Genomic DNA, 72,089 nt, shown 5'->3' with positions numbered 1-72,089 from the left:
TGATGCATATACTGGTCAAAATAACAATTTTTGAGTATCTCGACGTGTACACATACCCACCTATCAAATGAAAAGTACACTCATGTAGTGGGCAAGAGGCCTGACCAAAATGAGGGCATTTCTCCTACAAACTACAAAAGATACCAATGGAATATGCTTAAGAGAAATGGTTGAGAAATTTTTGAAGTATGATGTAATGTGCTCAAAGTATTAAGAAATGCACAATAACCTTGAAATGTAAGTTCAACAAAAAATCACTTGGTTGATCTATAGTGCTATTAAAAATGAATGAAGTGTTAAACGATACCAAAAGGGGTTTTCTATATAAGTATGGACCTTGCTTCAAATAGACAAGGAGCCTTTGGCCAATACATTGCTAAATAGAAAACCAAACAACCCAAATTGCCATGAAGAAACCATGCAACCATTCCATACGAATGTTATTCAATAGTCACACATCCTATACGTTAGAGGGGAAGTGCCCACACACACACACTGTGTGTGTGTGTGTGTGTGTGTGTGTGTGTGTGTGTGTGTGTGTGTGTGTGTGTGTGTGTGTGTGTGTGTGTGTGTGTGTGTGTGTGTGTGTGTGTGTGTGTGTGTGTGTGTGTGTGTGTGTGTGTGTGTGTGTGTGTGTGTGTGTGTGTGTGTGTGTGTGTGTGTGTGTGTGTGTGTGTGTGTGTGTGTGTGTGTGTGTGTGTGCACGCATGCACATGGTGTGTGCATGAGTGCATGAACTTACTTATATGAGACAACAATGAGACAATAATTAAACTCTCTCTCTCTCTCTCTCTCTCTCTCTCTCTCTCTCTCTCTCTCTCTCTCTCTCTCTCTCTCTCTCTCTCTCTCTCTCTCTCTCTCTCTCTCTCTCTCTCTCTCTCTCTCTCTCTCTCTCTCTCTCTCTCTCTCATATGTGGGTGAGCCCTTGTTCTTGACAATCCTTATGATTTTATCTCAAGATGGTTACACAACAAATGAGGGATGCCCACTTTGTCAGTTTTAACTAATCAAAGTACTAATTTAGGGGTTGAACATCTGTAGTCCTTTACACACTCAAGAGGACATGACCTTTTGTTTACCTACTACTAAATAGGTGAACTCCTCAATCACTTTTGGATTGGGACACTCCCTTGCCCACTTTATAAATGACAAATCATATAAGGGTGCACTTTTTGCATTTGCAACCAGTTTTTAAAAAATAAATTTATTATATTTCACTTTTTTGCAAAATTTGTCCTTTTAGTGTGTAAAAATATCATGCCCATGTCCATTCCTAGATTGAAAAAGTATTATGCCCACTCCCTAGGTGGGGATTGGGCATCCACCATCACTTGGTGTGTAATTAGCATCATTAAAAACTTTTCATGCCCTCCCCCTCTTTTGTGCGTGCGTGCGTGCGTGCGTGCGTGCGTGCGTGCGTGCGTGTGTGTGTGTGTGTGTGTGTGTGTGTGTGTGTGTGTGTGTGTGTGTGCACGCGCGCACGCGTATGCGTATGCGTATGTGTATGCGTATGCGTATGCGTATGCGTGTGCGTGCAACATATGTTTATCTAAAATATTCATGCGTATGCATATGCGTGTGCGTGTGCGTGCAACATATGTTTATCTAAAATATTCATGACATGATATAACAAAGACTCAAATATGTACATTATTTGAAACGACAATAGTGTCTTCTATATGCATATACTTATAAGAATTTTCTATCTTTTATTGAGAATATGCTTGTGTGTATAAGCATTTGCTATCCTCTATTGAGAATATGTGATCCACCCTACTATCTTTCTCTTCAAAATTTGTTTCTGTGATGTTTGTGTGAGCTTATGTGTGCACCTATGCATGTGCATGCATCTCTTTGTATACATGCTGTTATACCTAGCTTCTTTACACCAATAAGTGTTTTACTTGCAACATATAAGGCATGGGCAGTATACATAAGTGGAGCTTATTTTGAATTATATAGACTATCTGCAATCGATTGTGGTCTATCAATAAGAACATTGTCAACATAGGTTGGTTGGGCATCACGGTTTCTTTGTAGGATATGGCATATTTTGTGGGCACTCAAGAGTATTCTAATTGTGATGCTAGTTAGATATGAGTTACAACCGTTTGTGGTACATAATCATCAGCAAGGAAAATTGATGGTTATCCAATGCATGTTGTAATTTAAAATATGAATTTATAATATAGAATTGTATGCTTCTTGAGGCAGCATGCACAAATCTGGGAGTCTATGAGATACTATCAATGTGCCACAATGCTCTCATGTGTGGGGATTTAGTGGATCTCTAGAGAAACTTGATGCTAAGTGTAAATGGGGTTCACTTATCATCACAATGCATTCAGTAACTTTTGACCCATATTGGATAGATGGTACATTGTGCATGCATAGCAATACAACTTCTTTAACTATAAAATTTGGATGAAATATTCTCTTCTATTATTAAATTCTTTCACCTTGGTGGTTGGGGTTTTTTTTATGTGCATATAACTAATTACATAGTATGGTATGTAGATAGTAGCTACCTTTTACATCAAAACTTTCAACATATTTTGAGAATGCCTATTCGTCCAATATTGATACATGCTCACTCATGATGACTTAGAATTTGCATGGCATGGATTTCTTCTACATGTTCTAACTATGGTAGAAGGTTATGGGAAAATGGTTTGTGGGAAATAAAAGGCAAAATTTATCATAGGTTAAATCTCACACTTAAAAGGCTTTAAGAGTTCAGTCATATTCAACCATTGTATCACTTAAAAAAGGTAATTTGTTTCCAAGTAAACAATGTTCTAGGAAAAACTAATCAACACATGCTTTAATAATTGTAGATCCAAGCATGACAAAGCTATTCCTTCATAAGTCTTGTTCCTCAAAGCAGGTTTTAAAAGCTTGCATGCTAATTGAAAAAGGCAATCTACCTTAAGAGTCAAATAGGCTATTAGCACTTCAACACAATATAAGTTATAGATGGCACATCAATGCACTTAGGATTTTGCTTACGTACCTTAGCTCTACTACCTTCACCAACATTTGGCATTCTTGATGCTTGTATACAATTTCTAAATACATTTTCCTTGATGTTGATTCTTGAAGCTAGCAAATTAGAGGAAACTTTTCACAAAGCTTGAATTGGATGATGCTTTCAAAACCTTTGGCGAATGCAAATCTCCATGTTGCTATGGTTTAACCATACATAAGCATGTCATGATTGTTTCAAGACACACACTGTTGATTATGATCAATTATCATTGCCAACAATAGCACATAGCATTATAACATAAACATTCCTCACTCAAATTGACCACAAAGAGGCAATCATGTACAAATTTTGATGAATAGATTCCAATTATGCTCATGCTTGTGATATGCAAACTAATTCCTCAAAATGTAATTCCATAGATCTAAAGATATATTGTATCAATAGTTGCATTCATGGCAATATGGTTTGTTGGCACATAAATGAAAATATAGTGAATACCCTCATTGAGATTGAGCATTCTAGCTATACTCATTAGGATCTATTGGTTGTGTATACAAATAGATGTGATACAACTACTTGACATAGTCCAATGGGATATTCCTTTGACCATGATGAAATTGGGTTTTGGCAAGGTATCGATTCATGTGATTTATAATTGTGTTTACATATACGCCCAACTTCATTTCTAAGGACTTGCCATTGCTCTAGACCTTGGGTAAATTTGTAAGATAAGTGTGATTGTGCCACCCTCTAGCAAGGCTTAGGGAGGCATTATTTAGTAGTCACTCAAGCACCTCTACACGAATATCACCATCCAAACCCAATTTGAACACATAGACTTTGCTAGTCATGTCTACCTTTTGCAGCAAAATATCAAGGTCTCAACCCAAGATCTTGACCTAAGGGTTCCTAATCCTATGAAGGTCTCCTAAACAATAGTCTAAACCCCACCTAAGAAGGGTTAGTTTGTAACCAATCAAAGATGAGAGTGGGATAACGCTACACTTGGTTCAAAGAGAATGAAGCTATTTTTTAGACTTCCATGGCCATTAGAACCTATTATATTCAATAGCACTCTGGTCCTCTAAAATGGCGCTAAGTCGATCAACTATACCGAATAAGGGGTCATGTTCTAGCAACTCTATCTAGTGTTTAGGAAAGTTACCGGATTGATCGGGTCCATTCAGCCATAGACTCTTAGTCCTCAGGACGACCAAGGCAACTTAAATTTGAAAGAATCAATGTACTCGTGTGCAACTCATGCATAAAAATTCTTGCACACTGTATAGAACTTAAAGCGGCCATAACTTATGATCCAGAACCCAAAATTTAAATCGTTGTGATCATGGCAATGACAACTATGATTACATTGCTTCGTTTTACCCTTTTTGACAAAGTTTAAAATATCAAAATTCACTCATCATGATTTTCCATGAGAAATCCCTACTAATATCTCAAAAAAATCAATAAAGGCAAGGCCTTTAATACTCCCAAATGTTACTAATGTTAAAGTTACTGATGTGCAACAAAATCCACAATATATTTGATTACTCTTATCAATGAATATTACATAATATCTAAGGTTTTGAGATGAATACATTACAATAAGGCTACCCTTGAGTCCTTTATTATGTAACTGCTATACAACCATTGTCATTATGCATGGACTCGTTCATAGATGCATGATCATTTGCTTAGACTAGAATTAAATGGTGTCAAATCTTTTTGGGTTCATGCTTATGTTAGTAAATCTCTTTTCATGTCCAGAAAAAGACTTGCAACTGTCAAATCTTTATGGGCACCTTACTTGCATTTGGATTGCTTGCTACAAGTCTATAATTCAGCTTTGTTAAATGCAAGATTTAATTTCTTTAAATCTTTTCATTTAGCAAGTTTATCTTTTGTTTAGATAGATTTTGAAGTCTCATGAGATTATTAGACAAGGCTCTTTTTTATGGATGTACCTAGAAACACTATTTTGGGCTTCAAGGTGGTTCTTCTCTTGGGGCAATAATCTAATTCATGAAGCACTTAAGGATGATTTTGTGCCCTATAAAAAGAACGCTAGCCTCTCTCATGCATACTAGTAAAAAGGTGTGTGTAGATGACACATTTGAGATACCCCTTCCCTTTCCTTTCTAGCTAGTGGTGCCATTACTTTGCACCTTTTCTCTCCCTAACATTGAAAAGTCCTTGATATAGTCTGCTCAAAGAAGAGTGGCCTACTTCATTCATCAACTATGATGAGAACCCCTTCCTTCACATGGTAAATCATAAAGAAAGCCTCTTGTCAAACATAAAGAAAGCATTGACTTTATGGAGGATCTCAAAGTATCTCTATATTGGAAAAGATACCTTCCCTTAGGTTCCTGTCACATTTGGAAGTGCAAAATTGCTAAATTAGGGTAGGATACTCCTTCTCCTAGGTTGAATACCTTTCTTTGGAGACTCTGATGGACAAGCTTCCCATTAAGAGCAAGATTCAATATAAGTAGGTTTTGCTTATGTAACTTTGTTGTAGGCACAAAGAAGAGGATATCATGCACCTATTTTGGGCTTGCCCTAAGGCTAGAGTTGTTTAGCTGAAGCTACAATTTTTTTTTTCTCAAATGTTCTTTTGCATGGATTCAATGTTCAGCATGTCCTTTTTGAAGATCAAGGTAGACTCAATGAGGAGGAGGTCAAAGTTTGGGACATTGTGGGTGCCTTTGTCCTTTGTGATATTTGGAGCATGAAGAATGAGGTGCTTTTTGGTCAAGCTAAATGTGGTTTTGGAATACTAACTGCTAAACTCTCAATTAGTTTGGAGCTAGCTATGGCTTTCATGAAGTGCCTTAAGGGCAATATCTACAAAGAAATTATGAAGATGATCAAGAATGCTATTTAATCATCTAGTTGTATGTTGTTGTTTTTCCATGAAGACTTATGCCTATATGGCTTTTCCTTGGAAATTGTAACTTACTTGTATATAGAATCTTGCAAGGTTGGTGATAGAATTTCCATGTTTAAGGTGCCTTTAGACTAGCTTTCTCAAAGGTGGCCTAAAGTAATTGATTTAGTGAGATTGTGATTTTTTTTGTGCAATATCATCTTATGTTGCCAAATTTGCATTTTGGGATCGTCGTAGGTGCCTAGCAGCCTATTGAGCCTAGTAACATTGACTTTTGAACCTTCTTTTTGGCTTATTATCCATCATCCAACTTGCTTGAATAGGTAAATTTTTAAAATCATTTCCTTTCTAGAGTTAAGCACCTAGCTTGGGCACCTATCTTTGTGTTGATTTGATTCTAATGTCTCATCTATGCTTAGGTTTGGACACTCCACCACTTTTGTGCTTTTTTGCATTTTTATTCAACTTGTTTTACTTTTTGTTTGCACATCAAGAGAGGGTTCTTCAATGTTGATTCAATGCTTCCTTAGATCAAAAAAGTTATTATAAACTTTGTGCATTGTTAAACATGCTCTTTTCATGACATTTATCGAGTCTTGCCTCACGAGACTTATTGTTTTCATGTCAACTATTGGACTTGAGTATTGGTTATTGGCTTGTTAAGTACCTCTCAATGGCTCTATGTATGTCCCATTTTCTCTACATTCCATTTCTTTTGTACTCAATATACTATATTTTCATCATGGCACTTTCATTGGATGGTTTCATGTATTGCATACCATAGCCTATGCTTCATATGAGACAATGTGATCTTCAATTGTTGCAATTGTCCTTTCCCATCCTTTGACCAAGGCCTCAACTTTGTGGATCCCTTCTATGTCTCTAGTGCTTTTAGAGGTTTTCTTGTAGGATGATGGTTTTTGGCACTAGTTGAGAATACTTGATGCTTCTTTAACAGTGCTAGGGGTGATCAACTTATCCTACATTGAGCATTGCTACTACACTTCCTTGGTGACAATCATGAAGCTAGACAGGTGGTAATGATCTCTTTAGATAGGTCACTAGGTTCTCTTTTGGCATGGCTACTTCCACTCACATTGTGGACAAGTTGTTACTAGATCAAGTTAGGTCTCCTTGATCTAACTAGGATGCTTCTTATTGCTTGGTAGAGATGGATGGATTTGTCTTCCCTAGCATGACTATGCATGTCTAGATCTTGGATAGCTTGGTGCTACTTTGGGAGGTGTTCTTCAATATCTCATCTATAATGATATTGATTCTCCTCCAAAGAGCATATTCCCTAGCTAGAGGTATTCTTGTAGCAACTAGGTGACACTCCTCATACGTGTTCTTGGGTTAAGAGGGATAATGAGAGAGTATTGATCATGCATGCTAATGCTTGATGATGTATATATTGTGACTATGACTATAGATTCATGCATGGCAATTTTTTAACCCTAAGAGGTAGTTTGACTCTAGATCCATGAGTGATATGGTGATATAGAGTGGACATGCTCATGTCTTGTATCTAGATGGCACAACACTTTGGTAGGATGGATGGAGGAGGGCAATCCATGGTTCAAATTAAGATTTTGCAAGACTATGTGTGGCAAACAAGGAGATTATGTTCTTACTTCTTTTTATGATTAGGGCTAGAGTATGATGTTCAAGGCACACCATAGTCGATGATGCTAGGGTGCCCACATTGCATTTGATTGCATGGTTGTAACTGGCTTTGAGCCTTTTCGAGTGCATATTGTGGCATGGGACATGGGTGTATGATTTTATGTAAATGGTGATGAGCATTTTCTATTTCCTAGTTTGGCATGAGACATGGGTGTCTAGAGGAGATTCCTCTTTGGTGGGGTTGATTCTTAGTGCTAGATCATTGTTTGTTCCATTATGTTGATCACCCATGATCTAAGAGAGGGTGCTAGCATTATGCATATCATGTGTGTACTAGGCCTTCTATTGGCTTATATATAGATATGTGTGTATCCACTTTATGGCCAAGCTAATGGCACTTCAACCAACTAACCTTCAATGATGTGGTGTAGATGCTAGCTAAGTGTTCTCTTTTCCATGTCCCTATCAAATGCATGGTTGTTTGCATGCATAATAGACCTATTTGGAAGAAAATTAGGCCTTTATTAGAGACATTCATTTATCTTAATTAAAATAACAAACTTACAAATTGGAAATTTAAATGTAAAACTTTGGGATGCTATATTCTTTCCCTAGAAGTAATGGCATCTATAAAGGTGCACTAACATGTATTTACTCGATAGGTAGTTGTGGTAATGTTCTTTGGCTTTGGATAGGTAGTTATGGTAATGTTATTTGGCACTCAGTTAAGTGGAATTTGGAAACAAAAGCTACCATTGAAACATCAATCCTCTTCTATGGAAGTGTATGGTTGGAGTATTACCTATCATGCATAAATTAACAAAACATTTCATTGTTGCCCCACCCCAAAGTTTAAGATGCTCACCTGCTACTATGATAATCCCACATCTGCTTTGAGATTTCATGACCACTAGAGTATTCTTATGATCGGACTTTCTAAATAGTTGTATGCTAGATATCCAATATAGAGAATTGGCATTATATATATATATATATATATGGCAAATTTTTATCTTGACTACTGGGATAAAGGTGCTAGTTAAAAAAGGGATACCAATGGGGTGCCATGTTTTGGGTACTAGCAAGGCCTTACAATCTAACAAAATAGAACTTGTAAAGTTTCGCAAGCATGTCATTGTGTTGGTGGTTTACGAGACATGGGTGAAAAAGAAGGTTGTTTGGTGCCAATTCAAATCCATAATTTTATTAGTCCTCCAAAACCAATTTTGGAGGCTTCCTTTCGTGACCCTTTTGAACTAAACATTTTACTAGCTCCTTTACCCAATAGGATACTCTAAATTGTTTGCTTAGGTCAAATTTTAGGTTTTGAGGACAATTTAAAACTAGGCACTTTTGGGAGTTCTATCTAATTGAAGTCCTTATAGCTCTTTCAACAATAGCTTTAAAAAATTTATAACTTTCATGTTGGTGATATAGACACTTCTCATATGGACATGTTTAATGATTGGTTTTATTCTCAATGGGTTCACAAAAAAATGTGTATAACCCATCTTACCAACAAGGGGTCTTCACATATACTAAATTGGAATGATGGCTTGCTCATCTATCAACCTCACTATAATGATGGATCCACCTTTATGAGTCATGACAAGTCTAAATGATGCCTTCCAAAAAACTATTTTCATAAAATATTTTTTGGCTAAAATGTTCAAGATAGTTTAGGAAACATTTTCTAAACTCACATTAGTAAATTATAGTGAAGTGAAAAGGCATGCCTTTTGACTTTAGCACGTGGCTTCTCTAGTGTTAGATGTTCTATGTTTTACACAATGCACAATCTTGCTTCCTCTTTTTAGTGTAGCTCCAATATGCCTTGATCGCTAGGTATAAGTAGCCTCAACTTGTGCCTTTATGACTCAAATTTTGTTTTTGTTCGGTATTATCTACTTCTTCATTTTGTTTTTGCTCCATTTTTATTGCCTCACCTCATGTGTCTTTGTTTTTTTACAATAAAGCACTCTTGATATAATAATATAAATATAAAAGAAATATTTATAAAGCCTACATGGAGGCCAAATGGCCTTATACCCTGGGTAGCACTTTGCCAAAAATCCTAAATACCTTATCTACTTATCTACATCTTTTTAGAGCAACCAAAATTTCACTCCCAAACCTAGGCCAAAGATCATTTGGTACCATTGGTAGTTTGGTTCTATTGAGCAATCTTTCATTCTTAGGCTTCTATATTTCTTGCATGGTGACAACCCTAATTACATCCCACACTTTCCTAGTCATGTTATCCTTATTACTTTGTCTCAAAGAGCACCAACTTGGGATTAATCTTTTCTGAGAAGCCAGTACACTAAACCCAACTCTATACATGTCGCCAAATATCATGTACACCTTTCCACTTCCAAAACAAGTGTTTGATAGACTCCACCTCTTGCTTGCAAAAAAAGGCACATAGGTAAGACAAACATCAACTTACTTTGTCTTTCTCTAGTAGGCAAATTATACATCACGAGTCTCCATAGTATTGAGTTTAGCTTCTTAGAGGAAATAGCTCTCCTCACCACTCAGCAAATTCTTCGCTAATCAAGGAACTCCACAAGCTCCTTCTTCTCTAGAAGTAATCAAAGACCATGGGATAGGCCGCTAGCCACACATACCTTCTTCTTTATTCCATAGCATATCTACAAATGAGTGTTCCCCTCTAGCCTAGGTAGACCTACTAACCATTGTCAAGAAAGTGATGGTAGATGCTAACAATATTTTGATTACTAGCAATTTGCCCAAAAAGTAGATTTGCCTTCATTTCCATGCTTTGATAGTCAACCATACACCCAGAGGGTACTTCATCGTGCTTGATCAGTTTGTATCTTGAGCCCAAAATCCAAGGAGGGTAATTAAGACAAAGGTACACAAGCTCAATTTTTGGTTGATTGACCCCGTGAGCCTAGAACACTCCATAGATTTGCAATAAACCCTAAACTAATTGTTAATCAACCTCTATAATGTTTTAATTGGCATCTGCGAGATGAAGAACTACACATGAATGGCTTGCCAACTAGGGATTGGGTGAGGGGCTTAATGTCCCCTTGCTATGCCTTTAGGTCTAGGCTCTTGAGCAAGGGATCGAAGATAACTGCAAAAAGTAAAGGGGCAATCGAACAACCCTATCTTATTGACCTTTTAATGTCAAAATAGGGCAACAAAATACTATTCACCTAAATCAAAGTTGTTACAGTGGTGAACAATGCTACAATCATTTATAGAAATCCATGTCCTAATCCCATTACATTTAGAACCTCCAAAATAAACCTCCAGGCTGATGCAATCATATGATTTGTCAAAGCCCATGTTTATAAGCACAAACTACGACCCTAATGTCAAAACGCATGTCTCCTTATGTTGCTTTACCAAGTCCATCTTTAACTTATATTTGTAGCTTTCACATATGTGTGGGTTTAATGGCATGAGAATTTACAAGGAAATAATTTTATCTCAATGTCATAATATCAAAATCAACAACTCCATGATCATACTCCTAATTGTATATACTATTGATGCTATGTTGCTTTATTAAATATAGTAGATTGGTTTGGAACAAAGCAACTTTCCTTTTTTAAATTTGGATTTTTTATAAAAGCAAGTCAATCTAATGCATGCATAGATCACAATTAGAGCCATGCCACACTTAGACCCATTTGGCTGCACACGTCAATGGAGTGAAGCTATAGCAGCAAGTGTGGCCGAGTTACTTGACTTGATTTCCTAGAAAAATGGGACTTTACCAAGTAAAGCAAGCATCATTAAAATTAGAGCTACTAGCTCTACTTGAAGAAGTAGACATACGTGGCACCTATGTAGTGCTCTCTCTCTCTCTCTCTCTCTCTCTCTCTCTCTCTCTCTCTCTCTCTCTCTCTCTCTCTCTCTCTCTCTCTCTCTCTCTCTCTCTCTCTCTCTCTCTCTCTCTCTAAATTTAGTTTCAAATTGTCATTCTTGGAGCATGTTGCATTGGTATTTATGACTTGGTTAATTTCCAACATTTATTCATTTATGCACTCCATTTATCATGTAGTTTCAAACAAGTCTTACTTAAGCATTAAACAAAGTAATCTCACATAAATGATACGTAATATTCGATTTCAAAAAGTGTTACTTAAATTTTATACAAACAATTTGAACATGCTCATCATGGCTGATTTCCAACCTTTAAACATTTATTCATTTATGCACTCCATTTACCAAGTAGTTTCAAACAAGTCTTCCTTAAGCATTAAACAAGGTAGTCTCGAATAAATGATACTTAATATCCGATTTCAAAACGTGTTACTTAAATTTTATACAAAGTATTAGATCATATGCTCACCATGGCTAATTTCCAACCTTTATGGGGTCCATTTTTCAAGTATTTTCAAGCGAGTCTTACTTAAGCATTAAACAAAGTAGTCGTGAATAAATGCTACTTAATATTTCTATTTCAAGACTTGTTACTTAAATTTTATACAAATAGTTTGACTGTATACTCATTACATCACATTCAATGTTGGGTTAGTGTGCCACATGACTCTTCTTAGAGTTGAGTCATGATAGGGTAAAATCAATGATCCAACCAACCACTAGTAGTTGTAAAGAAGTTGATGTGATTGTTCAAATGATACTAGTGAAGAGCAAGATTTTGAGATCTAAACACATGTCAGAAAATGGTGAGGCTGCTATCGCACTGAAAGGTGTAAGCCAACACATTCACCTCTCTCAACATTTGTCGGTCAACTATTCTCCCCTCACATAAGCACAACCACCATCAAAAAGTAGGTGGCTAGGCCACGACTCACATAAAACAAAGGACCTTACAACTTCGAGAATTGCAAGTTTTCCTTTCCTAGAAGACTTTGGAGGTGTTGTGATCATATTATAACGGAAGGGGCCCAAGATTTTGGGCTTGATAAAACCTTTTCTCTGAATATTTCAAGGGTTGTTGTTTAGCTCACTTGACACTAACCTTAGGTTTTCACTAAGTGTGTGACATGAAGTTTATGAAGGTATAGCTTCCAAAGAAGAAAAGGTGGATGGGGGAGGGAACTGGGTTACAAGACATCAATCATGGGAAAGGGATTGGAAATTGGAATAAAGGGGTCGGTTCCACCCATGCAGGTTCTCTCTCTCTCTCTCTCTCTCTCTCTCTCTACATTCTCCACAAAAGCTAGTTGTACTTCTGTCCTCTTTCTTCATGATGACATGGCACCTGCAACTTAATGTTGAGTGTCTTTCCACCTTCCTTGCTGTTTCAAGAGTCATCATTGTAAGTGTGTGTGTGTGTGTGTGTGAGAGAGAGAGAGAGAGTTATACTGCATATATATATATATATATATAGAGAGAGAGAGAGAGAGAGAGAGAGACTTATTATGGCTTAGTAGACTCTGAGCTTTGAAGGGTGAAAGCTCGTGCTTCCCGCGCTGGGTAGCTCCTGACTTGGACAGTCGAAGGTACCGTAACCAGTTTGAAGACTTTGAACAAGGAACGCGAAGAGACCCCCAAAGCGACTGGCGCCCAATCGCAGAACGCCACGTTGCACCGTCAAGCCTGCCGTCAGTAGATGCGGACAGGGTCAATTCGATGGAGACTGACTACCTAGCAGTGTTCCATCGTTTCCATGCACTCCTACAACCAACATTATTATGACATGTTGCCATGTCTACTCAAAGCATTCCCCACACTATCACATGCACACAAAGAAGACAAAAGTGTCCCCCATTCAATATGGAATCACGCCTCAAGGCTTGCCAGCTGACCTTTAGCCTTCCGCTTTCCAGTACTTCTTTCAACTTTTAAGAATAGCAATTTTTAACCAACCCTAACTCTCAAGTTTCAAGCCATCCAAATCGCGGCATAGTGGTTCTAACTTTGAGTCTAGGTTGAGTTACGAGCATGCGTGAGTTCGAACCTTGCATCCCGCATCCTCCGAGGCACATTCACAAATCTATTCCCTTTCAGGTTTCAAGTTTCAACCTAATTTTTGAGCTAGATCAAAGAAAATCCAATGATTAAAAATCACATTCGGTAAATTTGAGGTAGATTGGAGAAAAACAAGAGTGCATCAGTGCTCATGAGCATTGCCTATTTCTTGTTTCTTTTTCCTTATTGAGAATTTACGAATCGTGATATAGTGAATGATAAATTGTAGAACATTTTCAAGTAATAGATCCCTCAAGCCTCCTAGAAACCCTAGGCAACACTCGTACAGTAACCCTATACTTTTTTTTTCTAATATGGTAGTCATATCTCTCACAAAAAGTTAAGTTATTTACATCATCCCTTAGGAAGTTACACAAGCCACCACTTCACAAGCTTAATAGCCACTTTGAAAGTTTACTATTTTAAATCTTCTATGCATATAACTATAGCCTCAAACATTAACTAACTTAGTTGGTGAATCACTCAAAACCGCTTGATTGTTTAGTTCCTTTGATAAATAGTCTCGTTTCTCATATCCAAATGAGGTCTCATACTTTCCTTGATTCTTCTTTACAAACTCCTTTGGCTCCAAATTTGATTCAAGCTTAGTACAATGCAAACCAAGTCTCGTCATCGTTTGCGCGGGCTTAGTCCAAGGTAGCCACACCTCTTTGTAACCCCAAAAAAACATTTATGATATCCTGATGCTCTCTTGATAGAATACACTTAGAGGAGAGACAATTCTATATTTGATCAACAAATCCTTAGTAGTTGGACACTTTGTGACCACTCTTCAAACAAGACATTGAGCTTAAAAGAGTAGGTAATATTCCATGCATGTTTAAGTCTCTTCTTCTACATGCTCAAAGTGCCTCTAGGTTCCAACTTGCTCCAACTATCCAAGTCTTCGAAAACAACTTCACAGTCTCTTATTCAAAGTTTGATCTCGTTTCAAGTTGTCTTAAATAACCCTTGTCTTGGTTATTAAAGGCTAATGGCCAATATGACTTCTTAAAATATTAAGAACTCTACATAGCCAAAGCACCTAGTAAGCATTCAAACTATATTGAATTATGCCTTCACCCAAATGTTTTGTCAAAGGCATCAACCTAGTGCTAGAGCTCTTTTTGAATAATTGCATAGGCACATCTAACATTATTTAGTGATGGAGGAAACCCATACCCATGTTCAAAGGTGGCATCCTATAGCCACACCACTCATTGTAGGAAATTGTTGCCCCTTTGACTAAGGTCCCAATGCCACATAAAGTCTTGAATGGCTTGTTTCCATGAATTGACTAGTGTTTGAGTCACATCCACAGCCTTGATTTTCAACTTATGAAACATCCTTCCAATGAATTCCTTCCCACTCACTAGCTCGTAATAAGTAAGAAGGAATCCACCACCATACAATCACTAATTTTTTATTCTACTCAAGTCTCTTGAACAAACTAAAACTCATCCTTCTTGCATTATTTTGAAGACTAAGAGGAAGCCTCCACCCTTTTAAATTTAAAAGTAGCTTTTTGGATCAAAGTGTGTATCAAGGCAAATTAAGGAGGCTTTGGGTGATAAGTGCATAGTTTGAGGTTGACCCATGAAATTGTGAGAGATCCACATGCAAATTGTGAGAGGTTGACCCATAAAATTGGGTGCTATAGAGCTAGGTGAGGAAAGGGCAAAGTGATATAGTTTTGCATTCATATGCTTTGGATAAGTTTCACTATATAGCTCTATGTGCCAAGTAGGAGAAATAACACTTAATTATGATTGAAGATATTGATATTAGAATGGTAATTGGTGATGAAGATATTACAAGGGTATTTCATGAACACTTGTATTCCATTGTTGGGAAGGATGAAGAGATCAATGTGTAGGGTGAATTGTCAGAAAGAAATGGTGAATATGTCCAAGTGTTTTACTCAAGTTCAAGAAGGGGACATGGTAGATCCTCTTCAAGAGGCCGTGAGATGGATCGTGTTGGTGATAACCAACAAAACAAGTTGAATCAACAGTTTGGTGACATGCTGATTTTGGAAGGCTATGGTAATTCTAGAGGTAAGGGGAGCTCTAAAGGAAAAGGTGGATGGCAGAATAGAGGTTCTAGCGAATTTTGGTATTGTTTACCATTATTGTGGAAGAACATATAAGAATGACCGTACAAGATGTGCGGAATTCCTCAAAGGGTCTTGCAAATGCATGGATAACGATATTGTTTTGCTATTGAAATGACTATTCAACTTATTAGAAGTTGAGTTGGTTCAATAGATTGAAAAAGGGTAAGTTTTTGAGGCTTGATGACTCCCTTTTAGTTTTATGTCCAATTTTGGGGATGCATGTGGAAAAAATTTGTGCAAAATCCTAAACTCTTTTAGGGAGTTTAGTCCCTTGTCTAAATTTTCCAAGAAAGGAGCCATAAAATGGATTTTGAGGGGAGGACCAAACCTAACATTGGTGGCCTCTCACCTTCTTGTTTTTCCTTAAAAAGTCATGAGCAAGGTCCTTCCATTGAGGATAAAGTTTGGTTCACATCTATTTGGAACCCAAGCAATGAACCACCTTCATCCATATATGATGAGTATTGTACCACCATGTTAATCATAAAATCTTTAATGCTCTATTCATGTAGGTTAACTTTTCAAGTGTTGAGTAACAAGATCATGAAGTAAAGTATATAGGTTGGTAAAACTCTGTTTATATTTAGCCAACTTCTCAAATCAAACCTTAGGTTGATTTTTTTTCCTTCCCTTTGTCTTTCACATTCTATTGCTTAAAACTACTAGGATTACTATTTTCTCTATCCATCTCAAATTTAGCTTTATATATATTCACATCCACACTAGTGAGTGTCTGTTTGCTTTACTTCCCTTCCCAATAACTCAAGAAGTTGGATCCTTTTCTTTTGTTTGATGTTTTTTTGTTTAGTTGACTTAAAAGTCTGTGATTCTCACTTGAGTTTCAACCTTTTGCTCCAATAAAAGCTTAACTTACTCCCAAGTTCTCAAGACACTACCTAGCCAAATGCCTAGATTGTTGAGCTTCCTAGCATTTCTTTTGGAAAAAACAAAAGAAGATTGTAATATTGGTAACATTTTGATTTTTTCATAGAACACACACACACACACACACAAACACACACACACACACACACACACACACATGCATGCATAAAAGCTAGGATACCTTTTGCTATTTGTATTTGGCCATGGTATTATTAGTGAACCTCTATTTCTTAAACATTATTTGAGGATGTGTCATACCCAATATGATCAACTTTATACCATAAGCTAATTAATTCTCTTGTTAGTGGCTGTTATTGTAATATGACAGCCACCACTAGTTTTTTATTTCAGTATGCATCATATCCTATATGATCAACTTTATACCGTAAGCTTATTGATTATCTTGTTAGTGGTTGTTATTGTTAGGTGATCCCAATTTCCCTCTATAAACCATTTTTATTACGAAGAACGATGCAATGCTACTAGTCGCCTCTCTATTGATTCATTTTACAATTTAGTAGGTTATGTTATATCCCATTGGCACATGAGGGTGGCATAATCACTTATTGGCAACCCACCCATTGGGATAAAGGGTAGTGCCCAATGCAATGCATGTGCCCGCCCTTAAGGGGCTGACTTGTACATGACTTATATACCTATCTAAAACATTATTGAAGTACTCTTTAGTACCACCAAAAGACTGTGTCTGTCTCTCATCTCTCTCAACCCACATCAACAACTTCACTCCATTGATCCATGCATAAAACAAAGTGGTATCAGAGTGCAAGACTCGGGAGCTGGAGCTGGGCATTGTGAAGAATGAGCTTGGGAACAAGTAGAACAAGTATGTGAGAAGATTCATAGGTTGTGGGCAGCCATAGCTCAACAACACAGTGGAGCTTCTCTTCCCTATTTTGTATGTAGCCTATCTAGGCTTGTTTGGACATTGTTTGGGCCTTCCTTGGGTACCATCGGTGCCCCCCTTGAGCCTCCTCACCTTCAACACCTCACGCAAGTCTTTAGGACAACTTACGCTGATTTGTGCCTATTGTAGGTTGACATTGACAGGTAGCTCCTCAGGGGCTTTGCACTCAAGTGGACATATTTTGGGCAGCTCTAACATTTTTGGATGCTTGACATAGACCTTGAGCATTGACATTGGGCTAATACATTCAATCCAAAGTAGGGAATATGCAGTTTTACAAGCGGTATACACAGGGTAGCACTCATCTTTATGGGTTTGATGCTCACATGTCATGCTCATATAATAGCTATTGGATGCCAGTGGATGTTGGATGCCTTGGAGATCATGTGCCATTAGCTTGAAGTCTTTTTTGGGCTGATCTTGGCACATATTTGAATACGTTTGCATGCTTACTTGTGATTAGAATACACAGTCCACAGCCTGAAATTTACAGGTAGCACATTGGCTTGAGATGACATTGGTCTTTGGACATGTCTGTTGATGCATATACATGCTCATATGATGTCAAGACACTAAGGAACGATATGCCTATGACTTGAAGTGCATTTGGGCTGATTTTGATTGAGATTTTACTCAGTTTTGATAGGGATTTGTTGGTTGTAATGAATAGGGCTGAATGCCACTTTGAGGATTTATGGATTATATCCTGCTTCCAGACTTGATTTTGGGCATCCAGAATGAAGTATTGATGCTTGACTTTGATGTCATGTATATGGAAATAGCTTTGGGAAGATCTTATGCTTGTTTTGGAGAATTGAAATCTTGCTCATGACTGTCATAAAACTGCACTTCACAAAGACAAATTTGAGAGGGTTTTTCTTAAACTCTATCCTTTCTAATTGAGTTGGTTGACAATGTTTTGGTACTAGATTGCCTGCATACACTTTGGGCTATGATTGGACATGCTTTATGTGTCATCTTTGGGCTGAAATGCATCAGTTTTTGCAAACATTCTGAAGCTATAAACAATGGACAGTAGGTCTTGTCTGTAGATAGGTCATACATGCAACTGTCAAAATGCTTGTTGGACATACACTGATGTATGTAATCGAGTCTATATGCCATTGATATGTTGGGTTATGATTAGTAAATTGATCTAAATCAAAGGCTTTAGAATATTTTGCTCGTTGAAATTTATAGTCCTTCTTGGTCACTTGTCTTGACATTTTTAGCTTGCATCTATGTACGTTTGGGCTACAACTATGGCTGGCAGTAGTGACAGTAAAAGCATGCAAAGCTAATCAAAGAGAAGGGGATAAAACCAGCTAATGTAGATCAAGATGACTGGGATGAGCTTGCTCGCTTGACCATTGAGCTTTCAGTTTCTGATACTTTGTTGTTCAACATAGAAGGGCTTGATACTTCCTATGCCATTTGGACATGATTGGAGGAATTGTATGCCCTGAAAAGTGCTACAAGCAAAGTCTATTGTTGGCTGAAGAAACTCATGGATTTGCGCATGAAAGAAGGCACTGCCATGTCTACTCACCTTAGTGAGTTTGATTCAATTTTTAGCTAGCTTGTTGCCTTGAAGTTCAACATTGATGAGGAGTTCAAAGCTATGTTCTTACTATGCACTCTGCTAGAGAGCTGGGATACTTTTAGGACTACTATGAGCAATTCTAATGCCATGTTATTGTATGTGGATGTAGAGAGTGCTCTACTCATGGAAGAAATGAATCGGCAGAACAATGCGTCTAGCAAGTCTTCCAATGTGCATACTAGAGGCAGATCACAACAGAAAGGAAAATCTGATAGCAAGGGATGCAATAAATCCCGTGGTAAGGATGTTGAATGCCATCACTGTGGCAAGAAGGGTCACTTGAAACGTGACTGCTAGAGATGGAAGAAAGAGAAAGGCAAAGGCAAAAAGACAAATGATAGCAAATAAGAGAAGAAAGAGAGTCAGCCTACTAAGAAGAGTAGTATAAAGTTTGAAGAGGTGAATGTAGTCAGCCACCAGATGAGAGCGACAGTGGGAATGATGCCCTCTTTGTCTCTTCATGTTTCAGTGCACGTGTCTTGATTGCAGATATGGATGATGACATACACACTTGGATTTTAGATTCAGGTGCCTCTTTTCATGTCACCCCTCATCACGAGTGGTTTTCCGACTACACTGGGGGTAGACATGGAGTTGTCCATCTTGGGGACAACTATGTATGTGACATTGAAAGTATTGGCAGTGTGCAGTTGCAGTTTCAGCATGGATCTGTCTTCACTCTTCAGCATATCAGGCATGTACCTCAGCTCAAGAAGAGCTTGATTAGTACTGGTCAGCTAGATGATGATGGTTTTCATACCACCTTTGGTGATGGGAAATGGAAGATCTGTAAGGGATCTAGGGTTATTGCCAGAGGTTGCAAGAGTGATACTTTGTTCATGTATCTAGTGTGCGTGACCATGTTGTTGTTGTGACTGAGCAGCCAAGTGTTTCCTTGTGGCATGGCCAGTTGGGACACATGAATCAAACATGAATGAAAGTGCTTTCTCATTTGGGTTACTTGCCTTGTCTTCGTTATGCTGATTTTGAGCACTGTGATCATTGTGTTTATGGTAAACATGCACATATGTCTCATAAAAAGTATATTTCATTGAAATCTTTACTTCTAGAGTTAGTATATTCTGATATCTGCCTTCAAATGCTAGAGTTATCTTTAGGGGGAAAGAAATACTTTGTCACATTTTTCGATGATGCTACTTGAAAGGGATGGGTTTACCCTATTCGTAATAAGGACAAAGTGCTTGACAAGTTTTAGAATTTATTGGCATTGGTTGAGAACTAGACTGATAAGACACTTAAGTATCTTTGCTCTGACAATGGTGGAGAGTATGTGTCCAAAGCCTTTCATGCATTTTGTGATAGTAAGGGGATAAAGAGGGAGCTCACTACCCCTCCTAATCCACCCCAAAACAGAGTTGCAGAGCGCATGAATTGAACCATCGAGGATAAGGTTCGTACGATGCTATCTCATGCTGCATTACCCTATGGTTTTTGGGCAGAGGCTATTATGACAGCCATTCATTTGATCAATAAGTCACAGAACATGTCCCTTCTTATGCTCATTTGTGAGTGTTTGGCTACTGTGAGGCTTTTGTGCACATACGGAAAGAAGAACGCAACAAACTAGAACCAAAGTCCTATAAATGCATATTCCTAGGATATAGTAACGAGGGTGAGACGGGGTGTAGACTTTGGGATCCCAATAAAAGAAATATAGTATGCAGCAATGATGTCATCTTCTGTGAATATCATATGCATAAGTAGCCCAAGAAGATTGAGAAAGTTAGGAGGGTTGTTTTTAGGGAGGATGTGTCTTTTAGACAATTGTTTGTGCCTAGTGTGGATAGTAGTGTATACCTATTGTAAATGACCTTGAAAATGCAAGGAATGGTGCTGGAAATGACTAACAAGGTATTGCCCATGATGATCCACAATTGCAGCAAGAAAATATGCAGTTTGGATAGCCAACAGGGGTTGGACAACATGCTGAAATTTCAGGACAACAAGCTGAAGATGCAGGATTGCAAGTTCCACAGCTTGCAAATGCTAAGCCTTTGCTCCGTAGGTCGACTCAACCATCAAGGCCACCTGATAGGTTTGTTCCTGCTGGTGTGCAATATGCTACAGATTATGTTATGGTTAATGATTGTGGTGAGCCGCCACGCTTCAAGGAAGCAATGACTAGACCGAACAAGAAGAAGTGGTTTAAGGCCATGTTGTCAGAAATGGAATCACTTGATAAGAATGGTACTTTTGGGACTTAGTGCAGCTATCTAAAGGGCAAAAAAATCTTTCATGCAAGTGGGTTTACAAGATGAAGGTCACTTCTGGTTCTTCGCCAAAGTACAAAGCATGGTTGGTTGCAAAGGGGTACAAGCAGGGACATGGAATTGATTTTGATGAGATCTTCTCTCCCATAGTCAAGATGACTACTCTAAGAACCATTTTGGGCTTGGTTGTAGCTGAAGATATGGAGCTCATACAAATGGATGTAAAAACTGCACTCTTACATGGTGATCTGCATGAGGACATATATATGCAACAGCCTAAGGGTTTTGTTGCTAAAGGCAAAGAGAAGATGGTTTGTAGACTCAAACAGAGTTTGTATGGGCTGAAATAAGCACCGTAGGAATGGTATCATAAGTTTGATACTTTCATGCAGTCTCAAGGCTATCGGGAGGAATCAGGTAGATCACTGCTTGTACACCAATAAGGCAGCCTGATTATCTTGGTTTTATATGTTGATGACATGTTGATTGTTGGCAAGGATACTCATGCTTTGGATTCATTGAAGCAGAATCTACATGGCAGCTTTGATATGAAGGATCTTGGTGATGCAAATCACATTCTTGGGATGTGGATACTCAGAGATAGGTTGAAGGGGTTCCTCGATCTATCTCAGTAGGAGTACGCCTCCAATATTTTGCAACGTTTCAATATGGAGGGGGGGAAAGCAATTGGAGTTCCATTGCCTCCATATATGAAACTCAGTGTAGAAGACATCCCTGCATCTGATGATGAGAAGGCTGAAATGGCCAAGACTCCGTATGCTTCAACTATTGGTAGTTCGATATATACCATGGTTGCTACACGTCCTAACATTGCCTTTGCAATGGGAGTGGTTAGTGGGTACATGGCAAACCCTAGCAAGAAGCATTGGGAAGTAGTGAAAGGTATTATGAGATACCTCAAGGGCATAAGGGATTTGTGCATCTACTTTGGTGAGTAGAAGGCATCTATCGTTGGCTTTACGGACACAGACTATCCTAGACATGCGGATGGCAGGAAGTCCACTTCAAGGTATGTGTTTACCTTCGTAGGGGGATCTATTTCCTGGATATCCAGGTTGTCGAAATGTGTTGCATTGTCTACTACAGAAGCAGAGTATGTGGCTGACACCACTAAGGCACGCAAAGAGGCCTTATGGTTGTCATGTTTGGTTGTTGAGCTTGGTATCACAGAGGTTCTTGTCCTCCACTATGATAGTCAGAGTGCTATTATGTTAGCATGAAACCCTGTCTTTCATTCAAAGACAAAACACATATAGGTGAAGTATCATTTCATCAGGGAGGTACTTTATAGTAGAGCATTGAGCTAGTCAAGGTACACACACTGATGATAACCCTACATACCTTCTCACGAAGGGTCTTCGAACAAAGCGGTTTGCCTATTGCATGCAGATGATGGGTATTGGATAGGTATAGCCTCTTTTAGCTTTGTATATACTTAGACTTAGCTGATTCTTTTCCTCTACCTTTGGGCACATTGCTTTTAGGGGGGAGGTTGTTGGCATAAAGGGCAATGCCCAATGCAATGTCCATGCCCACCCTTAAGGGCTAACATGTACATGACTTATATACCTATCTAAAACATTATTGAGGTACTCTTTAGTACCACCAAAAGATTGTGTCTCTATCTCTCATCTCTCTCAACTTGCATCAACTGCTTCACTCCATTGATTCATGCATACAACACCATCCTCATTTGCCCTATTTAGTGAATTATCCTACTCTAAATTTGGGCATTGGGTTTCAACTTTCCTTACTCTTGACTCTATTCACCATGCTTGGGGTTTGCATGGTAGACCCACCTCGCTCACATATGCTACAAAACTGGAACAAATGGTTGAGCTCTCCATGTATATTACCCGTGAAACATGAACAAATGTATTTGGTGTTTGACTAAATGCTATGAAAGGGATGTTGACCTTCTCTCACACATGTACGTGCACGTGCGTTCGCATGCGCGCGTGCACACACACATAAATGAAATGAGTTGCCACCATTCAAAATCTCTCACAAGGTACATCTTTCAATTAGATAGGGAAGTCATTATGCTTATGCAAAATAAATGAGTTTAGATACATGCCCTTTGCATCCAACAATTAGGTTTTTGAGCTAAATGTGATGGGAAATTAGTTGGATACACTTTTAGATTATTTAGATCCTAAGGGAAAGAGGTGAATTGAGGAGGAAACCAACACATGAAGACTTGGTACAAGTAACTCCCCAAATCCTCATGTAATTGGTCAATTTATACTTTGATGTGTATTAATTACTTTCTATTATTATCTACAACAAAACTCACATAACTATGAATTATATCTAGTATGGGAGGGAGGCTAAGATATGGAGGGAATTGATATGCTTAGCAAATAGGAAGTCACAAGGAATGTAAAGCTTACCCTAGTTTTAAGGTCGTGCACCTTGCTAATCTAAACACATCGATCAACATAATGGTTTTACTATGGTAATTTGACTTTCTTTAGCATCACAGTAAACTGTGCTAATTTGACTTTCTTTCCCTTTCACCACATAACATCCTAGTAGGCATGTTGCCACTAAATAGGAGTTGTATATCATAGGGTTATCCTTCTTATAAGACAAAGACAAGGCATGTAAATACATCTAAATAATTAGACATAATAACAAGGTCTTCCTTAATTAATGATAATTGGAATGTAAGAGAGCATTGCTTTGTGTTTTGGCTATCGCTCTTAGGTTGCAAAACTTATTTCCTTGAGGACATTGTCTCCACAAAATTTTGGCTCAAGCCTTTTTTCATTGTGAACCACATCTTGTTCAAGGAGTATGTGGTGAGCTATCACTAAGAATACTCCAAATATCTATCCAAGGTTTGGGTGAATTTGGGAAACACAAAAAATAAGCATCCTAAACATAAAGAAGTGGTTATCATGCCTAAACATGAGTGGTATTACTTGCACATGGAATAATTAATACCTGAGATGACATGCCTATTAAAATGATGACAACATTCACATGGTTAAACATTAGTGTTGTTATGGCATTTGGAACAATTAAGAGTTCAAGTTGCATGGCCCATTGACACAATGACAAAGTACACATGGCTAAAGGTATTTATTGTATCATATTCCCTACATGTGTCCTAAGCTAGAATCAAATGTGAGAAACTAATGAACCATCTACCTAGAAAATCACTATGTTTGAAAAATGAAGATAATATACTCATTAACATCCTCCTAAACAAGTACAATAAAGTTTTTGGTACAATTATAGTGGTGCCCTAGGCAACATGCACAATGAATCATCCAAGGAGAATTGGACCTAGTGTCATGAGCACTAACAAGGAGGAGGCATCAGTTGATATAGATTAATCATGCAAGTTAGCACATGCCATTGCCCCTGATGCATAGTTTGTGGGTTGGGCAGCATCATTTGTGATGAGAGAGAGAGAGAGAGAGAGAGAGAGAGAGAGAGAGAGAGAGAGAGAGAGAGAGAGAGAGAGAGAGAGAGAGAGAGAGAGAGAGAGAGAGAGAGAGAGAGAGAGAGAGAGAGAGAGAGAGAGAGAGAGAGAGAGAGAGAGAGAGAGAGAGAGAGAGAGAGAGAGAGAGAGAGAGAGAGAGAGAGAGAGAGAGAGCATGCATGTGTATTTGGAGATTCAATACTTGTCATTGGGCCCAAACACTTGCAATGCACATTTTCTTCATTATGAAGCACCAAATATTTTTCCCATTGATACAACTCTCTTCCAACAACACCCTAAACTCATCTTCTTTGTACATGTCGTCCTTTTAATGTCATCATCTATAATCTCTCAAATTTTCTATGCATTCACATTCTCAACGTCATCTTATTTTGGCAATCCTTACTACATGTACCCTTCTCTTCATAACTCTTCACTCCATTCCCTAAAAACACCCCACTTCACCTTCATTTACCTCACCTACTTTTCCATTTCATCCACCTCACCCAAAAGAGATTGTATACTTTGTGATGGGGCTTCTCCTCATCGGATGGACATAGACATTAGCATACCCATTATACTCGAAGTCAACCCATCGTCTTCATAAAGGGTCATGAAACCCAACCTAACATTGACGTCTCTAAGGATACCCCTCATTCACCATAAGCAACATGTTTCTTTAGAGTTTGTAGACATGTTGAGAAGGAATGTACTCGAGAGACATCCTATACATTGGAAAAATAGTACTTATTATATATTAATTAATTGCTTAGTAGCAAATCCTTACAATGTAAGTGTTAAAGTTGTAACAATCTTTTCTTTCTAGAATATGTAGATGGGCAAGGTCATGTTCTTTGTGTGAAGGTATTTATTTTAATAGGACATATTTTTTACATTTGTAGAATTTTTACCTTCATTATACTCCTTACATTTATCTTATTAGATGTTTACAATGCACAAGGCCTATTGTGACCAAAGGGGCCTTCTTAACGAGGCTTTTTGAGCTGCCTACTTTCAAGCATTCCTAGCTTTCATTAATGTTTTCTTTAAGGAGAGGTGTTCCAAATAGTCAAGGTACCGCCACTTTTAATGGCCAATCATATTTCCTTCATCTCTGTACTTCTTGCAGCCACTTGTTTTTCATATTTTGTTTAGATGTTGGAGGAACTCTGAAGAGAAGCCACTTGTTAAGCTTAGGATAAGGGTGGATTTTAGATGCTTGGATGTCTATTGGATTGAATCCATGAAGAAGAGTTGGAGGAAGTATGATGGGTTTGCTCTAGCTAGCACTTGTTAAAGGAGATCAACATCACATGGAAAGTAACCCCATTTGTTAGAGTAAATCTATTTTTATGGAGAGTGGTGACCTATAAGCTACCCACAAAGGACAATTTGGCAAGGACACCTTTTGCCTTTGTCCAACCATTTATTCTCGGACTATATGGAAGCAAAGGCATTATAAAAGAAAGTACATGAAATAATTAAAAGGCTAAAGTACTAGTTTACCATCACATGGAAGTAGGCACTACTAGGTGATAAAAGGGACCTTAATGGAAAAATGGCTAAGGTATAAACCATCTTAAGGGCCCTCATTATTAGGAGGATCTAGGGTTTTTGGAATGAATGCCTTTTTGGTAAGAAAAGTAAGTTTTTTCATTCTTTGATTCTTGCCAAGATTGAGGTCACTAAGTACAAAGCATGCTCTTTAGTGCTTTGGGTAAGAGAGAGAATGTATGTCAAACCGATTGGTAGACTGCCAACTAGATCATCAGGGCCTATCTAAATGAGGATGTAAATGCCTATGATAATACAATATCTAAATGAGGATGTAAATGCCTATGATAATACACTATCTTTAACTTTGCATTCAAAAAGTAATGAAGGCATCAACTTCATGTGTTCCTTGCACAGTGGAAATTTTTTTATGTACCCCCAAAAACTTGTTCTCTAGATGGTCATTGCTCGGATGCTTCAAATGCCATAATATAACATCATTTGCACCCTCCTTAAAATCTTTGAGATTTCCAAGTATTTGCAGAACTTGTTTGGCAAAGCCTCTTTGCAATGTTGAGGCGAAAAGGAAAATAAAATTAAGTAATTATGATGACTATCGAACCTTGTAGTGATTGCATATGTCAAAACCCATGTAAAACAAGGAGCACATAGAAATTCGCTAGATGGGTGCATTAGAAGAAAAATAGGATTTAGAACCACATTGCCCAACGATCACACATTTTTTGATTTGAGAAAGCCATTAGAGCACACCTTCTTACTTTATTCCTAACATTGGCAATCTAGAAAGAGTGCCGCATGGTTTGGGTCTACCTCCTTATTTGCCCAATTACCCTACTAGTACCCTAGGAAGCAACAAGTCCATCCTACTAGTACCTTTTACTTTGTTCTTAGCATTGGCAATCTACATAGAGTGCCACATGGTTGGGTCTACCTCCATATTTGCCCAATTACCCTATTGGTACCCTAGGAAGCAACAAGTCCATCCTAAGCATGAAGGAGATTTGCTAAGCTATGTTTCAACAAGAAAAAATTACATGATTAGGGTAATATCATCATGCAATTTGAACCATGACATCAACTGTATGGCATGAAAAGTTGCAAACCACTTGTGATCCTTAGCATTTAGCCAAGGGGTTAGCCACAGAAGCTGTTGGTACATAAGGGTTTTGACTCCCATGGGCATTTTTGGGCCCAACCCTTCATCTCCTCTTCTTATTTTTGGAGCACAATATCCTGCCTCAAGATGGAGAGAATCGCGTACATGCATTTTTAAAAAAGAAGATAGGCTAGAAGGTGGTGAGCAAGCAGTGCAATTATTAGTGGCTGATTGTGTGTGATCAAGCCGCAAGCGCATCGTCTCGACGGTGATCGTGTGAATGTTCTCAACCCAAAGTCCAACCAGACAGTGGGGTGCGCGAGACCAACCGTATACCGAGGCACTTCTTTCTCCAAGGGACAAAATCTTTACCCAATGGATAATCCGACATACGATTGGGCATCTTTTCTTTTTCTGCAGTTTTTTTTTTTGCGGTACCACCACTTCAGAAAAGAAAAAGGGAAAAGGCAAATAGCAGAATGAGGCTTTGCGTCTCTCCTCTCTCTCCTCTCTCTCCCCTCTCTCTCTCTCTTTGTGTCTCTGTGTCTCGCGCTTCTTGGAGCTCCATAGCGATGGCGACTCGTCCCTCCCCTCTGCTCAAGGCACCATTTGCCTCGTCGCTTTCCACGCCTTACTGCATCGCGTAAGACAGCCAAGGGCCTCCCTGAGGCTCCCTCCCTCCTTCGGCTTCCCCGCTTTCAACATATTCCAAAACGATAGACATCTAGCTTGCCCTTGACATTGACACCTTGCCTCCCAGCGCACGCCAATCCTTGCTGCTCCCTAGCTTGCTGGCTCGTGCAGACGATGCCATCGCCTCTCACCAGCTATGACGCTGGAGTCGAGAGCATCCTTTCCGAACCTGCACCTTGCCTTTTCCTTCCATGGCGTTACGGAAGAAGAACTGCTGAAGAAGAAATGATGCCGCAAAGTGGATTTCTTCCCTCTCTGAAAAGGAAAATGGAACTTGTGGTAAAAAGGACATAAACCTCTCCCAAACTCCAATGCTGCTGGGCAGCCTTTGAACACTAACAGCATCCCTTTTCGACGGTACTACAGGAGAATTTAGCTCTTGGCCCCCGAGACATTTTTTTGCATGCAACAGGAAGACACTTTGCAGTAAGAGAACATGTAACCCGTATCAATAGAAAAAGGAAATGCAAGCCTTCAATCTTCAGACTTTCTGATCTGCTTCCATGGTGGAAGCGGAAGCTGCAGCCATTCCTGCAGTGCTTCCGAGCTGGTTTTTCATGCTGGACCAAAGTAGGATAAGAAAGCTTTGACTTGGCTCCACAGATGGAGAGGAGTGGAACTAACAGATACAATGATTATGGCTGCCTCGACAAAGGCCGTTTCACCTCGGATGATAGAAGTGGCAGACCGAGCAGCACGTTCACCTTCGAGGACAGAAGCTCTGGCATGAACTGCAGGTCGCTTTTTCTTTCAGATGGCAATGACATAGCTGACACAACAAGCTCAGAGAAGAGAATTTCTGAAACCAGCCTTGCGCTTGGTGGAGCAAAAGTTGACATGCCATGGTCGTGTAGCCTGTTTGAGAATAGTAACAAAGGTGACGAGCTTCTCAGTGCAGTTTCACGGGTTCACAGCCAGAGGGAAGCAGACCCAGCAGATGATCAGCATGGCGTTCTGACAGGTAGCTCTGGGGCATCAGGTAAGCCATCTATAGGGTTGGGAATTGCAAAGCAGAGCTGTAGTGAAGTGCAAGGTGGGATCGGAAGTTCCACTGCAGGCCCACTGTCAGCAGCATCCCATTCAGCCCCAACAAAGAAGCTACGGTCCACAGGTCAAACCCCTCGATGCCAGGTTGAAGGATGCAAGACCGATCTTGCATCAGCGAAGGACTATCATCGCCGTCACAAAGTATGTGCAGCGCACTCCAAAGCTGCAAGGGTGATTGTTGCAGGCCAGGAACAACGTTTTTGTCAGCAGTGCAGCAGGTATCATGCTTCTTTTGTGATTCTCACCTCTTTATGTAGTTCCTTAAAGCTCACCAGGAATCAAGCAGTAGCACATTATAATTGAGTCTCATATACAGTTGTTCTCTTTTATAACTACTTGATTTAATGCTATCACAGTGTAAATGCTTATTGCAACTGCCTTTAGTTTAGGCCAACTGTAAAACTTGAAGGTGTTTTGATGGGCATGCTGTTGTTGTTTGTTGTTTGGGGAATTTCTACTGCACCTCCTTACTGATTCTAGGCTATCCGTATCAGGAATGTGAATGTAGTTTTTTAAACCCTAAACTAGTTGGTAGGGTTCCAAAGTTTTGAGGATGCATAACAATGTTGATTGGCAGAGTTGATGTCTGTTTGTCTCACACCCCAAAGCCACAGTCAAATAACTTGAGCAGTTTGGTGAATGTTAAGAAACCATATTGCAATCTCACTTGGCTACTTAGCATTCATACTGACATGCTGCAGACATGCCTTTGCACAATGGCAGGCATGCTTGGCTCAGTTTTGTAGGGTGGTTGTAGAGCAAGACTAAGGCAATTTACATCTTTTAGTTAAGTATGCCATGTAACAGTTAACATGTTCAATGTCTATGGCTGTATTCTTTCTTATAGCCTTCCATTATATCTTGTTGCCTATTTATTTGTTATAGTATATGCTTGCATTCACATGTTTTGACCTTTTGTGAGCATTGCTTAGTGATGTAAAATTTATGTAGTGCTTTTGTGAGTATTATACTTTTTCTGCATTTGTTAACAGTGATTGTGTAAAGATGTAGTTTTGAGCATCTTTCTTGCACGCATATTCACAGGGCAACAATTGACTTTTGAATTAGGAACACTTGGAATGGTGGTTTTTTTTCTACCACTTTGTGTTCCATCTGACTACCCAGTCAACCCTTGGCTATTCTGGTTCTCTGTTTCCGTCAATCCACATAGTGATATTTGCAAATTGCATGAGAATTGATGGCTTATAAGAGTACACAAGTTCTGTTTTTTTGTTAGTAGCCACACTTATTCATCCGGTATGGAAATCTGTGTGAGTGCAACCTCTACACAATGTCCAAAGCTCCAACGAACATTATTGCATCTCATGGTGCACTTGTGTGATATGGTAGCATTTTTCCTGAACAACACGAGAAGATAAACGATTTCAAGCCATAGAATGCGTGAATGCCTTCTTAGAAAGGTTCATAGACCATGGATATATGAGTGGATACTATTCTAGATATCAAGATGGCCCTTTAATCTTTTCAATATCTAAAAAAGTGCCATTTAATAGTTTGACAGACCTTGTGCTATGTCATGAGACAAGAGAACAAGAACTCATGTTCTTTTTGACTAATTTGTATAGGTAATTACTCCTTGAATTTATTTTCTTAATAGATACATAGAAAAGTGCATTAGAGTTGGCCAATGATGAGAGTGTTTACAGGTTAGAGTGGACCCATGGAGTGGGCTTGTGCATACTTCCACCTATATGGCTTGATTGGGCATCTATGACTGGAACTTAAGTATATGAGGGTTAGCAGACTCATGCATAGAAGGCCTTAAAGCATGGGCTAGATTTGTGAGAATAGACAATCACTGTCAACAATATGGCACGATCATGAAAAGTTTGTACACTGTGCATATGTAGTTGAAAGTTTAGAATACACATATCCTTGCATAGAAAACTCATATAAGGATTCTAGGATTGTTTTTGTAATGTATTTAAGAAGAGCTTTTGCATGATATCCATATTGGGGGTGTTTCTAAAATTTAGGAGATTCTAAGTTTTAGGGGTCTTAGATGGAACTAAAATTGCTAATCATAAAAAATAGGGATGACACTGTTAAAATGGTGAGCTTGTGTTGTGACAATTTTTACTAAGTTTGATTTTTTTTATTTGTCGACAATTCTCATGTGAAATAGAAAAGCCATAAAGAAGAGACAAGTATTAAGTGTCTAAGCTTCCAAGTGTTCTGCCACTTGTCCCATTTCGTAATAGGCGGATGGATGCTTGTTTTGTGTTATTGTACTTTCCCTCTTTGTAGTAAGTCTACCTTTCTTTTATAAAAAGAGTTCATTTTCTCTTATTCAACATTAGATTTCCTTGCTATAAACTTATATATGGCAGTTGAAGTTAGCCCCCCAAAGTTGTTAACCATCTCTCCTATCATCCTTCACTCTTTTATTATTAAATCTTCCTAATTTTGACTTCTATCAATGCTATTTTATAGGACAATAAACTGGTACATTCATTACAATATCTCTTTTTGAAGTTGCTATTCCCTTTTAATACTCAAAAGAAAGCCATGCTGATGTACTATTGATTGGCCATGAAGAAAGGATGAATGCTCTCTTTCTTTACTCTCAAATTGATCAAGAAAGAAGCCATGTCAATCTATTATGGAGCAACCATAAAGAAATACTAATTTTCTTTCTCTTTCTACTTTTATTTGTAAAAAAATAAGTTGTTTTATTATAAGTATATGCATGTGATGCATGTGTACATTCTTTGCATGATCTTATGAGAGTGAGAAATACGTCTTCTCACTTTCAAGTTGATTGAAATTGAGCTCATCCATAAAGGACTTGGGTTGAGCGCTTGGGTTAAGTAGAAATACATTCTTTCACCCTCGGGGAGGGGGAGGGGTGTTTTGCCTATCTTCAGCCCTCAACTTGTCTCCATTTCTTTTATATATCCATGGGTATAACTTTATGAATAATTGTTATATTTAGCATCAAGTATTTGGCCTTTTCGTTTTCTTGAAATATTAAGTCTCTAAAATAATATGATAATTGTCAAGCATATTTCTTTGTTCAGGGTGTTTACATGCTACCATGTAACTCTTTTAACGGTTTTGGCTGTTCAAAGCCCCACTTTGTCCTCAATATCGTCTTAACTCCTAACCTTTAGTCAACATTTGTCAGGCACTCATGGATTAGTGTGTGTGAATACTTTCAAATCAGTGTACTATAATTTGGGCATCAATCCTCTTCCTTTTCGATCTCTTTAGTCTTCACTTGGATGTTTGTGATATCAGCCATGCATATGTGAACCTTACTAGGTACTATTTACATCTAGTACAAAGCAGTTTTGGGAATCGGATTTGTTTAACTCTCTGTGGCTTTTTGGCCTTTCAATACTAGAGTAGGGCATTGAAGAGATGGATATGTCAACAACCAGGTGCAACAAGTTTGGCTTGCCGTTACATGCAATGCTAACATTGTCATAGTTGTATCCAGATGTGTATGATGTCACAACAAGGTATTTCTAACTTTAGAGTATTGAAAAGAGGATTTCAGACTTTCGCAGAAAAGATTGAAGGGTACTGTTTTCAGCCCAAACTTTTGCATCTATTGGTCTGTGGTTTCGACTTACGTTTCACGGACTGTGTAGCTTGCATGACTGAAAAATCACTCGCAACCATTTAGGCATCTCTTCAGTTTTGCAAGTCTTCAATCTATTTTGCCCCTTGATTCGGGCACTTAATTGGCCTTCTCCCACTTCATAGACAATGGAAATGCCCCAAATTCAATGGCTGGCTAGTCTTCCACCTGAATTTAGTTGAAATTTACCTTTAGCCTTGAAAAATCCTAGTCTTGGAGCTTTCAATTTCTGGCACGCTTCCCGACGCTGTTGCTAAGCCCTAATTTCTGCTGTGAATTAGGGTTTACAGCAAAGAAATTTGCAATTTCTCAGCCTCCAAGGGTCCAAATGTTGAGATTTTCGGAGCAAGGCCGTGAAATGGCTAGGAGATGAGAGAGAAAGCTGTAGAGAAAGAAAATTCGGAGTTTTGTCGCGAAGAATGACTGAAAATCAGCCAAATGCAGCTCCTGTCCTGCCACAACAGCTTGTAGATACAAAGAATTGAAGACTGCTGCTGCCCTGTCTCAATAGCTTGTAGATGCTATCATCTACTGTTCATTAGTCATCTCTTGCCCCTAGCTACCTCAGAAGGTCCTCCAATGGCTGCAAATCAAACCAGCAGCATCTCCTCTCTCTCTTTGGCAGGTTGAATACACTAAAAAGGCCTCTTTTCAGTCTCTAAAGACGTTTTCTAGTCTTGTATGTGTATTTTTGACAAGTGACAGCCTTAGCCATAATTAAATATTAATTTTCAGTCCTTAGATACTGAAAATTAATCTAATAATTATTTGGATGCCTTGGAAAATAATTTGATTGGCCAATAATTAAATTGGCTAGGCAACTTCCATTCCCGAGTGTCTCTGCGCCATCTTTGACCATTAGATTGGCGTTAGGTACCATTAAACGCCACTTCTCTAGTGTCACCAATTGACACTTGTGATCAAATGAATGGTCTAGGCCAACAACTGACACCAGATACCACCAAGAACCTATGCGGCATAACTTATAGCAACTTTTCCTTTGACATCTCGTGATTTCCTCGGTTCTTGGGCTCGTAAATTTACTTTAACCCTAGTTGCACCTCACATGTGCAACATTTACTTAATCACGTGATTAAAAATTAATCCACATGTTAAGTGAGGTTTGAAAAATACATGTCCTCATGATAGTTGGACCCATTGAAATGAGTCTTTTGAGAAAAAGCACGCTTGGCCAATGAGGAAGATGAACCATGAGATGTCGGAAAAGAAGGGTAGGAGGGAGGGTGAGGGGATAAGGAGTAGGAGGTGGTGGGTAGGTAGAAATGGGATGTGGATATTCATATGGTGCCAATGGTGGAGGCATTGGAACATGAGTGTTTCCATAAGGTGTCGATAGAGGTGGAGGCATTGAAATACGGAAGCCCTATCCAAATGTCCGTTGGGGCACAATAGAATGACCAGTAGGTCCACTAGGTAAAGCCATGAAGGCAAATTGTTGTACTGAATGACCCACTCTTAAGAATGCCTAGGAGGGTGTCCCATTGGGGGTATATCCCAAACACGTGTGTGATGGAGATCTAGTCTCCCCCAAATGTGCATTGGCACCATTCCGATATGGGAAAGAAGAGGTCCTAAAGAACTTTCCTATGTTTTGTGAACCCCCTAGTGTAATGTGGAATGTCACATGTGGTGACTAAAATGGAGATGTGAATGATGGAAATGGAGATGTAGAAGAAGATGAGGGTGGGATGGGTGAGAACGAGAATTGTTGGGTGGAAGGAGGAATAGTAAAAGTGCTAGCATTAGATGAGGAAGCACCAACTTCAAAATGACCATGAGAAGCAATGAATTGGAAGAAAAAGATTGAGAAGGAAAACTTACAAGAGATTCTTTCATCTTTTTTTTCACAATACAGAAACTATACAAGGAGTATGCTTGAGCCTCGAGGGGAAGCTTGTTAATCGATGCTGATCTCTCGGACGATGGCTTACAATGTTCAAGCTGTAGCATGAAAAGAATGCCAAGATATACCTGAACCATCTACAACCTGAATTTTTTGAGGATTACAGACTACTCTACAGCAGATTGAAGCTGGATCAGTGTTAGACAGACAGATTGAAGCTGGATCAGTGTTAGATGGGCAATGAGGAGGCTGAAAACACCAAACACAGTCCCAAGTGATGGCATGGCAGCAAAATGCAGCCTTGGAGAGGTCAAACGGCAGCATTTTGGATCATGTTTGAGGCTGGGTGGCAACTGGCTGGTGTAAACCCAGGCTGGTACGCAGCCACCAGCAGTGGGTGATAGCTCTTGGCTGGTGTAGGCAGTTGGAATGTGTAGAATCAGCAAATGATGGCTGGATAGCAAGCGCTAGATGATGGGTGATGATGATGGACAGCTCGGGCTGAGATATCCCTGTGAACGGGGTGTGGACAGCAAAGCTACAGCACTTGCAAAGTGCAAAATGAGAGATTGGCTGAATGGAGGGCAGCCTGTCTATTTATAGAAACTTTGGGGTCTCCCAATATAGGGCTTGCATGTGGGATATAGACACTCTCTAGGATCATGTTTCTTTTAATAAAGTTTGGTAATATTTATGAATTAAGTATGTTTTGGGGGTTTTTTAAAGAAGCTTATGCATTTTTAGTTCAACATGGAAGCTTTGTGACAAACAACATAGAGCATACCATGTTCATCACAATTGGGTTCTTACGCTCTATGAACTATTCTAAGAGGGGGAGTCGGTACAAATGAGCTGGCAAGAGGTGCCATGCTTTGTAGAAACTCAAGTGAACTTGTGGGAGATAAACTCACCACCAGAAGCACTCCTTATACATCCTACTCAACAATCGGTTTGATTATGTACAAGAGCAGCCACAAAGAGAAGTAAGTGAATGTGTTAGATTTATGCTTTAGAAAATACACCTACATGTATCTTGAAAAATCATCCACTATCAGAAAGTACAATGCACCATTAAGGGCAATAGTGGATGTTGGCCCATACAGATCAACACGAAACATTCTAAGAGGTGCCTCAACTCTATGTGTAGTCTATTGGGGGAATGGAGTGTAGTGCGGTTTTCCGAGTTGACAAGTTGGACGTACATTCTCAAACGGTTTGAGGTGGGAAAGGCCCTCAACCATTTGATGTTGTGACAACTCATAGATTGAGTCATACCCAAGGTGTTCTAACCGATAGCGCTAAAGGTGCTCATTATTAGTAGACTTTTGTGTGGTGGCTAAAGCTTGGAATTGGTGGAACTTTGAGTCCTCGATGGTCAGTTGGAAAAGAAACTTGGTCATCATGTAGAGGCCACTAGGTTGTGTTCACCATGAGTAATCATTAAACTAGTTTGTGAGTCTATGATCTTGACTGTGATCGCTATAAAGAAAATTGCTCGTTCCAATCGGCAAAACTATTGAACGGAAAATAAATTCACCCCAAGTTGGGGGACATAGTATACATTCTCCAATGAAGCAAGATCCCGACCCTTATCAGTATCAAACTTGACACGACTTAGACTAGGGATCTTGACCAAGGAGTTGTTCCCACATCGGACACTCCCAGTTGTAGGGGCTTGGGAGATAAAAATGTTTTGGATGGGGATCAAATGATGGATAGCTCGACCATCCAGGATCCAAATAGGAGATGATGTGCTTGGATGGAGACCTCATGTCGAGCAGATTAGTTAGATATGTTCTTGTATTTGAGAATGATACTAGCTGTGATGGCTGACTGGTGGTAGTGTGGGTCTAACCTTGCCATTGTCCTTGATTTTGGTTGCCACCACTCTGTCTTCCTTGCTGAGGGTTACCTGACCGAGGGGTAAGGGATTGAGTCTTATTTTTTGGTTGCAACTCTTGTATTTGATTGACACTTGTTGTCAAAATGGCTAGTCTTTTGAAAATGTTGGTAGCATCGGTTTTTCTTTGGTACATTCTACCACCCAAGTTTTAAGGATGAGTGAGAGTTCTTGTGTGTCTCATTGGTTTGGTTTTGATTTTGATTTTGATTTTTCTTTTGTCTTTGGCTTTGATTTTGAGATTTTTTGCCTTGTCCTTGTTGTTTCTTTTGAGAAGAGACAACAAGAGCCCCCTCTATGGAGGAAGCACTATGAAATTGATCAAATAGCCAAGTCTAATGCAGTAGTTGACACTTAGATTCATAGAACGTAGGCATGGTGGGCTATGAGATCACTTGCTACGCAAAATGGAAGTATTTTCTAGGCAACTTATTAAGGAATAATGTGACTTGGTCATCAAGAGATTTAGAAGCCTTGTAGTAGAGAATTCGAGGAGAAGTTGCTGATACTCAATCAACTTGACCTTAAGGTCATCTAGGTTAGTGATTTTGAAGTTTTGAAGCTTATGGTCGAGACTTATACGACAAGGCCTATCCCAAGCAGCATAATGATAGTCAACTGTTCCCAGAGCTCTAATACTAGGTCAAAGTGCTATAGTTGTGAGTGGAATTCAGGTAATAAACCTTGCATTAGCTCGACGATTGTGGAGGCATTTCTGGCTTCCATGAGCGGACAACCTTTGGTAGAACAATACATGGGTTGGGATTTTAGCCCTTGGATAAGGTTCCACAAGTTTTGAGAGTCAAGGACATGTCTCATCAAATGTGACCAAGTAGTATAGTTAGATCCGTTAAAATGAGTCTTGTTAGTGAATGTGGGATAAGATGGGTAGGTAGAAAAAGTTAGAGAAGGACCCACATATACATGTGGAGCAAACATAGGAACTCTCAAACTCTACGCAACTGTTGGTTGAGACTAAATGGTCCACTAGGAATTGCTATGGAGACAAAATGTGGTGTCAGCTGATCAACACTTGGGTAAGTAGGGGTAGGGACCCCATGTTGTGAATAGCCAAAAGGTGTGTAAGGTGGAGGTTGAGCCTTCTCCAAAGGTGCATGAATACCACTCAGAACTGAACTTGTTGAGGTCCTAAAGGTTGTGCCTATGTTTGAAGAACCCCTTGGTGTGGTGTGTGCAATGATATGTGGTGTTTGAAGAACCCCTTGGTGTGGTGTGTGCAATGATATGTGGTGTTTGAAGTGGAAAAATGAATGGTAAAGATGATATGGCAAAAGAAGTGGGTGGGATGGGTGGGCTTTGAAATTGTGGTGTTGAATGATGATGAAAATGTATTAAATTGATTTTGATTTTAAAGATGGAATTTGAAATGAAGATGATGATGCAAAAAGCAAAGAAGATGAAACACTATATTCATTTTGACTTTGAGAAGCAAAATTCAAAGAAGGAAAGGAAGAAGAAGAGTTATCAATCTTTTTTTAATAGTCACCCCTTACTGTATTAACATGCATAAATGGATTTTCAATGGGATTTTACCAAGATCAACATATTGTTGAGAAACCACTTTTTCAGTTTACACACTTCATTTAGGGTTTCACATTGATAGCCCCAAAAAGGATTGGTATCCACATTTTGGCCACTTTTTCAGGTGGCGCCAACACAGTGGTGTGTCACCCTAGACAGCTTATGTCTATAAATAGGCAATCACCTCATTCATACTTTTACCACTCTCACCACTTTTCAGTCATTCTTCACCCCTCTTCCTCAGTCATCAGACACCCTTTCCTTCTCTCACAAACCCCTTCCATTGTCCTCACACCCCTTTAGGAGGACATTGTAGTTCGTGGCTCATGGTTACCTTCACCCTTCCTCTTCTACTTCCAAGTGCCCCGTTCCTACATCAAGCCTTGCGTTTGGAGCATCTTTTACCTAGCATCACCATCATTTGCTTAGTTTTAGCATCCTTTTCCATCAGGCTCCACCTTCACTTGCATTTTCCAGTGTGGAGATGTTCTTCTTGCTTGGCGTCATTATCTCCAGCTCGGTGTTAGCATCTGTAACCAGCCTTATTTCCATGAATGGGTGGTAAATCCCTGATTACAACTTAATTACAACAGAAAACAATTAATGTGAATCTGAAAATACAAATTTACCTATTGATCTTGGACAATGCACACCCGATTGGCTCCAAAATTGGCGCCCCTTTCGGTATTTCTTTAGCTTTATTGAAGAAAAAGTTGATTTACAATGGGATTCTCCCGATCCCCTTCGCAATCCAAACTCCCCTTGCCGTCCAAAGTGACCAGCAAGTTTTCAATCTATTTTGCCCCTTGATTTGGGCACTTAATTGGCCTTCACCTACTTCATAGACAATGGAAATGCCCTAAATTCAATGGCTGGCTAGTCCTCCATCTGAATTTTGCTGAAATTCACCTTCAGCCCTGAAAAATCCAAGTCGTGGAGCTTCCAATTTTTGGCACGCTTCTCGAGGCTGCTGTTAAATCCTAATTTCTACTGTAAATTAGGGTTTATAGCAAATAAATTTGCAATTTCTCAACTTCCAAGGGTCCAAAAGTTGAGATCTTCCGAGCAAGGTTGTGAAATGGTTGGGAGATGAGAGAGAGAGTTGTAGAGAAAGAAAATTCAGAGTTTTGTCACGAAGAATGACTGAAAATCAGTCAAATGCAGCTCTTGCCTCGCCACAATAGCTTGTAGATGCAAAGAACTGAAGAAAATTAGTCATTTATTGCTGTTGCCTTGTCTCAACAGCTTGTAGATGCTGTCACCTGCTGTTGATTGGTCTTCTCCTGCCCCTGGTTGCCTCAAAAGGTCCTCCAATGGTTGCAAATCAGACTAGCAGCACCTCTCTCTCTCTTGCAGGATGAATACACTAAAAATGCCTCTCCAATCTCTAAAGACGTTTTTCAGTCTTACATAGGCAATTTTGACAAGTGGTAGCATTCCCAAATGGTTTTTTCAGCATTAGCCATATTTAAATATTAATTTTTTATCTTTAAATACTGAAAATTAATCTAATAATTATTTCGGTGCCCTGAAAAATGATTTGACTAGCCAATAATTAAATTGGATAGACAACTTCCATTCCCGAGTGTCTCTGTGCCATCTTTGACCATCAGATTGGCGTTAGGTACCATTAAACGCCACTTCTCTAGTGTCACCAAGTGACACTTATGGCCAAATGAATGACCTAGGCCAACAATTGACACCAAATACCACCGAGTACCTGTGCGGCATAACTTATAGCAACTTTTGTCTTTGACATCCTATGATTTCCTCGAGTAGGAGGCTCGTAAATTTACTCTAATCCCATTTGCACCTCAAATGTGCAACATTTACTTAATCATGTGATTAAAAGTTAATCCACATGTTAAGTGAGGTTTCAAAAATACATGTCCTCATGACAGCCCTTCCCCTTAAAATCCTTGCAATCGTCCTTGATTGCATTGTCAAATGCATCAAAAGCAAAGTACTACACTGGAATTTTTCGTAGGGCATCATAGTCAACACAACATTGTGCACTGCTGTTCAACCATTCCATATGCCCAATGTATGCTGAAAATTACCAGCCAACATAACATAACATAAGACTCACAAGGAATCTCAAAAACATTGCTAGATTATCATGTGATATATCCATTTCTCATGAGCTCAAATCATCGGGCAAAACCAAACCATAGCATAGCATAACCAAGCATAAACCATGGCTAAAACATCAATGGCATCATAACATATGCTGTTGTCCATGGAACTAGATGTAAACCATTGAAAACTGAGTATAATCTGATCACTTGCTGATTTGAGAACTCATCACAAACTGCTGCAAATGTGACCCCAAACTGATCACAAACTCATTGCAAAAAATTGGCCAACAATCAATGCAAAAATTGATGCAAAATGGATCCAAAAAGTGACCATAAACGGTTCTCAAGTTGATAAAAAATTGACGTGAATACCACTGAATATTAATGATCATATGCTGAAAACCAACATTCAATAATCAGCCCCTGATGATCATTAACTGATGCTACACCAAGCATAACCAATGCCATACCAAGTATAACTGATTGCATACCGAGCATAACAGATGCAAATGTACAATTTCAAAGCTGCAGTGAAAACCATACCGATCTGCATATCAAACATAGTGACTAGTACACTGTATAGTGATCTCTTGGCAAACATATTGTTCAGCTACAGTACCCTGAATGTATGCTGAATACATTCAAGATCCACTACTTCTAGAGCTGTCCATTATCGAGGAACGGAGGTGCTAGCTCCCTCATAAGCATCAGGTAATACTCTGGACCTCTGCTTTGCTGAACCTGATTGAGCTCCAAATAAAGTCGGCTCTATTTGGAAAGCATCAAGGTAAAGTTGCAACAACTGAGGATGGTCTGCCAAGTCATCCTCCATCCATTTGGCATCCATTGGTGAATAATTTTGAAACTTCACCAAGTACCTTTTGGAACCCTTATCCTAATCTTCCTCTCTTTATGTGCCAAAATCAGCTTTGGTATCAGTATTTCATCGAGCTCTTCAACCTCTAGCTGAATTTCAGTAGATACATCCTCTGGTATATCTCCATGAAATGGTCTAAGCAAGCTCACATGAAAGGCATTGTGTATCTGCCGGTGTAGAGGCAATTTCAGCCTATAGCATGCATCACTGATCCTCTCCAACACTTGAAATGGCCCATAGTATCTATAGACAGCTCTAGATACAATCGCTCTTTGCCCTTCATTTTTTTCAGCCATGTCTTTTCAAATCGCAGCAATACATAATCGCCCTTTGCAAAGTGCAAAGCACGCCTATGACGATCAGTTGCTCTCTTTTGCTTATCTTGTTATCTTTGAAGTGCATACTTAACATTCTGTTAACGTGCATCCATGCTTTCCACACAGTGATCAAACTCAAAGATCTTTTCTTTTGTGTGCAAAATAGGGGTACTTTCTTACCACCCTCCTCTACCACCTTAAATGGAGCTTTGCTCGTAGAACTATACATTGTGTTGTTGTAAGCAAACTCAACCAAGGGCAAATATTGCTCCCACTGCCTCTTGTGGTCTGAAACATAGCACCTCAAAAGATCTAACACTATGGAATTTGCTTCCTTAGACTGACCATCTATCTGTGGATGGAAGGATGATGAAAATTTCAGCGTGGTACCCATATTCTCAAACAAGCCCTTCCAAAATAAATTGGTCATCTAGGGCTCTCAATCACTAATGATTGACTCTGGCATACCATGATACTTAAAGATGTGCTGTAAAAACAATCGTGCCATATGATTAGCCTTTATTTTCTTCCTTACCTGAATAAAATGGGCTTGTTTACTAAACTTGCAAATGATAGTCCATATCCCATCATTCCTTGTAGGTGTCTTAGGAAGCTAAAAAATAAAGTCCATTGCAGTGCTCTGCCAAGGCCCCTTTGGAATAGACAAGGGATGCAACAAACCTGGCATCTATGTTCTGCATACGGAGGAGTATGACTTTTAGTGATAACTCTAGACCTTAATTGCTTTGTGACACACAGTCGTCCATGCATCATTAGAAATCCATCTCTTACATAAAGTGTCGATGCCTTTGGGCATTGCAAAGCTGATCACAAACATTAGCAAAGTTTGAATCAGCAACATATTGCTCTTTCATGGCATCCAACTCAGTGTGATCAACCATATTGACAGCTGACAACTGAGGTTTACGTGACAATGCATCACTTTTCCCACTCTTTCTTTGCAATCCGTTCCTCTTTCGAGCCCTATTTTTTAGATCTGCCCTGATCTTCAGCTTTATTTCAGATTTACCCTTTTTCTCAGCCTTTGCCTCTTTGACATGTGACTTGTCATCATTATCGTGGAATCATGCATCCTCTCCACGCAGCAATGTCTCGGTTGTAGTAGGAGTTTCTATAAGTTGAGACATGTTGAAAACAGTGGACTTAATGCAAAAAAAATCTAGAATACCCTTCGGCAAACCACAAATATACTTCTCCACCTGCTCATGGAGGGGTACTGTGAGATAAGAAGTAACTGGCAACAATGCATCCCAAAACTTCTTATTATATTGATCCAAGTTCTTGCAATCTTTGGAATTCAACTAATTTCAAGCTGTCATAATGTCTACTTCAAAGGTACTTGTCAATCAATTTGAAGCAAACATTAACTTGAACTAGATCCAAGTGGTAGGTGATTTCCCTTGAATAAGAAGTGTAATCCACCATGGTAATAAATTCCCCTTAAAAAATGTGGCTACCTTGCGTATCTTAGATGCCTCTGTGAAGTTGCCTTCAGAATAGATTGCATCAAACTGCTAAATAAAAACAAGTGCTTTCAGCTTATCTTGTTCACCACTGAAAGGCTCAAACTTCATGCTTTTGCCACCTTCATCATAGTCCTTCGACGGACCTATGGGAGTCAAGTTATCATAAATGGGCTGTTGCAAAAAGGGTGCATTGGCTGTATTTGCATAAAAACCAGCACTTTCTAGGTATCATGCCTATGCTGCGATACATGGGATTAGGCATTCCATTTGCATTACCCAAATACATTGGGTGTTGTGAGCCATGCATTGGTTGCTGCATACCATAGGGATTTGTGCCATACATTCTCGTATGCGGTGCCTATCCAACCATGGCATGAAAAATGGTACTACCACCAAAGTATCCTTGCTGTCCCATGCTTGCATGTGCATAATTGCCTTGTTGCCCATGTTTCCATGGATTGGCACTACCAAGTTGGCCATGCATTTGCACTTGCTGCACCACGGATACCAACTGTTTGTGCTCATCAGGCATCTTGGGCTCTTCTAAAGAAGGCTTAGGCATTTCCTTCGGTTCTTGTGGCTCTTTCGAAGTTGTAGAAGGTGTCTACTTCTCTTTGCCTTTGCTGTCCTTCTTTGGGGCATTCAAGAATCGAGTAAATTGGGGATCCTTTGCTAATTCAGTTAAAAGATTTGTTGCTGTACACATTTGATCCTTGAAGCTATCATCAAATTCTTCAGCCCCTTGCTGGTCATCAGCCTCTTTATGCATTGAAGTGCCAACATTTGGGTCATTACCCACATTTTCAGCATGCTGTCCATGTTGAGAACCATCCCCAACATCAGTCATTGCATTTCCCCCTTCACCATGTGGTTGACCAAGGAGTGATGCATCCTCTCCACTTGATCCCGTATCACCATGTGAAGTCATGCTTGCTGTAATTCACTGCTGAGAACAATTTCAGCAATAATGCAATAGTCCCAAGTTGCAATCATGTACCACGGGCCCACCAATTCAAAGGATTTGATGGTATCCCGGCAATGGAACCATGTAACTAGCCTTCCTTCTGTGGATGGGTGGTAATTAATGCAAATCTGAAAATACAAATTTACCTACTGATCTTGGACAATGCACACCTGATTGGTTCCAATATTGGCGCCCCTTTCGGTATTTCTTTAGGTTTATTGAAGAAAAATTTAATTTACAATGGGATTCTCCTGATCCCCTTCGCAATCCAAACTCCCCTTGCTGTCCAAAGTGACCAGCAAGTCTTCAATCCCTTGATTCGGGCACTTAATTGGCCTTCACCCACTTCATAGACGATGGAAATGCCCCAAATTCAATGGCTGGGTAGTCCTCCACTTGAATTTAGCTGAAATTCACGTTCAACCTTGTTGAGTCCAAAACTTGGAGCTTCCAAATTTTGGCACGCTACCCAAGGTTGTTGCCAAAGCCTAATTTTTGCTGTAAATTAGGGTTTACATCAGAGAAATTTGCAATTTCTCAGTCTCCAAGGATCCAAATGCTGAGATCTTTAGAGAAAGGCTGTGAAATGGTTGGGAGATGAGAGAGAAAGCTGAAGATAGAGAAAATTCAGAGTTTTGTTGCGAAGAATGACTGAAAATCAGTCAAATGCAGCTGTTGCCTTGCCACAACAGCTTGTACACGCAAAGAACTGAAGAAAATCAATCATTTATTGTTGCTGTCCTGTCTCAACGGCTTGTAGATGCTGTCACCTGCTATTGATTGGTATTTTCCTGCCCCTGACTGCCTTAGAAGGTCTTTCAATGGCTGCAAATTAAACCAGCAATATCCCCTCTCTCTCTTACAGGCTGAATACACTAAAAATGCTTCTCTCCAGTCTTTAAAGACGTTTTTCAGTCTTGTATGGGCAATTTTGACAAGTGGCAGCCTTCCCAAATGGTTTTTCTAGCATTAGCCATAATGAAATATTAATTTTTTATTTTTAAATATCGAAAATTAATCTAATAATTATTTCGATGCCCTAAAAAATGATCTGATTGGCCAATAATTAAATTGGCCAGGCAACTTCCATTCCGGAGTGTCTTTGTGTCATCTTTGACCATCAGATTGGCGTTAGGTACCATTAAATGCCACTTCTATAGTGTCACCAACTGACTCTTATGGCCAAATGAATGACCTAGGCCAACAACTGGCACCAGATACCACCAAGTACCTGTGCGGCATAACTTATAGTAACTTTTGTCTTTGACATCTCGTGATTTCCTCGGGTCCCAAAATCGTAAATTTACTCTAACCCCAGTTGTATCTCACATGTGCAACATTTACTTAATCGTGTGATTAAAAGTTAATCCACATGCTAAGTGAGGTTTTAAAAATATATGTCCTCATGACAGCATCCTAGCCTCTGGCGACAATCTACATCACCGAGCGTCAATGATTTTATCACTTGTCTATCACAAGGGTTGCTGGGAGTCGAGTTTTGCAGCTTGGCTTCTCCTCCATCACTTGGTGTCACTTGTTTGTCACAGAGGTTGTTGGGACTTGTGTTTTTGCAGCCCAAATTCTCCTCCATCATCTGCGCCATTATTATCCACTTGGCGTCAACATCTAGGTTGATCTCCTTGCATTTGACAGCTTCGACACTTTGGGATTTGCGTTTTGTTGCCCGTGTCACTTCCCAACATTAGAGGATTGTGACCCACTCCCTTGATAGTTGGTGATTATCTTCCACATCTCCGATAACATTAGAGGATTGCGGACCAACTCCCTTGAAAACTGTCTTTCACCTTCTAGTGATTACTTCGATAACCCACTGATTGGAGGATTGCGTTTCGCTCCCTTCATTGTGCAGATTTTCCAAAGGTGCTGCTGCCATATTCAGATAGGACAGCGTAGTTATCTTTTGAGCTTCGGCTCCACTGTATCAGCGTTTCTTCTCATAGCATGATCCAATGCATCATTAGTGTATTCTTGTGTTTCTGAGTTTTTCTTCTCTCTCAGTGTTTATTGCATACACTCTCTGTTACTCCTTGCAAACCCTATTGTCTCTTTGCATGGTCGCTTATTTTAACATGGTATTAGAGCATACATGTTATTTTTGACATGTATTAGAGTGCAGAAGCTTAGAGAGCTAAATACCCCCTTCATTAGAGAAGGCGCAGATAGGTTGTGAGTTCGGTATCATCTATTGATTTCCCTCTTAATTCCAGTTGTATCACTAGGAGATAGAGATACCCTTCTCTTTCTTTCCCACCTACCCACCCTTTTACAGGTTGACACTTTGGTACTATGACTTCTCCATAAGTAGATGGATAAACCACTGGGTGCTCCTCTTCTGGCATCATCAGAACCCCCACTGATGCTTGTTGACCTGGACCTTTGTTCCCTATCCCACTAGAATATATGTGTCTATCCCTAGGCACTTGTTATGTTACCTTTCCCTTTTGGGCCATAGAGTTTATTTTGCACTGGCTTTTAGATTTTTATGCTCGAGGCAATAAGACGCATCCAATGCGCACTAGGTCCTTTCGAGCCACAGGAGGATTGATTGGTACCACGGCGTTCTCATGATTGCCGTAATGTGCTACTGAGGTTACTTCTACTTCTTCTAGGGTTTCAGGAATGCCACTTGACAATCCACGGTTGTGCAATTTGCTCCCTCGAGAGATAGTGATTGTTGGCTACCGTCCCCTTTTTAGTCAGCTCCTTCGAGAGACAATGATTGTTTGACACCTTTCATTACTTCGGCTCTGCAATTCGCTCCACTGAGAGACGATAACTGTTGCTCACCCTTGGCTCCGAAGTCCGCACGAGTCTCACCTTTTCCCACCCTTGACTACTCAAGTTCGAGAGGCAACTTGTGGGTGTTTGATCTCCTAGATATCCTCTTCGGCATGACTTATGGCATTTCCTTCGTCATTAGATGATTCAGAATTCGTGATCCATGAGTTTTTAGATTTCCTCTCTCTCAGAGGGGGGTTCAAAGGGGGATGTACTATCTTTGCCCTTAGAGGGGGCTTCTACTTCTTTGGCTTCAAAGGGGGCCCTTGCACCTCCACCCTCAGGGGAGATAGCTACTATTTACTCTTTTGGGATGGTTGTCTTCGAGCAGTCATTTCTCCCCTTGATACCTAGGATCTTCATAGACCGCCTAGATCGGGGCCTTGGAGGTTCAACTGTGATTTGGTGATGAGGCCTTTGAATTCCTTCTAGCATGAAGTTACGAAGTTAGTGGCTTCTCTCCCGAGGTGGAGTCAGGTTTTACAGTTTATCTCATGTCTACTGTTCCTTACTACATGTTATCTTTTAGGTGGCAATCTTGGATCTTCGGGATCCTCTTTTTCTTCCTCGTATCTCTCTTCGCTCCTCTTTCTTCATTTCTTTTTGGGCTTGAGAGGGGGTGTTGAGAAACTACTTCAGTTTACACAGTTCATTTAGGGTTTCACACTGATGGCTCCATAAAGGGATGATGTCCACATTTTGGCTACTTTTTCGATGGAGTGTCCACACAATGGTACATCACCCTAGACAGCTTATGCCTATAAATAGACAATCTCCTCATTCATACTTCTACCACTCTCACCACTCTTCAATCATTCTTCACCCCTTTTCCTATGTCATCAGACACCGTTTTCTTCTCTCACCATCCCCTTCCACGGTCCTCACACCCCTTCAAGAGAACATTGCAGTTCGTGGCTCATGGTTGCCTTCACCCTTCCTCTTTTGCTTCAGGTGCCCTGTTTCAACATCAGGCCTTGCGTTTGGAGTACCTTCCACCCAGCGTCACCATCATCGGCTTAGCGTCAACACCCTTTTCTATCAGGCTCCACCTTCACCTGTACTTTCTAGTGTGGAGATCTTCTTCTTGCCTAGCATCATCATCTCCAACTTAGCGTCAACATCCTAGCCTCTAGCAACAGTCTACATCACTAAGCGTCAATGGTTTCATCACTCGTCTATCACAGGAGGGGGTTGGGACCTACGTTTTTGCAGCTTGGCTCCTCCTTCATCACCTGGCATCACTCATTTGTCATAGAGGTTGTTGGGGCCTGCGCTTTTGCAGCCCAACTCCTCCATCATCTTGCGTCATCATTATCCACTTGGCGTTAGCATTTGGGCTGCTCTCCTTGCGTTTGACGGCTATGACACTCTAGGATTTGTGTTTTGTTGCCCAGGTCACTCCCCAACATTAGAGGAGTGCAATTCGCTCCCCTGACAGCTGGTGGTCATCTTCCACATCTCGACGACATTAGAATACTGCGGTCCGCTCCCTCGACAGCTGTCTTTCATCTTCCAATGATTACTTTGATAGCCCATTGCCTGGAGGATTGCGTTTTGCTCCCTTCACTGTGCACATTTCCCACAGGTGCTACCGCTTGATTCAGACAGGCCAATGCAGCTATCTTTTGAGCTTTGGCTCCAGTGTAGCAGCTTTTCTCCTCATAGCATTCTCTTCTCTCTCGTTGTTTGCCGTACACTATGTTACTCCTTGCAAGCCCTATTGTCTCTCTGCACTGTCGCTTATTTTTGACATAGTATCAGAGCATACCTGCTATTTTTGACACATATGGCACTCTAGCTTCATCTTGATCTTTATCATAATGCTGCAAATGCAGTTAACTAAAAGAAAAAGAAGGAACAAAAGAGAAACTTGGGAATCTTGCACTAGAGTAGTAGGAATAGTCTGAAAGTAAGAGGCTTACTTCAGAGCTCTTTCTCCAAGGGGGGGGGGGACATTCCTTATGGAGGTCTCGACGACCTTGCAATATCATTAGATTTATGCGCAACATCTAATGAGAGAGAATCAATTATATCTTCTTTAAGTAGCTTTTGTAGAAAGGCTTTTCTTTTAAGCTCTTCACTCTTCTTGGCTCTGTGAGCCATGATTAGTTGCAGCTCCTCATCTATGATAGGATAATGATGTGTGTCTCCAAAGCCAGAAGGATCTCTGGCCCTGTCGGAACCTCACGGAGTTGGTTGTGGAAGCCACTCTTGCTCAGTTCTTGGCAAAGGCTCCTTTGGGGACCGAGTAGGTGTGGAAGCGTTTGATGTCTTCTGCTGTATGGATTAGCTGATAAGCAAAACACAGGTTATGGACGGCAGTAGAGCCCGCAAAATGTAGCCATTTTACTGATGTCAGCATAGGGGTGGCAATCGAGAAGACTGTATTGCAGCTCGAGATGATCAGCAGACAGCAAATGCAAGCTATGATAGTCTCTAGCAACAGTCACCTAGCTGGACAACAGGCTGGAAGGTTGGTAAACAGTCACGAACAGCAGCAAAAGGCTGGATAGCAGGCACCAATGGTAGACAACAATGGTCAACAACTCCGGTTGAGATATCCTTCGCATACGGGGTGTGGACAGCAGTGAGAACTTCTCACTTGCAAGCCGCAAAACGAGATCAAGCTGAATGGAGGGCAGCCTGTCTATGTATAGAAAGTTTGGGTCCTTCCAAATAGGGTTTGTGCTTATGGGGCATAGACACTATCTAGGAACACATTTTTTAAAAAAATAAAGAGGTTTAATTTATTAATTAATCATGTTTTGGGGTTGTGTTAAAGAAGCTAATTTATTTTTAGCTCAATAGATGGAGTACCAAAAGCAAAATCATAGAAAATGACATAGGAAACACAGAAAATATTGTGTACAGCATATGGAACACAATTAGGTGTGCAACAATAGGTGGGAAGATGGAGATCAATCGGTTGTAACCAGCAGCTCCTCTAGATAGGATATGGTTAGTAGTGTGATGGGCTAAGGTTGAGAATGACAATGATCATGGATATAAAGGCTGCACTAAACAATTGGTTGCATTTATAGAGGATTTTGGTGCATTGTTCTATTGTTTAAAAACAAAGCCATTTATTTTTGGTAACTTAGCATTAAATGCATTGTGGGACCATTTTTCAGAGAATTTATTAGGGGTTAATGCATTGTAATTAAGTATTAGTGCAAACCCTAGTATTTGTGGCTCAATACTCATTTCAAACTTCAGGGGCCTAAGTATTCAAGCAAGTGTGGAATATCATTGACACGTCGGATTGGAAGGTAGGTGAGCCTTGAGACCTTCACAAATGATGGCCATGTAATTTATGCTATGCAAAAGGTTCCAGAAGTATGAATGTCTAAGACAGTCACCCACTTTGCTACTTTTACATGATGCTTTTAAAAATTGCTATCCATAGTCTCTTTGAAGAATGAAGGGGCCCTTGTGTCATTGATAGTATGATTAGGGATGTGATCTCAAAGATAGCAATAGAGGCGGTAGCAGTAGCGGTAGCAACAACTATTGTAGGGAGGGACCCACAACATGTGGTTATTATGGATGTAGAGGTCACATTTAGAAACGTCTTTACCATTATGTTGATAATGAGGCTCCAAGGCTTGAGAGGGGGTCCTATCATGGGTGTGAAGCTAATGATAAAAAACCTTGTGTTGAGAAACCACTTCTTCAGCTTACACACTTCATTTAGGGTTTCACATTGACAACCCCAAAAAGGGCCGGTGTTCACATTTTGGCCACTTTTTCAATGGGCGCCCACACACTGATGTGCCACCCTAGATAGCTTATGTCTATAAATAGGCAGTCACTTTATTCATTCTTCACCACCCCACCACTCTTCAGTCATTCCTCACCCGTCTTTCTTGTCATTAAAAAAATTCCCTTCTCTCATGAACCCCTTCCATTGCCTTTACACCCCTTCAGGAGGACGTTGCGGTTCGTGGCTCATGGCTACCTTCGCCCTTCCTCTTTTGCTTCAAGCGCCTTGTTCCAGCGTGAGGCCTTGCGTTTGGAGCATTTTCCACTTGGCATCAACATCATGTGCTTGGCGTTGGCACCCTTCTCCTTTAGGCTCTACCTTCACTTGTGTTTTTATAGCCTGGCTGCTCCTCCATCACTTGGTGTCACTCGTCTGTCATCACAGAGGTTGTTGGAACCTGCGTTTTTGCATCTTGGCTTCTCCTCCATCACTTGTCGTCGTTCGTTTGTCATAGAGGTTGCTGGGACCTATGTTTTTGCAGCCCGGTTCATCCACCATCATCTGGCGTCATCATTATTCACTTGGCGTCAACATCTGGGCTACTCTCCTTGCGTTTGATAGCTTCGACACTGTGGGATTTGTGTTTTGCTGCCCAAGTCACTCCCTAACATTAGAGGATTGCAGTTCGCTCCCTTGATAGCTAGTGATCATCTTCCACATCTCCGATGGCATCAGAGGATTGCGGTCTACTCCCTCGATAACTGTCTTTCGCCTTCTAGTGACTACTTCGATAGCCCACTGCCCGGAGGATTGCATTTCACTCCCTTCATTGTGCAGATTCCCACAGGTGCTGCCGCTTGATTTAGACAGGACAGTTTAGTTATCTTCTAAGGTTTGGCTCCATTGTATTAGCCTTTCTTCCCATAGCATGATTTAGTGTATCATCACCGTGTTCTTCTTGTTTCTGAGTTTCTCTTCTCTCTCAGTGTTTGTCATACACACTTTGTGTTACTCCTCGCAAACTACCCTACTGTCTCTCTGCATTGTTGCTTATTTTGACATGATATCAAAGCATACTTCCTTTTGACACCTTGTGGATAAGTATTTCTACTAGGCTTTTGACCTTGGAAGCCAAGGTGCCCTCTACCTCACAAGATAAGTGTCCTTGCACAATCTTACCACCCTCTTGTCTCCATACATACTCTCCATTTTGTCTCCCTCCATCCTCTTCTTGCTCAATTTGTTTGGTCCACCTACTACCACGCAAGCCCTTTGCCCCTCCCTCTTCATCAAGCATGACCAATTTAAAGTTTGAATTGCAATGAAACGATAGGGTTTATAGTGGAGAGAGCAAAGTGTACAACAAACACTAGCAATGATTGAACTTTCAACTTGGAGACATAGAGAATAGAAGAGTGATGAATGAATGAAATGAGGATACAATGTTCAGGCTAATCAAGGTGGGTGCAATTGTGGAAGGAGTGTGCATGGTGGAGGGAGTGAAACATACCCCTCCAAGTAGGGGGATGTCGAGGAAGACACTGTTTGAATGTGGACATCAGTGGAGGGAGTAAAAAGAAGTCCTCTGTAGATAGCTGATGGTGGTGTAGAAGTGATCTTTAGGGGCAGCAACAGCAAAATACATATATTTGCTGATGGGAAAGGCCCCTGAAAGACCTCTAGAAAGGTGGAGTCTGCACCAGAATGTATGGGATTGGCTGCAACAACCGCAGCTGCAGCGGTAGCTCCTTGAATGTGATGATGCAGCTCCAAATGAAGGGTGGCTGGGTGCAAGAGGTAGGCGACAGCATGGGCTGATTGGATGATAGTTCTAGATGGTGAAATCCTGCAAAAAGTAGGTACCGCAGGTCTTAGATATGGGTGGCAGCTCTAGCTGCCAGGAGCAGCTCCAATAGGACAACATATACCAAGTGCCACAAGAGGAGGATTAAACAATCTGGGATGCCCACAACATGCCCTTTATAGGGGATTCTTGGGCATTTATCCTATTGTGCATAACATAAATAAAGCTTGTTAAGGAGCGAAATTAGGCATTAATGTTCTCAGAGTGCAGTGAATGCAGGAGTGTGATCGGACTGAAAGAAAATCAACATGAGGGAAGAGGGGGAGAGAAAAGAGACAATAGAACACAGAAATCTGCAGTAGATGAATGCTGAAACGAAGAAGGTAGATGTGTCTATAAATAGGCATGAATAAAAGCAATAAAATAATCAGGTTGGCCAGCAAAAAACTAGCCGATTGCTGCACAAGTACAATTGCTGAATAAAATAATGCTAAAAATGCTGCACAAGAAATGCAACCTGCCACATGGCACCCTATGTGGCTTGTTTGTTAAAAGATGACACACCTACGAGACAGTAGGGTTTGTAGGGAGGAACATAGAGTGAACTTGGCAAACATGGAGAAGAGAAGGGAAGAGAGAAGAAACTCTGATGAATGGAATGATGAAGACCCGAATCATGGAGTGAATGTGATACAAAGGGACAAGAGTGCCGTAGCACAAGGAAGATGATGAAGATAGCTACGAACCACGAATTGCAATGTCCTCTTGAAGGGGTGTGAGGGTAGTGGAGAGGTTGGAGAGAAGAGGTGACGGACTGAATGAATCAACCGTAAGGAATGAATGAGTGGCCTATAAATAGGCGCAATTAGTCTAAGATGGCGCCCCTTTTTGGAGTTGCAAACCTTAAACACAAAATGTAGAAAGGCAAAAACGTTAACTGCGGGTGAAGAGTTTCTCAACACTCCCTCTCAGGCCCAAAAAGGGGAACAAGAGAAGTGAGGTGGAGATGCAATGCTACATGCTGAAGAATGCTCATGCAGTAGGTGCCCCTTGGACAGTGTCCCTCGTGGGGAAATTGTTCACTTGCCCAAGCGCTCTAGTACAAAGATGATGAAAACATGCAATGCATAGGAGGAATGTCGGACTTTGTGTGGTGTCGAGAACCACAAGGATATACTCGTACTCAATCTCAGGAGTTAGCTCCATGCTGACCAAGGGACAAAGAAGATCCACCCTGTAGTCTGAGAATACTACCTGAAAGGAGACCTTTGAAGATAGTCAAGAGACTGGATGATTCGTAGAACCTGAAACTCAATCTCGGGAGAGAAGCCACTAGCTTTGTGACTCCATGTTGGAAGGAATACGAAGGCCTGTCACCCAGTCATTGTTGAAGATCCAAGGGCCCCGATCTAAGTAGGTCCTCTAGGTCATGGGTACGAGTAGAGAAAATGATTGCTCAAAGGAGAGCCACTCCTCGAAAGTGAAAGGTGGCGGTGTGCGAAGAACTTCATGGCACATAGGGTTCCTCTTTGAATCGGAAGGAGTAGAAGTAGGAGCCCCCTTTGGAGCCAAAGAAGAACTGGAAGCCCCCTTTGAGGGCGAACTAAGAAAATTTCCCTTTGAATCCTAGTTTGAGAGAGAGAGGGAATCCAACCACTCATGGGTCACGGACTGTGAAACATCTGATGAAAGAAGGAAGTGTTGCCGGTCGTGACTCGTGCTGAAGAAGGTTTCTGGTGCTCGGAAGAAGTCGGAAAGCACCCAGAAGTGGCCTCTCGAACCTGAGTGGAAGAGGGTGGGGAAGAAGGAGGCTTAGGATGAGCCAAGGGCGGGGAACAGTTGCGGGCTCTCAGGAGAGTGGATTGTGGAGGAGACGTGGGTTGTGGAAGCTACTGTACGTGAAAGTAGGTGGGGGAAACCTTTGCGCAGTGGGGTGGTCTCCAAGAGAGCTTATTGCCTCGTAAGGTCTTAGAGCCTCTGTGTGCTCGAAAGAACTTAGTGCGCATCGGGTGCGGCTTATTGCCTTGAGCATAATACTCTGATAGTCGATGTAGAACGATCTCTGTGGCCCAGAAAGGAGAGGTGGCACAAGGAGTACATGGTAGAAGATGCATATACTCTGGAGGGGTGGGGAGCAAAGGTTGATGTCAATAGTCTTTGGTGGGATGACCGTTCGTGTTGCAATAGTAGCGCCTAGAAGGACAATCTGTCAATGGAGAGGCCATGGTACCGGGGTGGCAAACTAGATAAGGGAGGGTGGGAGGGAGAAAAAAGATATCTCCCAATGCGCAGTAGAAATGATAGAGAAATCAAATGTTGATGCCGAACTTGCCACCGGTCTTTGTCTTCTCTGATGAGGAGGATCTTTGTGGGCAAACACAACCAAGGAAGACTGGATCCGATGTAGACAACAATGCAGGAGAGAGAAAGACTAAAAACACAGGTGAGGAGAGAGAAAGACTGCAAACGTAGACAGGGAATAGCCACTAGTTAGGCGTTGATGCAGCGGAAGAAGGGAAGCGGATGTTGAATCCACCACTAGTCTTTGCCTTCATTGGAGTGGAGGATCTTCGCTACTGTTTGAGTAGATCTGGCTCTGATATCATGTCAGAAGATGATGTACCGGTGAGACAGAATGGTTTGCAGGGAAGAACCTGGAGTGAACTCGGCAAACATGGAGAAGAGAAGGGGAGAGAGAAGAAACTCTGATGAATGGAATGATGAAGGCCTGAATCATGGAGTGAATGTGATACAAGGGAACAAGGGTGCCGTAGCACAAGGAAGATGATGAAGACAGCCATGAACCACAAACCACAATGTCCTGTTGAAGGGGTGTGAGGGTAGTGGAGAGGTTGGAGAGAAGAGGTGACGGATTGAATGAATCAGCCGTAAGGAATGAATGAGAGAGTGGCCTATAAATAGGCACCATGAGTCTAGGATGACACCTCTTTTTGGGGCTGCAAACCCTAAACGCAAAATGGAGAAACAAAAAAATGCAAAATGCGGGTGAAGGGTTTCTCAACATAGCCTATCCAATTGCTAGGAAATGCTGGTAATGGTCTATAGATTGTATAGAACTATTCGACTTGATAAACAGGAAATGCGTAAGTGTGCCCGAGAGCGCTAATTGTACAACGGTAATTTGCCAATGCTTGTCCAAGGAATGAATAAATCTCTAACACCCCCTTTGAGATCCTAGATGGGGCATAAGGCTTATGGATTTGGAGTGTTGTTGAAGAAAGGTCTAAGGAGTAGCCTTTGTAAACAAATCTGCCAAGTTATCCTCCGTCTTGCAGTAAACCACATCAATGGTCTCATCTAAGATCTTCTCCCGAATGAAATGGTATTGTATCTCAATGTGCTTTGACTTAGCATGGACTATGGGATTCTGTGCCAAAGCAATGCAACTCTCATTGTTGTAGTGTAGTGTAATAGGACCAATATGAGGACAATTAAGCTCTCCTAACAATCGTTGAAGCCACAGTCTCACATGTGGTAGAAGATGCCACTCCGTACTTCGCCTTTGAAGATTATAGAGTAACATTGGGTTGCTTCTCGCTACTCTAAGAGATGGCACCTGCACCCAAAGTGAAGCAATATCTCGTTGTTGGCCTCTTATGATCAACATCTTCAGCCCAATCTGAATCCATCCAGCCCTATAGAACTAAGGCAAAATCTCTTATAATGTGCTGGATAATAAACACCTAGGTCAAGGGTTTCCCTTAGGAACCACAAAATCCTCAAAGCAACTTGCCAATGAATGAACTTGGATTCACTCATGAACCTTGCTAGCAAACCTGTAGGAAAACACAAATCAATTCGAGTGTTAAGTATGTATATTGATGACCCAATCAATTGCCTATAGTGGGTACCATTTGCCGTTGGCGAATTTGAATGGGCCATAACCTTCCACTTCAAATTCATGGGAGTAAAAAGAGCCTTACACCCTCCACTTCAAGTGTAATCAAAAGCTCTTGCACATACGGTTGTGAGATGAAAATCCTCTCAGAAATAGCTAAATTTGATGACTAGAAAGAAGTGAAGGCTCCTATCCATCATCCCGAACATTTCGTGTAGTGCCTCCTTTGTCTGCTTGACCTTCTAGGCATGATCATCCACATAAAGGACGAACCATGCGTGCCCTCTAGTTGAGGTGTGGACATACAATTGGGGATTGGAAGAGGAATGCCGATATCCTAACTTCCCTTGGAGGAATGAGTCTATCTTTTTGTTCCAAGCATGTGGAGCCTGTTTGAGGCCGTAAAGTGTCTTCTTCAACATGTATACCTTGTCATTTGATGAGAAGAAGCCAAGCAATAAATAGACAATAGAGCCCCCTCATGAAGAACAATTATGTGGCAAGGGTGTCATTGACAAGGATCATGATTCATCAACCTGAGTGTAGAGTGCATTGTAGTCCATCCTAGTCAATTGAGAGAGGAAGATTGAAAGATAATATGTATCTAATAGCTGAAAACGTGAAGAACGATACACAATGTGATATCTAAAGGTGCACGAAACTCGACCTTGATAGAGATGCCACTAGCTTGGTCTCCATGCTAGTAAGTATATTAAGGCATGCCTAATCTTGGATGTTGAAAGAGAGGATGCTATCCTAGTCTCCTTGTTGGATAAGATTTGAAGATGCAGCCAACAAGTCATGGTTGAAAATTCCAAGGCTCTGGCCTAGGTAGATCTTGTACAGCCTGGGTGTTGTGGGTGCTGATGTCGAAAAGGCTAGAGAAAAAGGGTAAGGCTCATTGCCATGAGCTCAAGAATGCTAGCATGTGGAGGGAGCAGAGCACAATCCTTGGAAGAATGGTTAGTGAAACACAGTTCTTTGATGAGTGATCGCAGTTTTGCTGCAACCCCCCCTAAAGTCGCCTTTGAATTCCCCCTTTGAAGGAGATTAGGAATCTAGGAACTCATAAATGAGGGTCTCCAAAGAGGGCATATCTACCAAGAGAGCAGAAGAAGGTATTTGGGATAGGGGTTGTTTTGGAGGGAGTAAAACATAGATTTTTGAGCATGTACTAAATGTGGCCTTTTAATGTTGAGGAGAAAAGGGATGAGAGGCAAGGGTATCACAAATGATCTCTTTGATGCTTGTGGTGGGATCTACATCCATGGAGTCATATGAGGGAGTGGGGATGTGTAGCTCTTGTGGCACCACAAGTGGGTGATAGCCTTTGTCTCTTAGCGGAGCAAACTGTGGAGTTGAAGGTGGTGAGCAGCCATCATCTTGTGGTGTTGGAGCAAATTGTGGAGTTGAGAGTCAGGGAAGCTATTGAAGGAAAAAATAGGTGGGAGGATTTTCCATAGTGTGTTGTGATAAGCCACAAGCTCCAAGAAGGCTTATTGCCTCGTGAGGTCTCGTGGCCTCTAGGTGCTCGAATAGGGCTTAGTGCGAGTCATGGACATCTTACTTCCTTGAGCATAGAATTGTGATTGCCAATATAGGATGATCTTTGTCACTCTTCTGTGGAATATCACACATGCAACTTATGTTCTTCATGGAGAATAAAGATCTTTAGCTTTGAGGGTATGTTTGTTCTAATGCCAGGTAAAGAAACGGTAGGAGTTCGTAGTGGAGACAGTAGAGTGTAGGATGTTGAGAAATAACAAATGACGTATGCTCTAGGAAGAGATGTCCTGAATCCCATATGCACAGTGAGGAGAGTGGAGAAGCTGAAAAGCTATAAAGACATATACTTGGTTCACTTTTCAATGAAATGCTATTTTGTACTTTGTACTTCATTTTGTGTCTCTATCATGGTCAGCTCAAGATTGTGTTTATGAGTCCAAGCTTACATCTTGGAACCTAATTCACTTGAGCAATAGTTTGTCCTCTTGTCTATGTCACCATGAGTCTTGTTATCGACTTCTGTCCTCCATAGTTAGTGCTATGCTCTAGATCCGTGTTTGGTAACATGGTATCAGAGCCCAGTTAGGCATGGCACACCTCATACTCTGTCTCTCTAGTCTTCCTTCACCTTTGGTGATCTCTAACCAACTCACATTCAGCTCATGTCTCCATTTTTAACTTCAAATCTCACCTGGACCTTGTGGCAGCCATAGTCAGATTGCACCTATCCACCTTGGAGCTTTTAGATCTCTCTCTACAGGCCATATCTTCCAGTGATTCCTTTTGGAGATATCTTCCTCTACTCAAGGTGCTTCCTTTTGGCACCTCAATCGATGACATTGCTGCTCTACAGCTTCAACATTGCAGAAATTGGAACTTGCTGCCCTGTTTGCGCCTGCATGTTGTCGTACAACTCCCGCCACTCATGCATGCCACGATCCAGCTTGTAGATATAGGACATTTGAAGCCCATTGTATGAGCTATCTCACCACTAGAGGGTTCTTCAAAAGATGCATTACAACTCCTGCTACAAGCAAAAAACCAGTCGGCTTGTTTAACCCTAACAGAAGCCATAGCCTTTTTAGCTTTAAGCTCACAAACTCACTTCATTTTCTCTCTTTTGACACTCAAACCAACCTATTGCCACTCTTATTCATTGAATTACTTGGTGTGATAAACATCAAGGAGAAGACATTTGTGGAGTGTTTGGAGGACTTAGAATATTTAATCAAATATCATCACCAGGCTCCTTTTCCATCTCACTCTTCTCACTTTATTGGAAGGTTTTGCCACTCTGATCTGAGCTCGCAGCTCAGTTTCCAGTAAGATTTTCTCTTTTCTATTTCTAGACTTTGAGCTTTCTCTAGAAACTCAAGTTGAAAGAAAAGACAAGCATCAAATAATCACCATCAAGAAGGAAGAAGAGTCAAGCTTAAAGGCCAAACATAGTATCTCTTGATACTACAAAGTATGCATTCACATTACCTTGCACTTGTGTCTCTTGACACATTGAAATACAACTCTTTTGCTGAATAATTGAAGCTTATCAACATGGCAGAACTTGAGCAAATAGCAAAGTTTAATGGAGAAGGTTTCCATTCTTGGAAGGAAAAGACCATGTATTATCTCATGAGGAAAGACAGAGGGATCTCTTTGAAAATGATGAAGGTGATGCAGATGACATGGAAAGTGTTTCAGAAAGCGGGATCCTTGTAGTAACTTCATCAAAAACCAAAGAATGGAAGAAGATGAATAACAAGGCACTAGGTATCATTGCCTCGGGACTAAGTGATGATGTGCTACATCATATCTCTGGCATTAGAGATACTAGGATCGCTTGGGAGGAACTTGACAGAATGTTTGGTACCCAAGCAAAGAACTCGAAGGTAAAATTACTTATGCAGTTTTATAAGTTGGATGTAAAAGACAATTCATCTATGACTGTACACATCAATAAGTTCAAGAGCCTTAAAACTCAGCTAGCAACTCTTCTAAAGAACATTGATGAGGATGATGCAATAGCAATGCTACTTGCCAGTGTTAATCATGAACCGTATGAGAACCTTGTTTCAACACTAAGTAATGTTCCTAGTCTCTCACTCAAAGACATTGAGCACTTATTGTTTGATGGAGAAATCAAATTTAAAAGCAAAGATGTAAAAGAGACCATCTCAAGGGAAAATCTCCTATACACCAAAGGAGCTATTGGACCCAAAGGAAGAGGTCGAGGATTTAACATCGACAACAAAGTTGGATGACATGTCATTATTGTGGTAAAACTGGCCATATTGCCAGTGAATGTTTTCACAAGAAAAGAGCATAGCAGATGCAGAATGACCATTACCAAAGTCAATTCATGAATGAAGAAGAAGAAGAAGATGCTTCCGCTACCATCAACAACTTTGACAAATTGTTCTAAGGAATTTGTTTCCATAGTGGATTTGCTTTGTAAAAACCCTTGCCAAAGATGTAAAGTCTCAAGCTTTAACTTGACTAGGTTGCCTATGAGCTAGTCTCCCGGGCCATGTTATTTGTAGGGAGGGCAAAAGCTAGCAAGTGTAGGGACTCATCATTTGAGGGGGGGTGTTGAGAAATAACAAATGATGTATGCTCTAGGAAGAGATGTCCTGAATCCCATATGCATAGTGAGGAGAGTGAAGAAGCTGAAAAGCTATAAAGACATGTACTTGGTTCACTTTTCAATGAAATGCTATTTTGTACTTTGTACTTCATTCTATGTCTTTGTCATGGTCAACTCAAGATTGTGTTAATGAGTCCAAGACTACATCTTGGAACCTAATTCACTTGAGCAATAGTTTGTCCTCTTGTCTTTGTCACCATGAGTCTTGTTATCGACTTCCGTCCTCTATAGTCAATGCTATGCTCTAGATCTGTGTTTTGTAACATAGGAAAAACACTAGGAGTGACTAAAGTTAGGAACATAGAGAATGGAAGAATGATGAATGAAATCAAATGATAATACAATGGCCTCAAGCCTCTATATCTCTTGGACCGAGCTGAGGGGCGAGCCAAGGAGTCTGTGATTATATGGAGCAGTGTCTACATGCTCAAATGGATATCACTACCGTAGAAGGCCCCACAGGAGAAGTGGGCTAGGCGCCCAAGTTATTTGTGATTGGTCATCTAGTCCAAAGCGCTTAAACATGAAACCCTAAGGCTATGACATTGTAGTGTTCACAAAAGTTCAATGTAAACTCTTAACTCAAAATAGTCTAAGATTTTTCCAATTTGTCAGCCCAAATTGAAAATATTTTCATCTCTTTTAAATCTTAGAATCAATTAACCCAAGTGAAATTATGTTTTATCCTCAACCCACAGAATTACTTCCCTCAAGGTTTTTCTTAATTGACATTTCTAGTCCTTGTCCAACAATTTTGAAAACAACTTCCTTTCGTGTAATCCAACATTAATTCATGTTGTTCCAAGTCATGGGTTTGTAGAACTAAAGGCTTATCCACACAACTAAGGTGTGGAACAAATTTTCAGATCTTGTTGGAGGTGACTTAAAAATAGCTACTATTCTAGATTCAGAATATCTGGATTTTGCTAGCTACTTGTTCATGTGCAACAAATTGGTGCCTGTCTATTTCAGAATTTTGGAGTAGATAAGATCATCATTTTATTTTGACAATTTACCGGTTGCTTATGTGACTACTTTTTGTGGATATATGTTCACAAAGAATCCATGGGCAACTTATGCAGTTGAGAATTCATCACATGTTCACCTGGGTTCTAGATACATGGCAGCCTGGGCACAAGGCAGCTAAAGGTATAGAATGATCTATGGGTGTGCTAAAGTATGGATGAGGAGCTAAACATGAAAGAAACCAAGCGAGGACAGCCACATGGTAGACAGGTGGCAGGCATTGCTTTACCAGAATAGGCATGAAGCACCTTCCAGGTGGGAACCAGGCCGGTGACTAGCCGCTGCCAAGTGCCATAGTCAAGTTGGCAGTGACCAGTTAGGCCTACCGCTTCGCCACAAGTTCGGCTTGCCAGACTATAGAGGATCATATTTTCTCCGGAGAACTGTACTTTGTTCTGCTCCAATGGGGCCCCTTGCAAAGGGCTCTCCATCATCAAGGGCAGCTTGGGTATTGTGTTGAATGCCCAAAGGTCGTAGGTGTTGGGGATGTTTTCACAAGGAATAGCTGGCTCCATCTGTGACTTTTGAGCCTTAGGTAGATTGGGTAGTAGGGAGACATGAATGGTCATGCTTGAAGATGTGGACCTCTATGCTCTCATTAAGTTGATATAAGGTAAGGGGTGGTGCTATTAGAGAGTTGCATGACATATGTGAGAATTTGACAAGATAATGCTGTCTTTTCAAGAAGGAAACCATGATGCCAGGAAATCATAAAGGGGCAAAGCTAAGGACCAACAAGGTAGGTGCCCCCGCTGTGGATATGAGAAATCACAAGCAGTAGAGGAAGATCAGGCTATGCAATTGATTGCCCATCACTGTAGACTGCATCGGGTATTCGTGGATTGGTGAAAATGCAGAAGTAGGAGCTGCTCTAGGTGGAATATAGGGGTATAAGTGGCTAATGCAGGAAACCAGGTCAAGAACGGAGTGACCACACGAAATGCAGCAGTTCTAGTGCAAAAGCCGCTGCATGGGCACTGGGGTGTCTTATCTCAGGGAAAAAAGGACTTCAGGCTCTGTCACCAGAGCAAAAATGGAGAAGACATCAGCAAATGCAGCAGTTCTACTGCAAAAATGTAGCTGAAAGTTGTCAATGTGTCAGATTTTTTGTGTGGCTCTTTTTCTCCATTTTTCATGCCAAGGACAGAGCACACTGGAATATACATTTGTTGAGTATCCACTTTTTCTCAGTTCTATTGTTTTGATTTATCAATCATGAGGCTTCTTACAAGCTATATTGATAATCTGTATTGGTTCTTTGGGTTGGGTTAACTTCTCCAAGAATGTCGGGTTAGAGTTCAGCAAGGATTTTTGGATGTTGTTACAGGTTTCATGGCTTGAGTGAATTCGATGAAGGTAAACGAAGCTGTCGAAGACGTCTGGCTGGTCACAACGAACGCCGCAGGAAGCAACAGCCTGACCCTCTAACGTTGAGTGCAAGGTTTCTGTCCCCTTTTCAAGGTAAACTCGACATCTGAATATTGTTAATCTATTTGTAGAAGATGGTAGGCATGCATCTGAAGATGATTTTTTTGCTGAGGTAAGTGCTGTGGCATGGTTAACAAAGGGGGGATTTGGCCTCTTTAAGGGTTTGTGGCAGACATACATTTATTTGGACTTTTGAGAGTGTTTTATTTTTTGCTTCGGCAGTAATGTGTAATTAATTGGACAATCAGACAGCAGGAGGATGGGACATCTATTTTCAGACAGGCCTGCCTTTCTGTCTCCAAGAATTGCTGGAGTGTCAGCTCTTTGGGATGAACAAGAAGACTTCTATACCAGTCAAAGAAAAGTTGCCTGGCCTAGGATGTTTAAATATGAGAATCAATCATCATTCGAGTACCCACATCCAGGTACAGGAGTGGAAAGGCACTTGTTTTTTCCAGGTCGAACTCAACATTCAAATGACAGGTCGTCACTACTACTCCCTCAAAGTCCAAAATGCATGGTCCCTCTCACTAATGATGTGACTGGTCAGAGAACACATCACTATTTGCAGGGATCGGTTGGCCCTATTGGTCAAAGTGTAACTTTGATGTCTTCATCAGGGGCAGGAGTGCTCTCAGGACTTGAGGCTATACCCATTGGTCAGGGTTTCAATAGAGTCTCAGACTCTGGGCGTGCTCTCTCTCTTCAGTCAACAACGCAACTTTGGTCTTCTCAGGCCCCAGTTGCAGTATCTTTGGATACAATGACAATGCATACAGGTATGGTATCAGATCAAAGTACAGACCAGATTCCATTTGCGCATCCAATAGTGCATGGGCAACAGCACCATTTGGATTGGGCAAATGAGAAGCTGCTTTCTTCACCGATTGGTACATCCTCAACATCTGAATACACTGGAGGTATCCCCCATGTGATGGGTAAAGGTCACATCGAAGCACCATTCACACATGGGCTGAATAATGTTGGGAATTATGATGGCCACCCTCTTCTTGGCACGTTTCCAGGAGATGGTTCTGGTGGTGAAGGACGTGTCACAGGCTATGAACTCAAGTACAGAGCTTGATGAAGATTTTTGCTCTCTGGCAGGGCAATTGCTGTCAGGTTTTATCAAGCAGCCATCCAAGATATGTTTTGGGTGTGTGTCAGGGACTGTCACATGTAAACTCCTTTATTTTGTGCCAAAACCTAATAAAAATGGTGCAGAATAGACCTTACATGGAAGGATTGGTAATTCAGTCTATGTTTTAACAGTGATCAGATGTTCTTTTAAACAAAGATACACCATCCCGTATTGGTGTGGTTGGAAACAGTTGATCCTTGTGTGATTTATAGCTTGGGTCTTGGATACTCAAATTCTGCTCCTTTGAAATAAAGAAAGTGTTCTGACACTTTCAAACATTGTTTGGCACTTATTTCAAAAGACAGACAGCGGGGATAGTTAAAGACTGAAAAGACCGAGTAAAATATATGCTTTATATAAGCAATACCAGTGTCTGGAAAGCTAACAGTTGCTTCTTGAAACTCAAAATGTATACTCTTTCAATCTTCATATCTATCTAAGCAAGACCTGCAAAAACATCGAAGGGTTTGTGTAGGAAAGCTTGGGAATGGCTTAGGCCGGAGAATTATCAATCAACCCGAGAGCTTGCAAATTTGAATTAGTTAGCACATGAATATGAATTAGTTCGAGAACACACACTTTACATCTGCTTCTTGCATTATGTTATTTTGTGCTACTGTGGAGGTCGTGCATCCGCAAGGTAGATATGGATGCTTCACCTTATCACATTTTTATTATTATTGGTGCAATATGTGCCCTAGGTACAATGGGTGTGGTACTTGCCATGGGTAACAAAAGAACAGGCTTTTGACATAATGACAAGACGTGGACCTTTAAGAGTGTGCCTGTTTAAACAAACAAGCTCATATTTTCCTCGAGACACTTTTCACACCAATTTGAATCTGATAAACGATTATAGCCCTTTCAAAGAGTCACCCTGTTTTGCCAAGCTCATTTTGCCTGTATTCGTGTTACTGGTATGGTTATTGTATGGAGGAAGTTGGCTTGTTGCTAAGGCCATGGTAAGCATCCCAAACATGGAATGTGAAAGACATTGAAATGCAAGGGAGATTTTAGTTGTATTACCCTTTCTTGCTTCATGAAATGACATGGATGAATGGTGAACCCTAATTCTTGTTATATTGAAGAGCTTTCTGTTCTCCTAGTGACTGCTACAGATCTTCTGTTTATCATTCTTGTATAGGATGTAGTCTGATTGTCACCTCTAACCTTCTGGCCCTTTTTCTTGCTAAAGTAGTGTATTGTCAACTCCATTGATGCCTCGGTCTTTTCTTGGACAAGGGCTCCTTTTCTTCATGGTCAAGATCTGGTATGCTGTACCAGATGAAAATTGTTCAAATGATTTGCTTGTGCCTCTCTTAAGATGACTGTACTCTATGGGTTTCATAATTATTTGCTAGATAGTCTTAATTTACTTGTAGGGTGAACATGTGTGTTAAAACTTTGGATTTGTGCCAATTTGGTGATTGGAAGAACGTCCTCCTTAGTCCAAGGCTTGTATGTTCTAATCATACATCAAATTTATTTCTTGTTTTCAAATTCCAGTACGCAAGAGAAGTTTGATATTGGGTTCTATATAAAGTGGTTTGAGGAGATGCAAATCGAAACATATGAAAAGCTCAAATGTACATACAATGATGATCATTTGATGGTGACTATTGCCCTAATGACTTTGGGATAGGCATCTCCTAACTAAACTCACAGGAAATGTATTCCCACATGTTGCAAATGTTGATCACTTTCTATTGATACATGATTTCCATTAGAAAAGGTTTATAAGAGAGATCACATAGGCCTGATTCTTACATCCATCATTACTCATCTCCATTCCTTCAAAAATTTCTCAAATGAGCGAAAAGTAAGTAGAGTTCTTTATACTCATCTCGTTACTCATTTCGAGGACAAGCACTTGAATACACTCATCTTCATCACACATATCCAAATGTTGTGCACGCTACTAATCTACCTCCATGTTGACTAGATTGTGGATGCCATTGATACTTTCAATGTTGCATCATGTAGGGTGGCTTCTACACAAATTAGTCTCTTATACGTACGGTTCGCTACAACTGATGATGGTGCTTCATGTCAGGATTGATCCAAAATTGGATGTCATGTGTGTAGAGTAAGACATTGATTTGCTCATGTAGTTGCAATAGAACGACTGAAGTAAAATGAAATGCAATGATATTTTTTAATGGTATTGTTTGTAACAAGAATAGGTCACCAAAATGTGATTACTATTGTGCTCAACATATTTTTTAGCTTGCAATAGAATGACTGAAATAAAATGGAATGCAATGATATTTTTTAATGGCATTGTTATTCAAATAAGTCATCAAATTGTGATTACTATCATGTTCATCATATGCCTTCTTGACATAGCTAGTAACTTGTAATCATACTCTAATTTTCTTTGCATGACAACAAGGTGCTACACCCTTACTATGTGCACCCAAGAGGCTTTGAAGGTCTTAGATCTGATGATGGTGGAATGAATGCATTGTAAGAATGATTTAAAAATGGGAGGATTGCATTGGATGAAGAGGTCTGATGTGCATGGCTGTCAGTGTTTTATTGATCCTTTCTGACAGCCTATTTGTTGGCGAATGATATGGTGACATGAAGATCTATTGTATACCAAAGATTTTGCTTAGTGGTTGCATCACTTCACTTGTAGCTGACATCTTGGGGTTGGACCAAGTGTTCCTCGGGGAAAGCTATGGCACAATATACGCAAAGCATGGTGCTGTGCCCGGAGTAGTTTGCCACCAGCCCTTCTTTTATTTAATTTGTGCGTTGGGTATGCATAACAAGTTGTGCAAGCACTATCACAAGGCCAAACCCGTTCACCCTCACTAGCTCTCATAAGCGTGGACGATAGGATTAAAAGATGCCACAGCGCCGCGCCATGAGGACGAACATCATCATGATGACCATAAGATGGCCATGCAAGCGCGTGCTTCTTCACCGTGACAATAATATCATGAAGGGGATCAAGACAACAGGGACGATGATGATGGCTGTGGCCATCTAGATCATGTTTGCGCCTGCATATTCATTCTCTCCTCCTTCATTGATTGCTTCCGGATGTAGTGAGCAGCGGTGGCCATGGTGATTATGATGACGAGGCGAAGGAGATTGAGACTGATCTGGAGACAACATATATTCACACATTGTGAATGAAGGCAAACAGCGGCCGCGGTGTTAAACTGATCACGGAGCTACATCCTTTTGGCAGTCGATGGATATCAAGAAGAATGATCATAATTGTCATCTCTATGGCTTTATGGCACCTACGCTTGGCCTTGTAATGAAATAATTGTCAGTTTTCACCGTTACCCAATACTAAGCAGTTTTTATCTTGACGACGTATTAACCATAGAAATCATCAATAGAGTATCAAACCAAAAAATTACCAGTTTTCGCCATTACCCAATATTAATATAAATCTATTATTAGAAATTCACTCGTCTTGGCTAGATGATTATCATGATCTTAATAATGGAGTAGTAGCACTTCATCTCAAATACTCGATGAACTCAAAAATGTAATAAGTTCCCTATGAATAGTGTTCTTCAAATTCTTTTAATAATCTAAAATCCCCTCCTAACAATGTGGATGGACTAGAAAATGTATGTAGAGATATTTAGCTTAGAATAACTCCATATTGACCTCTTTAAATCCATGAAGACAATGAGATATTCAAGTAACGCAATGGGTTAAATGAATTTGAACTTTCCTATCTCAAAGTTTTTTAATGAGTTGAGAAATTGATCTTTGTAGACCATGAGTTTATATATAACCCAAATGATCCTAGGCTGCCTGATCTCATGATCTACGAGAGAGAGAGAGAGAGAGAGAGAGAGAGAGAGAGAGAGAGAGAGAGAGAGAGAGAGAGAGAGATTGGTAGAGAGAGAAGACAAAGTGGAGAGCAAGAGTGGGAGAGGAAAATAATGATAAGAGTGATGGAAAAGGATAGGGACGGAGAGAGATAAGGGTGAAGCATAACATAACTAGAAAAGATGTTGCATTAGCCCAGTGAATGTTAAGAAGAGATGATTCCAAAACTATGTGTGTGTGTATGTGTCAAAGTATGAAGGGGGGGAGCTTAAGCAAGAAAAGAGATGATTTCAAGACTATATGTGTGTGTATGTGTCAAAGTATGAAGGGTGGGAGCTTAAGCAAGAAAAGGAACTGAAGAATAGTATACATATAAGAGGATTTCCATTGGTAATTATCTTTGCTAACTATAGATGTAGTTTTAAGGAGTGGGAAATAGTGCTAGTATGTATTTATTTGTGTGTGCGTGTCAAATTCTAAACACAAAGCAAGCACCTACTAGAAGACAAGAAAGGAAACTACCTCCTCCAATGAGGTCATTTATCAAGTAAGTTTCATTGAGGCATTTATGCACCATGGTTAAGAGGCTAATGATGAGCTTGAGAAAGAGCTCAAGTGTAGGGAAGACCTCAATTTTCTTACTTATTAGCCTTGAGGAGTTAGCTATATTGAGGAGTCACTAGGTGACAGAATATGTTTAGACACTCTTGAAAGTTGGTAGGCTTTTAGCACTTTTTATGTCAAAAGTTTGTCCCCAATATAGGTTGAGATTAATAAATTCATCTATTGTTCTTTTAGCCATACCTTGCCTGATTAGATGGCTTTTTGGAGAGTAGAATAGTTTTATGGATGTCCCCTTGGATTATAGATATGGTTCCATTATATCAAGTATGTACATTTCAACTTCATATCTAAAAGTTCATCCTCATATATAGAAATATTCAAGAAGAGGTTTATTTCAATACTCTCATATACCATACTCCCTTGATGTAGTCCATGCCACTTTCTTACTTCAAATTTGAAACTACCCTAGCAAGATCGTTGATGTTAGATCTCCCCCCTATATCTCCACAAAGAAGGGGGGGGGGGGGATCTTGAATAAGAAGCTTGTTGAATGAGAACACACACACACACACGCACAGAGAGAGAGAGAGAGAGAGAGAGAGAGAGAGAGAGAGAGAGAGAGAGAGAGAGAGAGAGAGAGAGAGAGAGAGAGAGAGAGAGAGAGAGAGAGAGAGAGAGAGAGAGAGAGAGAGAGAGAGAGAGAGAGAGAGAGAGAGAGGTCTACCTAACTCAAAGAGAGGGAGAGGGAGGGAGAGGCAAGTGTGTGAAATAAAAAAAGAAAAATAGACGAAGAAGAAGTAGAGAGAGCGAAGGTCTACCTAATTCAAAGAGTAAGAGAGAGAGGGAGAGGCAAGAGAGTGAAATAAAACAAGAAAAAAAGGCTTACTATTAGTAAGAGATAAAGAGGGGACTTATTGCAAATAGATATTAACTACCTAATAGATATCCCTCCCCTTACCATAATGTCATATGCAATATCCATTCAGTGGAGTGACATCCTTAATTACTTGGATTCTAGCAACTAGGAAATCAATACTATTTCGAATGATATTTGGGACAAAATATTCATGGAATGCAACACAACTAAGTGATTAGAAAAGATTTGTCAAATAGCAAAAGAGTAGAGAACTATATGGACTATGCCAAGCATGCACAAAGTGTACCTCCAAAGGTTTGGAGGCTATGTTGGATCTTAAGAATATAGCCTTCTTTCAACCACAATGTGTTATTTCTAGATGGAAATTGACCTAGATGCTAAGATGGTAAGGTGGTGAAATAGAGATGAAAGTTGACAAAACAACTTAGGGTGCCACTCACAAATATATAAATATATCACATGGTTTCAAAAGAATGGATTTTAAAAATACCATACACAATTTTTATGTACAAAAGGGTGCCATATAAAGTGCTCCTTTACAAATTGAATAGAAAGGGGTGTGTTTTATTTATAAGAAATTCACAAATAAGAGTAATTTTAAATAGTCTTGAATATGTGCGATACATAGGGTTTATAGATAGTGAGCCCCCTAAGTAAAAGAATTCCATGAAAATATTTAAAAGAGTAGCACACTAGATGTAAAATTTATTCAAGAGGCCATTGTTATGTGCAATGAGTCACATGTATTGTATATTAGTACAAAAGGGAGTAGAGCTCTATGTTTATTACTACATATCAATTGTAGAGTTTCCTCACTGCACATGTAATGGTTTTCAGAAGAGAAAAAGCAAGCATCAAGTTTATGCTCTTGATAGTTATACCTAGTAGTGCAGTTTAGTGCACAAGGTTTCAATGCTTCAAACTACAGAGAGAGACTTGCAATGGTGCAACACCAAACTTGCTCAAATAGCTGTGCGACACTATGAAGTTGTGTTGCTATGGTTTTTATTCTTTGTGTGTACTACATCTTGGTTTGCAAACAATTTGAGGATCAAATCTAGAGGCACTCTTCTCATTCATGGTGTGTCATCCACTTGTTAATTTCGATTATCAACCCTCAAAGCATGCTTCTTATAAAACAAGTTATTGTTCTAGAATTATTAATCCTAGTACTCTTTCATTAAATTAACCTTCCGTATTCATCAAGACATTTTGTATGAGCCACTCAAACCATGGGAGTGGATGTGATATTGTGCTAATGGAGGGACCATGAAGTTGTGTTAGAGGTAGTGCTTTGCAACATGTTGCTCAGATTCAATTTTGTGCTTGGAATGCTTGCTCGAAAAAAGGGATTCGTCGCAAGCTAGTGCACATGGAAATCAATTTGAGGTGAATCCTTTGGATGAAGGAACTCAAATTGGTACACCTACTCCTATTTGAGGAAGTAGAAAAACATTTCTACAAATGGCCAATCAATCACCAAAAGTTGTTATGTGTATAAGCATTAAATGAGGTCATCCCTCCCAATAGGATTGCACTTGGTAGAGTTAAGAGGAATGTGATGTAAAGATTCCTTGAGTTACCAGATCAATATAGGGCCCTCAAGGTTTTGCAAAGGTCCCCCTATCTATTCAATGATCAACATTTTCAATTTTCATAACTAAAGAAGATTATATATAAGTTACTTTTTCATAGCTAAAGGAGATTGTATATAAGTTACTTTTTCACTAGAATCTCTCTTGTAAGTACCTTTTGAATAATACAATTCTAGTTGTTTTTTGAAGGAGATTATATACAAGTTCATTTTGCTCTAGAAGCTCTCTTGTAAATACCTTTGGAGTAATACAAATCAAGGGAACTTCTAGACAGTTTTATGCAAGTTCATCTCTCTAATAAGTTAAATATTTTAGGTACCTCACTTATGAACGTCCTATCTAATCTACACGAGAGACAATTCCTCCTCAAACCAAATGTTCAAGTTTGAACCTAGGTTGCATTTTTATGGCCATATTACACAAAAATATGTATTATACATTCGATATCCTTATATATCTCGTGTAATATAATCTTTTAGACAAAGAATTATTTCATGTGAAATAGCCTTTCTAGTGAGATATTATTCAATATGAAAGATACTCTTCCCTATATAAATAGAAGCTTTTGAATGTCAACTTGTTTGCAGAAAGAATTAAATGATTGTAAATTTCAACTCTATAACACCACAATTCTCAATAGAACCAATAAGCCTACTTTTGTAAGATAATTTCATAATCATTAAATTTTTTAAAATAAGTAAAAATAAATAATTATAAATGATAAATAACACAATTTAAATGAAAACAATAGATATTAGTAACACATTAGTGCCAGTTTGCATGCATCCTACACCAATGTTTTTAGGATAAAGAATGAATATACATTAGGAGCAACAAAACATTAGATTTTAGGAACACCTTGGTGTCAGTTGGCATATAGTTTGCACCACCATGTTTAGGTGACGAGATGAAAATTTCTTTACAAGCTATGTTTAGAACAAAGTGAAAGGTTTTTCATACATAATGTTTAGGTGGCTTGCATAGCTATGTTTTATAATAATGTTTGTGTTGTAGCTTTATTTGTGCATTACCATGCTTAGGTTAGGAAATCTCTAGGAATTAGTGCTTAGCATATATAGTAAATAATGTAGGCATCTATATAACAATCATCAATTTTCTTATGAGATCACGAAATAGTAGGTTGGTTGCAATAATAGAAATACCAATATGATTATAGATTTAAAATTAATAAATTTTTATCAATATTATTATAATATATTATTATTTTATTAGAACAAGTGGAGCAATCATGTTGCAAGCATAGGCTGTGTTAGAAAGTGTACATATAAACTTTCAACATCCTAGTTTTGTTTATTGTTTAGGACTAGCTTTGGTAGGTGTTAGGGATATTCCATACTTGTATTTTGTTATTAGAATGGCTCAAATCTTCAACATTGGTTGGATGTGGCCAATTCTAAGAGAAATCCAACTGTGTCAGCATGCCTTACGATGATGATTGATATGCGTATCCAAGCAAACACCCTTTCCTTGGTGGTTGGATTTGTAAACACAATGAACATACTGTATAAAAAGAAGTTATTTTATAATGACTTACACACTAACAACATCGTGTTTCACTTTGCCAAGATAGCAAGGAGAATGTTCATATGGTTGGAGACATTGATTGGGGGTATGACAATATAGTTTAATACGTAGGCAACATATTCTCCTCAACCAATAAACCAATCATTGAATGAAACAATGTGTTTACATAATC

The 72,089-nt window shown here is 40.0% G+C and overlaps 1 protein-coding gene across 1 annotated transcript; it reads left to right on the top strand.

The window, feature by feature from the left end:
• Positions 1-27,736: 27,736 nt before the first annotated feature.
• LOC148040364 (uncharacterized) lies at positions 27,737-63,643 on the top strand. The gene is made up of 3 exons (XM_087698830.1): positions 27,737-29,207; positions 62,291-62,424; positions 62,640-63,643. Exons 1-3 carry the CDS (start codon positions 28,546-28,548, stop codon positions 63,473-63,475), a joined length of 1,632 nt encoding a protein of 543 aa, XP_087554956.1. The 5' UTR covers positions 27,737-28,545; the 3' UTR covers positions 63,476-63,643.
• Positions 63,644-72,089: the final 8,446 nt, after the last annotated feature.

The sequence above is a fragment of the Lygodium microphyllum genome, chromosome 2, assembly GCF_053477565.2.
Source record: "Lygodium microphyllum isolate KBCC chromosome 2, Lygodium_microphyllum_v1.1.10, whole genome shotgun sequence".
NCBI classification, from domain to species: Eukaryota; Viridiplantae; Streptophyta; class Polypodiopsida; order Schizaeales; family Lygodiaceae; genus Lygodium; species Lygodium microphyllum.
This window is presented reverse-complemented; position numbering and strand designations above follow the sequence as displayed.

Coding starts and splice junctions, on each gene's coding strand:
- LOC148040364 (XM_087698830.1), top strand. CDS start 28,546: ATGGAGAGGAGTGGAACTAACAGATACAATGATTATGGCTGCCTCGAC. Junction 29,208..62,290: donor TTTTGTCAGCAGTGCAGCAG/GTATCATGCTTC, acceptor ATGTTGTTACAG/GTTTCATGGCTTGAGTGAAT. Junction 62,425..62,639: donor GTTTCTGTCCCCTTTTCAAG/GTAAACTCGACA, acceptor TTGGACAATCAG/ACAGCAGGAGGATGGGACAT.